This window comes from Arvicanthis niloticus, unplaced genomic scaffold (assembly GCF_011762505.2).
Source record: "Arvicanthis niloticus isolate mArvNil1 unplaced genomic scaffold, mArvNil1.pat.X pat_scaffold_912_arrow_ctg1, whole genome shotgun sequence".
Classification (NCBI taxonomy): domain Eukaryota; kingdom Metazoa; phylum Chordata; class Mammalia; order Rodentia; family Muridae; genus Arvicanthis; species Arvicanthis niloticus.
The window spans coordinates 1-52762 of record NW_023046484.1 but is presented as its reverse complement, the minus strand read 5'-3'; the positions used below and the strand labels follow the sequence as shown (position 1 = coordinate 52762).

General features: G+C 44.1%; 2 protein-coding genes and 1 long non-coding RNA gene across 3 annotated transcripts; 2 read left to right on the top strand and 1 right to left on the bottom strand.

Moving 5' to 3' along the window:
* Nucleotides 1–11678: 11678 nt before the first annotated feature.
* On the top strand, nt 11679–48588 carry LOC117702528 (desmoplakin-like). Its single transcript, XM_034493624.2, has 13 exons — nt 11679–12311; nt 31355–31457; nt 33374–33522; nt 34716–34890; nt 38974–39102; nt 39940–39990; nt 41133–41294; nt 42416–42520; nt 43258–43353; nt 44541–44666; nt 45157–45309; nt 47564–47717; nt 48469–48588. Exons 1-12 carry the CDS (start codon nt 12109–12111, stop codon nt 47627–47629), a joined length of 1518 nt encoding a protein of 505 aa, XP_034349515.2. The 5' UTR covers nt 11679–12108; the 3' UTR covers nt 47630–47717; nt 48469–48588.
* On the bottom strand, nt 24439–27313 carry LOC143433936 (uncharacterized). Its single transcript, XR_013070435.1, has 2 exons — nt 25759–27313; nt 24439–24997 (listed from the first exon to the last, which is right to left on the bottom strand). It is a non-coding gene; the product is annotated as an uncharacterized LOC143433936 (long non-coding RNA).
* A 788-nt stretch (nt 48589–49376) lies between the features above and the next one.
* Nucleotides 49377–52029, top strand: LOC143433811 (desmoplakin-like; the record flags this gene model as incomplete). Its single annotated transcript, XM_076706491.1, has 4 exons — nt 49377–49574; nt 50202–50428; nt 51277–51443; nt 51891–52029. Coding segments are annotated over exons 1-4 (726 nt in total), but the record flags the coding sequence as incomplete, so codon positions are not given.
* Nucleotides 52030–52762: the final 733 nt, after the last annotated feature.

Below are 52762 nucleotides of genomic sequence, written 5' to 3'. Positions count from 1 at the left end.
GATCTAACTCTCATAACAGTCACCTCTCAATGACTGGATTCACTAGCTAGAGATCAAGCCTTCAGACATGAATTCTTGGAGTGTGTGGGTGGGTGGGGGGACAAGAACTTATCTTATGGTTTTATAATATATACACAAGCTAAATGGTAACAATTCTGTTTTATTAGGCTGTGAACCCTCCAGGGTGGGAAGTATGACTTGCTTAGTTTTGCTTTCCAGGAATTTAACACAGATCATAAGAGGGACTCCAAAGAAGTTGTTGAGTGAATAGATGGTGTGGTGTGTGTTTTATTTAGAAAGAATCATGGGTTTTGGAACCTGGGAGAGTCTTAGGATGAAAAGACTCAAGGTCTTATGAGGAGCAGGTCAGAGGCATTGCAAGAGGAAAGAACATAAGGACCAAAGAGAAGAGGCAGAGGAGGACCATGAACATGCAGGGTAGGCTAGGATTTAGTTGTGGGATTTCCTGCCTTGAGTTTCACAGGCCAAGATGGCGGGGTGTATCTTATCTGCTGACAGAGAGGGTTGACAAAGAACATTTAAGATGATGACATGAGAAAGAGAACTTTATGAAGGTCAGCCTGGTGCTGATGTACATACAAGATGGAGAATGTCTAGGGAGGGCCAGCCTGTTCTACTCAGGGAACCATCAAGTCTCTGATCAGGGTGACAGCTATCAAAGTAAATAAGGACAAAAGGCAGATTAAAGAGATGGCAGCCAATGCTCTTCTATAGTCTATGAAATCTTGCAGTGGCCATGGATCCCTGCACACTGACTCCTGAAACATCATGATGTCTATGTAAATCTCTTAGAGAGTTCTGAGCTGAAGATGAGACATGTTTAAACTGGAGGATAGATTGAGGAGTGTGGAACATGTGAGATGAACTGATAAAAGAAATCACTTTCGTACCCAAGGTTCCTTTTCCTAGATGACTCTAGCTCGTGTCAAGTTGACAAAAACACTGACCAGCATAAAGTAGACTTTCATGGTAGTTGTGACTTACTACTAAAAGATGGTGGGCGTGTAATCTGCTGTAGAAAAGCACACTTAGATAATTGAAGCAATTCAAAGGCTGGAGGACTAATTTCACCTCAGGGATGAGGGAATAGAGTTTGTCCTGGTGGAAAGGAATGGCAACAGGACCTATTCCTGTCCCTGGTGGTGGGAGTATGAGGTGGCTAGGCACATCATGTATGAAGTCAGGAAGCAGAGAGCACAGTCAGGAAGCAGAGAGCACAGTCAGGAAGCAGAGTTGGTTATCCTATGCCAAAGACCAACCTTGGTTTGGAGAGGGGTTCTAAGGAAAGAGTGTTTGGAAATGACGAAAAGAAAGACTCAAACAGTCATTGGTGGGTGCAAGCTGATAGTCTTGTATTCTGTTCCTGCTGGCTCTCCAAACACTTCATCAAGATAGCTCAGCTTTTGCAGACCAAAGCCCAGTCTTTTATTTATATATCAATTCAGTCATTTACTCCTGGTTCCTTTTTAATTATCCTACAAGTCAGCATTCCATGACCCTAGCCCTTGATTCTTAGAAAGAGACAGCAAGCACATTTTTTTAACATTGCAAATGAGTTCAGAGATCTGCCTGCCTTTGTAAGCACAAACAATAAATTTAGCTGGGTGGGGTCTTGCTCTGTGATCACCACACCCCTAAATCTCTTTATCTCGGTCATTAATATCTTTCTGACAACCTGGCTCACAGTGCAGCTGCCTTTGTTCTTTTAGGTCCATGATACCCTTCATATAATTCATATTGCATCCTTATATTTTGTATAGTTGAAAAATGATATATTTTTGAACTCATGTGTTCAGAGTTCTTTCCCACAGCCTTAAGGGCTGTCCTGAAGGTCACAGCTTTCTATCATTTTGCTGAGACATTAGACATACCTTCACCTCCCGGATTCCTGCTATCTCTGATTATCATGGAGTCATTAACCTTGGCAGAAAGGACATTCTCTGTAATCTTGTCGGGGAGAATATTTCCAGAAGAAGAAACATGAAGTGAAAAAAATTACTTTTTATACAAAGAAGCCTTACTTGTCAACATCAGTGGAGGCTCATGCCCTGCTGGCTCTGTTACTGGGCGTGGGAACCATGTCACACAGTCCTTTCCATGACCCTGCAGGACTGGCAATCCCCTTCAAGAACCAACCCCCAGGGACCCATTCTTCTAGCTAGGCTAGCCCACATTCCACTCTCCCAAAAGAACATTGCCAGCTGGGGACTAAGTGTTCAAAGTGTTCAAAGTAAGTCTGTGGGGAGCATTTCACATTCTTTGTATAACAAGGAGGATACATGGATCAACAGTGAGTGTATGTCAGGAACAAAGAGGTCTGCTTCTGTATATATGAGTGGGAGTCTTTACCCTATCTAAGTTATTATTGCTCAAGTGTTTTTATTAAATTTCTTTCAGCAATGAAGAAAACAATTTGAGAAACAAAAAAAAAAAAAAAAAAAGTGGGGGGGGGTACAGATGGCTATCCTAAGCTCAGAGCTAATGGCCTTTTGAGTTTGAAGCCCGTGCGATTAGGGTTTGGTAGGAATCTTGGGGGTACCCACCAATTGTATCCTCTCTGACTGAAACAATCTAACAATGTTGTCTAGGACACAGCACTTTTGGATTAAGAGAACTGAATTTGAATTTCACCCTTGGTGCTATCCTGTTGGCAATCCAACCACTTCCCTGGAGCCTCTACAGCTCATAATACCTGGGTTGGTCGTCAGGATTAAGTCAGACAAAAGATGAAACAGTTAGTAATTATATCTGGAGCAGAGTCCTCCTAGTTTGCTCTCTATTGCTGTGATAAAACTCTGGTCCAAAGCAACTTGAGCAAGAAAAGGTCTCTTTGGTTTCTCATAATCTACCACTGAGAGAAATCAGGGTAGAAACTGAGGTGGGTCTGAATCAGAGACCAAAGGAGAACACTGCTTACTGGCTTGCTCAGTTTACTTTCTTATACCCAGGGCCACCTCCCCAGGAGTGGCACCGCCCACAGTGAGCTGAACCCTCCCACATCAATCATTAATCAAGAAAACGCCCCTCAGACACGCCTACAGACCAGTCTTACAGAAGCATTTTCTCGATGGAGGTTTCCACTTCTGAGATGATCGTAGCTTGTGTCAGATTGACCGAAATCTAAGCAGTGAAAAAAGTTAACCTTCCCGATAGCTGTGCTCCCTGAACGGTGGTGTATGCTCTAGGGCAGAAAGGTGTGGTTAAGTGACAGACCTGGAAGTTGGAAGGACACTGAAAGAACAGCCATGGGGACTCCATGAGTCTGAACACTGCAGAAGGTTCTGTGGAAATCTTTTATGACAACCCAGAGGCTGACTTCTAGTATGTGAGTGTGGAAGCCTTGAGGACTCAAAGAAATATGTACATGCCTGCCTTGTAGCACACTAGAAGGCTTATACTTCTTCAGCAAGGAAAAATAAAAATGTCTCTAACACAGTGATGGTGGACTTAGGGGGCATTGTGATCTTCTTGAGGCTGTATTTGAACCAGTATCTCTCTGAGAAATAGTAGCAGTATTTCTCCTGCACTGGGTGTCCAGCTAGAAAAGCTTGTAGGTTGAATCCCTCTCTCAAGTTTAAGATCTAAAAATGATGGGATCTGGGAGTGTGTCTCAGTGTGGAACACTCACTTAGTATCTCCAGGCCCTGGGTTCCATCCTCAGGACCACAAGGAAAGCAAAAACCAAAGAAGGAACATTGCAATGTCTGAAAGTTTTATAAAATGCACAGAGAAACAGGTCTGAGCCCCACCCCACCCTTCTTGGTTTTGTTTGTTTGCTTGTTTCTTTTGAGACAGGGTTTCTCTGTGTAGCCTGGCTGTCCTGGAACTCACTCTGTAGACCAGGCTGGCCTCAAACTCACAGAAATCTGCCTGCCTCTCAAGTGCTGGAACTAAAGGCGTGCACCACCATTGTTTCAGCTAGTTTGTGCCTCTCAACAGCATTCTACAATCAATAAAAATAAGATTAATTCTCCCTGAAATATGAGGGGCAGCTGTTTCTAGATTGGAATTCCATATCTGGCCAAACAATCAATTGAAATGAATCCTGGAATAAGGAAACTTTCCCACAAATGAGTCCCAGCAATGGATCATTTTTGTGTGCTCATATTCAGTTGAGATTCTGGAAGAGGTGTGGCTTCAAGACAAGGGCAAAAGTGAAGACAAGGAAATCCCTAGGCCCCAGGAGAGAAGCCATGGCTCACACCTGGCAGAGATCAGCTAGATAAAGTGGGAATCTCACCGAAGCTAAGGGGCTTGTTTATAGAGCAGCTGGCTCACTCAAGGACAAGCCTAACATTTTCAGCTGCTTTCTTCAATCGATGGAATGGAATAACTGATGGGAGAGCCTGCATTGAGAAGATAATTACCCGACTAGAGAGGAGCTTGGGGATGAGCTGATGATAACAGACAGCTAAGCAAAGGGGTGGAGAAGTTGTAATAGGAAAGGATTATGATAAACTCATTACAGAAAATCTTCTACCAGTGTTGTTTACAATAGCCAATAGATGGAAGCAATCCAGGTGCCTGTCAACAGATGAGTGGACAAAGAAGATGTGGTGTGTCCACACAATGGAATATTATTTAGCCTTAAGAAGGAAGTAAGTTTCAATCCATGCTGTAGCATGGATAAACCTTGAAGGGCTATGCTCTGTGAAATATTTCAGACATGAAGAAAGGCTGTGATCCTACTCCTATACAGACCATCTCTAGGGCCATTGGATTCATGGGGTCAGGGTTGGTGAGGAGGGAGAGGGGGCTGAGGAGTTAGTATTTAATGGAGTTTCAGTTAGAAATGGTGACTAAGCTCAGGGGCGGATGGCGGTGATGGTTGTACTTAGTATCACCGAGGGCATTTGTAGAGCAGATGTGAGGGCCCAAGTTAGAATCCCCAGACCCACGCAGACCGTCATTCCCTCAGAAGCTCTCGGGCCAGCATCTGTGAACAAGAGACCCAGCTGAAACCAAGCTAGGAGTGAGGTGTTGTCCTCGGACTTCTGCACATGTGCCTGCACTGTGAGCAACTGCATTCACACACGTGAACATGAGCACACAACCAAGTGAACACACAAACACACATCATACAAGTTGTGTGTATGTACACGTTGATTAAAGACACTTTCCATTTTGTTTTCTTTCACTCAAATACGTACTCATTTCCTTAACATTTATTTGTAATAATAGCTGAAATAACATGTTTTATATTAATGTAAACCCCTCTTTAAAGTCAAGTTCCTTCAAAGTTAAGAAGAAAACTTTCAAACATCTCCATTTGCATATTACATTTTCCAGGGAAGTAAACAGGAACATTGACTTTTTTTTTTTTTTTTTTGAAGACAGGAGTCCCCACCTCCTTAAAAGCAGTGAACATCTCTTTTTTTCTTTTCCCTATTTAGTAAAGCACAGTCAAAGGTTTGGGGGTGATGACAAATGATGTTTTCTCTGGCTTCCATAGTGGGAAAGGACGCTTAGTTCCAGTCCACTTAAAGCCAAACTGCTAAGTAGTTAAAACACACACACACACACACACACACACACACACAGGAGCGGTCAGGCTGGTTTAGCGAGAATGACGTGTCCCTCTAGACACCCACCATTGTAAGACAAAACTGATTCACAGGTTTGTGAAGCCTTCACACTGTGCTTAGCTCTTCCTGTATTTGAAGTGTGTCTGTCTCCTGACAGTTTGGCTTAGATGTTTCCAGGGTGAAATCTTGCAAGTGTGTAGACAGCGCACAAAGTGAATGAAGCTATATGTGGCTCACAGAAACCATCCTTTGAGCTCTACCCAAGGCATAAGCTCAGGCGTTAGTTCAGGAAGTCAGACCTAGCTCAGCTGTCTGTGGGTAGGGATCTTTCCTACTGTGAAGGTAATTCGCCTGGTGATGTCTGCAGCTCAGGACTGTTAGGAACCTTACAAGGAAATGCCTGCATTCCTCAGGCTAGGATTGTTTTCTTAAACACCGACCGACAGATAATGGTTGTAATTGCTTTACACTAAGCCATTGCTCACCAGCCATCCCACTCCTTGGTTTCCATCAAGAGTGACACCTACTTAAAATGGAGATGAAAAATTCTAGAACGAAGGTGAATTTATCACTTCCACGGGAGGTACAGAGATGTGTGCTTGGCCATTTACAAAGAGCCTTAAACAACAACTAAACAAGCCAAAAAACAAAACAAAACAAAGTCACTAAAACACACATGGTGGGGACATGAGGGGGTGGGGAGGTGGAGAGCGGGGTGGGGGTGGGGTTCACATGATTATAGATGAGTTTCTCAGCCTTCCCTCCACTGACTTTGTACAACACACTTTTATAATCAGGAATTAAAAAAAAAGGTTCTCCAAGCTCAGGTTTATCTAAGATAACTTATTTGATTTGCTAATTGGGTTCTTGACTCTAAGTGGGGTTTGCTGCTAGTTCACAAGTTGGGAATTTAGGCTGTGACTTTTGCATAGGGTTTCCTTCCTGGGGAAGTTCTCAGGACCCTAGGTTAGGAACCTCAGTTGCAATGCTCTCCCATCCCCAGCTGAACTATTTAGATGCTCACTTCTTATGTTTTATAACCATTGCCAGTTGGTTGTTCTTATTTTATCTCCTGCTTTCAGTGATTTGGTCCTTGTCCTCATTCTTTAGTCTCCCAGATGCCAGTATTTCTTTCTGTGATGGGGTTGGGTGTGGGGTTGGAGTGAGGGGGCAGAATTATCACTGTATACTTTAGGATAATAGTGCAGGAACTGGGAACTTGTATGTTGGGTGTTTGTGAATATCTTGGACATTGAGAGTCACTTCAGAAACTAGGTCATGGCTTCAAATCTGAACCTATGTTGTTTAGTATGCAGACCTCCCATTTTGCTTTTTCTGAACAATGAAGACTATATTTAAAACCAAACCAAGAGCAAAGGAGCCAGGAAGACGGCTCAGTTAGAAAAAGTGCTTGTCAAACTCTTGACACGCATGTCAGAGCTGGGAGCAGTAGTGTGTGTCTGTAATTCCAGCATTTCTATAGTGAGATGGGAAAGCAGAGACAGGAGGATGACCCTGGAGGATCACTGGCCAGATCAGTACACAGTATGGTGGCAAATGGCAAGAGTTCCTTCCACAGACAAAGTAGTCAATAAAGACTGGTGCCTGATGTTATCTTCTGATACTAACAAGCACCACACACACACACACACACACACACACACACACACACACACACACAAATAAATAAATACAGTGTCAGTTATAGCCAGGAACTAATGTTAGGGTTCTCCTCAGATAGCAAAATGCACAGATGCTCAAGCCCCTTGCGTGGTTTAAGTAATCTCAAGTTATGTATAATACCCAACATAATGAAACAATGATTATACTGTATAAAGAAATAATGACAAAAATTCTGTACATAGTCAGTATTGAGGCTTTTTTTTTTTCCCAACCTGTGTTTACTGAAAGTGGGAGAGGGAAGGGGTGTCACAGAGCTCTGGTGTTCATGCTTTGTGACTTGAGATTGTCAAGAAAAACAGCCTTAAAGACCAAATATAAAATACCTCTGCTCTGTGTGACCGCAGGAAGCAGGCACTCACTTTATTGTTATTGTGTATCCAGACACCCTCACCTACTCAGTTTAGGAAAATAACAATTAATAGAACACTTTCTTGGGTTCAGGTGATTTGATATCTTACTCAGAAATGTGTTCCTTCACGCCTGACTAGATAGGAATTTTGGCATAGTGACACAAGATTAGAAACAGACAGAATTCTGATATTTGAAATATCAAGTAACTCAGAGAAATGCCTAATATTTCTGGGTCTCACTGCTTCCTTCTATTAAAATGTGGGCTTGGTTTATGTGATACTTATGCTGGGGAAAAACTCTTGGGTCAGAGCCTCAACAGAGGCCCAGGAATGATGGGTAAGACCAAGACTACCCAGGCTACAGGACTAACCCCACAGTGATGTTTCTTCTGATGGTTGTCTTCACAAGACTTCATGTGAGGAGGCTTTACCACCCAAACAAACTCCACGAAGATCAGCACAATTCATTAGTTATTACCAGGTTGAAAACCAAGATAAGGGACAGAAAGAGTGTGTGAGACTTTCATCACTGTGGTAGAAAAGTGTTTGAAATGGTCTTCTCAGACATTAAATTTTTACAAGGTATGCCACCTTCTCTGGCAACAAAACAAAAAATAGACGAAAGTCACAGAAAACCAGAAAAATTCTCCTGTTAATAATCTGGAAACCTATGTCAATAAAAATAAAGATAGTTTTGGTTTAAATAGATTTTTTATTTGCTTTATCAAAATGCTTTCCTCAATGAAATCTCTGAAAAGTAGGAAAGGTTGTATAAACTTATGTTTTACACACACACACACACACACACACACACACACACACACTTGTAGTGTGCTGAATCAAGCTCAGAGTCAAATGTGTCAGACAAGTGCTTTTCCCTAGACCTACAGTGTAGCCACTACATACTCTGTAACTAAAACATTCTCTGCCAATTTAATAGATTTTTTTTTTATTATTGCACATACTTTTAGTCCAGGCATTTATCTGTTCTGATTTATTAAAATCCTCTTCCTCTAGCCGGCAAACTGGCCATTTTGAACTCAGGGTTGGAAATGGTTTTGGAACAAAAGTGTGTCACTTACTACAAAGAGATAATGAGGGGTCCCATGGGATTCTGAGCCAGCAAATGGTTCCTGTTAACCTTATTGAAATCAAGGTGTTCTGTTTGGTGTTTTACATCTGCTCAGGATAAGGCTCAGGGCTCTCTCCTAGCTGCAAGGTCATTTCTAAGGTTAGCCAGAGACAAGGTTGCCTGTCAGGAAACTGTCTCTGTCACTATATGGGAAGCTATCTACAAGTGGCAGGGAAAAAATAGCTGACCTTAGTCAGCTCAGCAAGTGAAGACTTCCAGACGCTAAATCTGTTGCTTTTAAAACCCAGTTGTAAACCAGGCAGTGTGGTGCACACCTTTCATTCGAGTACTGGGGGAGGGGGTGTGGTGTGGTGTGCTGTGGTGGGGTCTGTGCCTGGGGTGGGGAAGGCAAGGGGGCAGGATGTCAACAGAGTCTCTGAGATCAGCTTGGTCTACAGAGTGAGTTCCAGACAGCTACACAGAGGAAACCCTGTCTAGAAAACTCAAAACCAACAAACAAAAACAGCAGGGCTGGAGAGAGATGGCTCAGTGGTTAAGAGCATTGACTGCTCTTCCAGAGGTCCTGACTTTCCTTTCCTGGGCCCTCATGGTTCTGTGGAAATCACAGCATACACTGTTGTGATCACTTTCCTAAAGCAGATTTCGATTTCCTACAAGTCAAGGGCTGCATCTTATCCACCTTTGTGTGTCTAGCATTGAGTCTGTGGGCTGGTCCATGCTAGAGTATCCAATATGGCTCCTCATAGGGAATTCATGTTAACAAGGAAGAGATTTCTGACCCAGAGATAAGATGGACACTCCGAATCTAGCTAATAACTTTGGTTCAGTGGGTGGTACCCCAAGCTTCATATACAATTTCCATTTTAAGAATGCTTCCATGTGGTACTTCATCTCTGGCCCTTACTATAGAAGGTTGGTAAGGCAGATATTCCATTTTCTGAGCTCTCGCCTGAGTCAATTATAACATCATTATAACGACAGTCTTTTATGTTTGTCCTTTAGCACGACCTGAAACAGTCCAGACAGCTAATGTTGTGTGTGTGTGTCTGGAGTCCACCTCCCTAGCATATCAAGCTACTTATTTTATCCTTTTATCTTCCTGGCTCGTCTTAGAGAAAGATAAATGAAATCACCGTCTTCCCAGACAGGCATGTTTGGTTAGCTTTAGAGCCACCAGTATTCTTGGGAAGGAGAGCAAGATGCAGTGAGGTAAGTCAGGAAGCAATGGTGGCCACAGATCTACATCTGGTGGGCTGTATTTTTCATACCTTTCATTCCTTGCTTTGTAAATAGATTGACCAGCTGTTAGTCTGGGGAGGGGGAAGTGCCAGCAGCCCAGCTCCTGCCTGACTAGCCAATGTGAGCACTCAGATGTGCTAGCTATCTTTGGTGGAGGGTTGCCTTTCTTGCTGTCCAGTGTTTCATAGACAAATGGGTTGTATTTAAGGTGAATTAGCAGGTCGACTGTGCGTCCTTTTCAGTAATGGAGAAATGATCTCCGAATGGTTGAGATTGAGGTTCTACGATAGCGTTTATGAGGACAGTGGCTATGTGTTAGTCATTGTCTTCTGCACAGTCTGATACAGGCCTTTCCATATGATGTGTTATAGTTTCTTGCTGGACAAGCAAGATGCATAAGAGGGAAAATATTCCGAATCAAATTCCGTGCATTATTTATTGATGCTCCAAATATCTTCCGGATACTGTGGGTTGTTTGTGTGGAGGCTGACTTGTGGATACGGATTCTATTTCTAACCAAAGCACTTCTGTCTACATGCTTCTGGCCAGGTGAATTCGTTATTAGAAACGAGAGGAAATTGATGGTAGTCGAACTGTGGTAGACATTAGCGGGCGAGCTTACAGTGGTAAGCTGTTATCTCACTGTGCGTTTGACTCCTTGGGTTTAATTTGGTCTGCTCTGGGCAATCAGGAAGCAAAAGTGCAAGCAAGATCTGTTGTCAAAAATTGTGTCCTAAAGTTAGAAGTGTCATTGCAGAATTAGATAGGACACATATTTAGAAAAACCCCCACTTCTTCTTTACACCATGCCAATGTAGTTAACATTTACTTTTGGGGTTGCTTTAACCAGCGCATAAACATTTGAAAAATACATTGTACAAACAGGAAAGCTAACAGACATTATTTAGGAGGATGAGAAATATTCATTACCAAGATCTTTACATGGTGTTTACTAGAGAGCATTTAACACTGTCCCAAGTTATCTAAACAGTTTTTAATGGCTGGTGTACAGGGGTCTGGTTCTAAAGCCGGTTTATGGAGACTAGGTGTAAATAGCACTCAAACGCTAACTGGGAGTGGCTTTGGAACAAATCGGTGGAATGTTCTGGCTGGATCTTACTCATCTGGAACGGTATCTGTCCAGGGTTCTTGGGCACAGAAAGGGGCTCAAGAGTCTACATGGGACAAACGTGCTCATGATTCTTTTTAGAGAAATGCGAAGCCGCCTCTTGTTTCTGTTTCAGGCAAAGTCCTGCTACGAAGCCCAGACTAGCCTTGAGCTAAGTCCTGCTTTCGGAATGCCAGGATTACAGGACTACACCAGGTTGAAAAGTTGGGTCCTATGTTTTAAATCTTCACAGCTTCTTGTTGAAACGGGAGGCAAAAGGAAAATAAATAGTAATTTATATTGTTGTGTCATCCGGTGGAAAACAGCGGAAATGTCTTTATCCTCATGACAAATTATTTCTGGAAAAGCCTTTTTCGGGATTCCCTGTAAATTAGTTTTTTACACAACAGAAATCGAACTCCTGGGGCGATTCAAATAGAAGCTGGCGTGGTTTCCTGGGATAAGCAAAAAGTCAATATTTCACTAGAGTCGTCCTATGGAGTGGCCCTCCCAGTCCACTTTATTTCCGTTCCCTTGGGGCGTTAGGAAATCCTCCAAAGGTGTGCCACTGTGGCCGAATTTGGCTCCTAGAGCCTGAAGCAAGTCTCCCCCCGACCCCCAGGGTCGCGGGCCCCAGAGGGGATCGAGTCACCAAGTCACCGCCCCTCACCTCTGCTCAGGCTTCGGTGGCGCAGGGCGGAGCCGCAGGTCGCGGAGGGCGGCCCCAGGCGTCGGTGACAGGGGGGGAGGGGCGGGGGAGGCGAGGCGGCCGCACCTCGCCCTGGGAAGAAGCTGGCCAGGTGTGGCCTGGGCGCCTGGTGCCAGCGGGGAGGAGACTCGAGCCGCCTCGACCAACACCAACACCCAGGCGCGACCCAGCTCCTCTGAGCCCTCGCTGCCCTCCGAGCCACAGCTCCGCTCCGGCTCCCGCGCCCAGTCAGTCGCCGTCCCCGTCTCCGCCCTGCTGGAGCGCTGCGCCCTCGCCAGTCCTCCGCGTCCCGCGCTCCTCTCCGGGAGCCCCTCGCGTGCTCCGAGGCGACGCCTCGCGTATGCCGCGGCGCTGAGCGGCTCTCTTGAGTGACCGCCGACATGAGCTGCAACGGCGGCTCCCACCCGCGGATCAACACGCTGGGCCGCATGACCCGCGCGGAGTCCGGTCCCGACCTGCGCTACGAGATGACCTACAGCGGTGGCGGCGGCGGGGGTGGCGGGGGCGGCGGCGGCGGTGGCACCAGCAGGATGTACTACTCCCGGCGCTGCACGGTCAACGACCAGAACTCCGACGGCTACTGGTGGGTACCTGCCCGCCGCCACCTAGCTCAGTCCTGGACCTTGGGCCAGGGAGTGGCCCGCCTCCTGGGCCGACCAGGAAACCCGGGTCTAGGCCGAGGAAAGTGCTTTGCCCCGGGTCACGGAAGTGCAGGAACGGGTGTCCCTACGCCCAGTGCTTGCCACTGAGAACAGGGAGCGTGGGTGTGTGCGGGGACCCGGGCAACAGTCCTACCGTGAGCCTGCGCAGGGTCTCACGGTCCTCACCTCGCTTCTATCCTAGAAGCGGCTTCTTTCTGCCTCCACTGCGGAAGGGAGCAATGGACGGCAGGGACGTAGGTCTCTCCTTTGTCGCCCCCCTTTCCTACCCCAGGTTGTCCCCTGAAAGGTGGACCTGGCTGTGATTGCCTTTGTTCTGTTCCAGCCGGCAGGTGGGAGGTCACGCAAGGGGGAGCTGCGGCCACAAAGCCCGGCTTTCAAAACTAATGAAAAGTAAAACTTGTGAAGGGGTGGAGTCCCCTTTGCTGCCCGGTGGCTTTGGAGGGACTCAGGACTTGCAACTCATGGTCACCCCAGGGCGACGGCGGCGGAGGCCCTTAAGTTACTTGGCCACCGGAGGGTATTTGCATGGAAGTTGCGCTCTCCACCTGGCCTGAAAACTCCCCTGTCACTCAAATGTAGGGATGGCTTGGCCAGGACAGGTCTGTTCCGTTCGCCCCCTTTTCCTCAACTCTGGCCACTTGGTCACCGGGATCGCACCTCTTTAAAAAAATCTAGTCTCCTGGATGACTTTTGTACTAAGGGTGGTTCAGGGCACCTTATTAGTCATCTCTTTGATCTGTATAGAGTGGGCTCAAGCTCTGCCTGAGAGGGTGACCCTGGAGAAAGCACTGAAGAGGAACCCACGGCACAAAGGGCTAGGTCCTCTTCCCGGGATCGTCGGGTAAATACAGCTAGGGAGTCACTGGTGGGTGGGAGAAGGTAATGAGCTTCCTTTCACACAGTCCCCACAGCTGCTTTCTGCAAGCCCACGTGAGCCGTGAGACTTTTGCGACCCGCCCCTTCCCAGCCCTACCCTGGTCGCGCCTCTGGAGGCGGCCGCCCCACTACCTTAATACTTCGCAGCGCAGTGGCCGCAGGCGGAGGAGGAGAAACCTAAAGGCTCCTTGGAGTTTTGTTTTGCAAGCAGTTTTAGAGAACGACAGACCTTCCGGTTGCAACCTGATTTCTGTTTAAATTTATTTATTTCTCGGGCGTCAGGATACCTTTTCTCATTATTAGAGATCTTTGTTTTCTTAACAAATCGTGCCCGGGGATTTGAAGAACGATTGTGTCCGGTAACACCAGGTTTAAAAACTTGGTTTTAAAGTAGATTTTAAAATTTGGCGAGCCACCTACATCTCAAATTTAGTTTTCTGACTTAGCCTTCCCGGAATCAGTAGCCCATTCTTTTCAATGTGTGGATTACACAATTAAAGTCTGGGGATCAGAATATGGAAGAATATGAAAGAATATTAGAATTTAGTAGTTCAACACGTTATGAACCAAGTTATTGTTATTATTAATCTTATTATTTAGCCTGCTTCTACTAGCCCAGGTTTCTTATCTTTTGTTATTTTTGCTTTATTGGGACTCAAACCCAAGGCCTCACACACAGTAGACAAGTGTTCTACTCCTGACCTACACCTCCTAGCCCTCTTAAATTGACAACCACCGGTGCCTAGTAATTGGCTAATTCACTTCCTTGGTTTCTTATAATCTTATAGAGAAGTAATATTTTTAATTTAGTCATTGATATTAGAGCTGGGTAAAGATACATGTCTTAGTAGGATTCTTCCCTTAAACATTTGATTTAGATTTAAAAACGATTTTTTCCATCCTTCAATATTTCTTCATGCCCCCATTTCCAAAAATGTCTATTTATAAACCTGTCAAGCTTATATCTTCTGGAAGGCAAAACAGACAGAAGTAGAAAATGACCTCACTTTGAGAAAAGATTCCCCCACCCCACCCCACCCCCAAGGATTGATGTTCATCAGTGGCCTTACAGGGTGTCAGAGGTGGCCAGTGACTCAGAGGTTGTCATTCTCTTGAGACCCAGGTGATAGAGTCCCCTCCCCCCAGCCTGTTGGACCTGTCCTAGCTCTGCTCAGTAGAAAATAGCCCATGAATGCTGAGTTCTGCATTTTCAGTTCATGGAGAGTCAGACCATGTACCTGGACCTGTTTTTCTGGTAACATTTTAGTTTTGTGTGGAGAGAGCTGTTTGCTCATCTCTCATCGCTTAGATTTTGCAGAAGTAGGAGAGAGCCGGGGACCTCTGCTAAGTGAATGGTTAAATAATATTTATGGCTTTTTTTCACTCTCTCTACAAAAATCAGCACAGAAACTACTAGTTGAATTTTAACTTATTTGAATCTGTAGGTTGAATTGATACAAATGAAATAATTTTTGAAATAAGAGTAAGTCTTCTTTATGTAAACCAGTCTTTGTAGAGAACTCAGATCTTACTTTTTGCTGTTGAAATCACTGTGAAGTGTGTCTCCTCTGTGTCTTTTCCACAACTAACTCTTGGCCACTTTCAGAACATTGGAGATCACATGTACACTGCAACGCCCTCTTCCCCAGCACCTCCTGCTCTGTCTGTCTTTATTTTAGACTAGATGAGATCTGTAGACACTTTAACTTTGTGCTCCACTTAAGAAATAGGATTATATGCCTGGTAATATAAAAGGCATGAACCTTGAAAAGAAACTTTAGAGTTTCTTTTTCTTTGCATAAGACATCACATTAATACCCTTTTCAGTTAAGGCAGAATTTCTGCAGTCTTATTCTTGTAGCTAACATAAAATACTAATCACCAAACTATTTTTTGTCACCAAAGTAGCCAGAGCTCACACTCAGCTCTTCCGCCAACCAAAGTGTAGATTTTTGTAGAAGGATTCAAAGTGGTAGGCATTGAGCTTCAGAAATATGTGGCTGTAATGTTAAGGCTTCTTCTTATCCAGATCCCATTATTCCAAATCCGAAACAGGGACTGAGAATATGCTCAAGAGAAGAGCCTGTGCTTAGCAGGCTATATCCTCAGCAGAGCAAAACAAAATAAATTAATAATAATAATAATAATAATAATAATAATAATATCAATAAAAGAAATCAGAATGAGCACTAAAATCACTCTAAACTTCAGAGTGAATAGAGCCCTGAGGACCACTCAGCCTCACCCAGCACTCCCTGCATTCACTTCTAGACTCGACAGACCCGTTGCTACCTGTTAATTTATGTAAAATTCCATGTCCTTTCATTGGCTTAGCAAGCATCTCCTGAGCATCTGCTGTGTACACACATGGAGTTTATGGAAAGTTAACGTGGATGAACAAAAAAAAAAAAATCTGAGAGGAGTGTATACTCTGAGACCACACAAATACAAGGTACAAAAGAGTAGAATTGAAGGTATAGCCTAGTGCTGTAGTGCTTGCCTGGCTATCGGCCTTGGCTTACACACACACACACACACACACACACACACACACACACACACACACGTTGGCGGTGGGTAAATAGCTTCAAAGCTTTCACAAGTAGAGATAGCATCTGTCATGGAGGCATTAGTGAGACTTTTTTTTTTTTTTAAAGTGGTGTTTACTTTGTGTAGTAATTCAGCTGATATACAAGGATGTATAAGAACACGGGAAAATTCAAGAGGTCTGTAGAATGGGCTTCTTGGTGACCATCCATTGAAAAGTGGAAAGCAGTAAGAAAGGGAGGAAGGATCTTGGGAAAGCCTGGTGGAGGGGCTTGGCTAGCGAAGGAATCCATGGCAGGCATTCATGGCCACCAGAGTCTCCTCCATCCAGGGTCACTGAGCCTCAGCAGGGTGGCTCTCTGACAGCTCTGTGGAGGATCGTGCCTTGTGCACTACCTGCTAGAAATCTGGGTGAGATGGCCATTGCTTCACCCCAGGAGGATGAAGGGAAAGTCTGGGCGTGGCAGGTGCAGTGGGATGGGAAAGTAGACACTGCCCAGCTGCACTGACAGCTTCAGCCAACACCTGGTATGCTGCCCAGGTGTGCTGACAGCTTCAGCCTGCACCTGCCTGTGAGATGTTAAGAGAGTTCGAGGACACTCAAAGCTCAGAGCATAGGTAACTCAGGATATGTATTGAAACATCGGCAAAATAAGATTTAGGCAAATTCAATACACAGAAGATAACACTGGTATGGTTATTAAACCTAGGTAAATTGTATACTTAATAAAACATCAGATCCATGGTTAATGATAGTTCCCATCCCCTGCCAGACACTCGTGATAAGTCAGATATTACAAAAAGTCATGTAACCTCAACCTCATTCCTCACAACCAACATCCCAATTTAAAAATGAGAAACTGAGGTTAAAATAGTCAAAAATAAAACACTTTGCTAAGGTCTCACAGCTAACAAGTGGTGGAATTTATTATCCAGGTTATCTCACCGTCTGAGAAAAGCTGTCATTGAGCTCATCTTCTCTATTTGAAAACCTTTTCTCAGCCAGTATAACTCTTCCTTGTAATTCTGTTGCAGCCTCATTCTGCATTCGGTGAGATATGTATTTCCTGATGCATTGCTTTATTTTGTTAATACTCTTAGGAAGAGTTTCATGTGCTTAGAAAACCCCACCCAACATGATTCTGTATTACGTAAACTAATTGTTGATTCTATATTATGCCGTCTGATTGCTATTTAATAGGACAAAATAGCTTTCGACTGTAGTTTATTTTTCTAACCATGCATGGGCTTGGTTTCATTGTAGTTCAGAATTGAAATGCCCTGGGAAGAGATGTGCTGATGTTCTGATGTCTCAGTGCTGACTTCTTAAGGTGGAGCAAAGAGAACTTGGGTGTGACTTTGAGAGTCCAGCTTGACTTGGGTAACCAGTCTTTCTAGATGAGAAACTTCTAGAAGATTTTAGAAGTGTTTCAGTCTGTAGGAGTAGCTGGGAGCTCTGCTCCCTGTTCAGCCTTTCTCCTTCTCCATTCTACTGGGTCCCCAGTGGCCCTGACTCTTAAAAACTGAAATTTTGGTGCTGGGGTTGAAGCCACAGCCCCAAAGATTCCCAAGACCAGGACACTAAGACAATGAGCCATCCTTGGAAGCCACATCCTAAAAAATGCTAGCTCAGACCCACAATTTATATCTCACCAAAGACAGGTCGGGTTGGAGGGGTTCACATACTTTGTAACCATGCACCAGAACTACATGTCATCCAGATGAGGGCCCTTTAGAGAAGAGCAGCAGCAAACAGTTGAAGGTTTTGCTTGGAAACAAGCTTTTTGACAAACAGATAGCACATCCGACTTCATTTGCCATCTGGGGAGAAGAAAAGCGTGTTTTCAGGGATGGCAGGACAATGTGTAGATGATTTTTTTTTTTTTTTTTTTTTTGAGGAACAGTAAAACAAATGTAAATTTTTGCATAGGAAAATATTTCAAAACCGAGTTTCTTTGTTTTGGCATTGAATTTGTTATTTTGGTGACATTTCCACTAAACAATAAAAACAAATAAGGAAGACATCTTTCTCTGAGTTTTCTTATTCCTTCTTTTATACTGCTAAAATAGACCATTCTCACTTAATTGCCTGAAAGAGTGCTTTTGAGTCTTATAGAACTCCTGAAAATACCCCATACTTTAAACCCTGTCTGTTCCTTTCCCCCCTTTTCCTTTAAAATATAAATTTATTTTAATGGCTACACTGCAGCATAAACTAGTATGTATTCCTTGATTCCCTTTATATCTGTGTCTACTTTTTTTGCACACTGTCCATAAAATGGTAGCTTGAGGCAAAGACAGAATACACAAAAAGGAAATTTCAGAACAATTAACTGCAGGAGCAGCCACCACTGACAGAACCCCGGGGTTCACTTCTTCAGCAGTATGTAGACCTAACTGCACCCTGAAGCTTCACCCCACCCCTGCAGGTGGGTGTTCCTACCTGTTGGAGATGCAAGCAGTTAGGCAAACAGCTTGAGTGTCACTCCAGTATGGTTAAAGTCACAGACTGTACAGCTGGGAGTGAGCTCCACTGTGCCAGCCTTGGGGTGTCTGTGAAGGTTGTGGCAGTGTGGCCGGTTTGTCCCTTCATTGGCAGCATCCACCCAACATATGGAATACTGCCTCCATGTTTTTGTTTGCTTGCTTTTCAAGACAGGGTTTCTTTGTGTAGCTCTGGTTGTCCTGGAACTAGCTCTGTAGACCAGACCAGGCCGGTCTCAAACTCACAGAGATCCGCCTGCCTTTGCCTCCCCAGTTCTGGGATTAAGGGTGTGCACCAACACCCAGCCACAGTTCTTCTACTAGAACAAAATTTAAGGTCAGAGGAGACCTGTTCATCTAAATCTATAGGGGAAGAGACCTTTATTCAACCCATTTGGGTGGGATCAGGGACTGGGATGGGTGTACTTGTAGGTTGAGCTCCGAAATCAGGGCGACCAGTTTAATGTCATCAAATGGTCATGTGTTTGCCTTTGTTTCTCTTCCAATTTACTGAGCCAAACAGACAGGCCCTGGGCACCTGCAGTGCACAGAGCTGTATGTTGTTAGGTGCGTGTAGGAGGGGGAAGATGAAGAAGTTGTAGGAGTAGCTATACCTGTGTGTAAATAAGTCCAAGAGAAAGTTGGGGGCAGAGTGAGCAGATAAGCCCTGGGGAAGAGGCATCTTTGGGCCATTAGCAACTCACCTGATGGCTAGGGTGTTTAGTGAGTCAACTTTACATGAGGTAAACTTAGACTTCCTTTTTTTTTTTTTTTTTTTTTTTTGGTTTTACTTATGATTCTTAAAAAAAAAAGAACCTAATAATGTATGATATACAAAAAATACTTTAAAAATTATAAAGAGAGAATTGATAAGGCTTTAAGATTAAAGCAATATGTATTTATAATTTCCAACAGACATTTACTGAGGTTTGTTTTGGGGGAAGGGCTCATTCAATGAGTCTGGATTCAGAGAGAGACATATACCTTCGTTTCTGGCACACATACATGACTCCAAAGAGCACAAAGGAAGAAGAGAGAGCAATGAAAAGAGAGAGAAAGGGAAGATGTAACCCATGTCAAGACACACAGAAAGACATACAGAAAGGCGGCACGAGAGGCTAATGAACAATAAATGTTATTATGCAGGTATTTTGTAAAACAAAGCATTTTTACCTCATAATGTTGCATATCTGTCATCAAAGTCTGTTCTGGCAGCAGATGTTAAAAAATTGTTTAAGATAGCTAATTTTAGGGTATTTTTTTTCTTTCTTAGAAAAGAATGTTATTTGAACACGCCCAGGTAACATGTAGCCAGATGCTGTTCACAAAGACGGTTGTGTGATCTGCTTTTGGATTTAACTCCAGAACATGTTTTCCATTTAGTCACTGATGAAGGGATCCTTTTACAAACGCTTAGAGCCATTCTTGTTTAAACAAGTTTTAGGATGATTTTTTTTTTTTTTTTTAAATGTTTGCGCAGGCAGGTTCTGTGCGGAATGAGTCATTTGTCTGAGTTTGAGGATGAAACAATGTCAGAAGAGTTGATCTTCCAAAGATAACTCTTTAATTTCCCAGGAAAATCTATTCATTTTAGCTTAGAAATCAATAGTCTTTATTTTTTAACCCGAATGAGCTTTTCTCCCCCACCCCAAAGCATCTTTTATGTTCTCTTGTCTGTAGAATCACACACATTTTTAAATGGAACCTTAGATGCTAGATGCTCACTGGTTCACATCTGAGTGTGGTTTATAAACCTCCCACTCTGAGTTAGGAATGAAGCTGAGCAGTCAGAGTGCTTGCCCAGACCAGAGCCCTGGATAAATCCCCATCACCACAGAAACTGGGTGTGGTGCATAGCCTTGTCATCCTACCACTCAGAGGGAGGAGAACTGCAAGATCTAGCCTGGGTTACAGAGTAAGCTTGAGCCCAAGTTGGTGAGTGGAGGGTTTGATTCCTAGGAGAGAGAGAGAGAGAGAGAGAGAGAGAGAGAGAGAGAGAGAGAGGTGTTCCCTGAAGCCACTCCCCAGTGCTCATGAGGGATCTGCACACATGTCATGAAGATGGCTGTCTGACCCAGTGGATCAGAATCCTCTCTGCCTGCACTTCTCCTTGATCCAGTGCAGCTAGTTCTATGTATAAAACCCCCTGTGCAGCTGCGATGCCAGGGTGGCTGCTTCCTTCCCCTGTTGCTAACCTCAGCAGGCCAGAATTTGTTCTTTGAGATGGATAGAGCCGGTGTGCACCCAGTTCTCCCTCTGACCTCGCTCTGTTTCTTTCCAAAGGGCTTCTTGATTGCACCTCAGCTGGAATTGGGATTTTTACAGGTGAAGACAGGATAAGTAGGCGCTGAGGATGAGAGAACAGAGCTCTCTCTGGTACCCATGGTTTCTCCTGCTCTTTCAGTTGCCTTTGGTCAACCATTGTTCAAAAATACCAAGTGGACATTAGGCAGGAGTGGGGGCTCAGGCCTGTGACCCGAGCACTGGGGCCCTAGAGTCAGGATCAGGAATTCAAGGTTACCCTTAGCTACTGAGCCAGTTTGAAGCCAACTTGAGAACATGAGATCTTGTCTCAAAGATAAATAAATAAATAAATAAATAGGCTAAGGGGAGTGGGTCACTCTTGTAATCTTAATACTGAAAAGACTGAGTCAGGAGGATTGCTCTGATAGTTGGAGGCCAGCCTGGTCTACACATTAAGATCCTATCTAAAAAACAAACAAACAAACAAACAAACAAACCCCAAAAAACTCCCAACCAACCAACCAAACAAACAAACAAAAAAAACACCCCCAAACCCAAAAAACAAAACCAAAAAACAAAGCTGGATAAATCTAGAAATAAACATTCTGAAATTTTAAAATGCCCTTTACTGTACTATATTGTTATATTTGTTCCATTTTATTAGTTCTGGTCTGTTATTGTGCCTAATTTATAAATTAAAGCATTACCACACACACACACACACACACACACACACACACACACACAAATAGGGAAAGGCAATAGCTTTTCAGTACTGAGAAAATAGATTTTTAATACTATAGTAAAACAGGATCCACCCCTGGCCTGGTGGCTGTGGTCCAGCACTCAGGAGGCCAAGGCAGGAATACGTGTTTCAAGTCAGCCTGGTGACAGAGTGAGTTCTAGGCTAGCCTCTGCTATAGAGTGTGACGCAGCCCGTAGACTTCAATACACCTCGAGGTTTCTTCATCCCGTGGAGAGTCTTAGCACGCAGCCACTCAGATGGAGGTGAAATAGGAAATCAGACAAGTAGGCATGGCAGAGGCTCTTCCATTATTCAGTTTAGTCATTTTCCCCCCAGTCTTAAAGAAACTTGATTTCTGTGTATCTCTCTTCTTCATCTACTAAAAAGCAAGCAAAACACGGGGTTACGGTATTAAGCATGGGTGGTGAGCACATGCCAGGCCCTTAGTAAAGGCTAAAGAGTCTTTTTAGAATTAATAACACAAAGAGTCTACTTTTTAAAGAATAGTCAGATACGTGTGGGCGGGGAAGAGGAAAAGATGTCTTGTCTTCTGTATAATTCATGAGATCTCTAGTGATAGAACTGTTTTCCAAAACTAGGGGGGCATAACAAAGGGGGAGGGGCAGCCCTCAATGCCTTGACCAAGTGTATGACTGCTCCAGCTTCCCCTCCCCAGAGGCAGCTCTTTTATGAGTGTCCAGTAGCATCCTGTAGTAGTGGGGTTTCAGGGGCTCCAGAGTTAGGTTTTGTTGTTCAAGGAATTTCAACTTGCAAATTGACTTAAAATGTGTATGACACTTTGGATATATTTATTCACAAATGAATTTGAACTTCCCACCTCTGTGGTATAGGTGGTCTCTGTGTGGGGTGTGAGTGTGCGTGAGTGTGTGGTGTGAGTGTGTATATGTGGTGAGTGAGTGTGTGTGGTGTATGTGTGAGAGAGTGTGCATATGTGTGTGAGTGTGTGTATATGTGGTATGTGAGTGTGTGGTGTGAGTGTGGTATGTGAGTGTGTCTGTGTGAGTGTGTAGTATGCATCCATCTGTGTGTGTGAGTAAGTGTGGGATGCCGGGGATTGAACCCATGGCCTTGCCCATGTTAAGCGCATTCTTTACCAGCCAAACTTGCTGTTTTATCCATCTTCATTCTGAAATAGATTTTGATTTACAGGAAAGTTGCCAAGCTGGTGCAACGTTCTTATGTATGCCATACGCTGTAGCCCTTAATTGTCTTTCTTACGGCTCAGTTTTTAGCATGGCACACCTTGTTAGGTCAGTTAAGAAAGTCTGGCTTTTATTGTGTGGAGAGAGAACTCCTTCATTCATGTACTTAGAACTGGCTGGCATTCTGTGTGGACAGCACCCCGAGTCACCTTGCTGAACAGAACTTTCCCAGTGTTTCAGAAGAAAAATCCTCACCTTTCAATGAAGAAAACAAGTTGGCTGTGAAGCCTACTACTTAAGGAAGCCGAGGCAGGAGGATTGCTATGACAGTGAGGCCAGCCTAGGCTAGTGTAAGACCCCAAAAGGGGACTCTCACCCAAGTCCGGACCTGCACGAACCCAAGGACACACGAGAAACCTTCTTGATGCAACTGCAGAGGAGGTTTAATGACGAGGGCCCTCGGGCCGGAATATATCTCACGCAAGAGATAGAGATTCCGACCCAAGCCCAGGAAACTTGGGATATTTATAGGTAGGGGTTGGGGAGAGCGGGAAAGTTTGGCGCGGTTACATATGATTGGATATATCAAACATCCGTTCCCAAGCCTGGTTTCCATCTAGCCCCCATCCCAATTATCCTAATTTACATCTGTATCTTGCTCCTGGGAGAATTCCTTTCAAGTGACTTCCGTTTACTCAGGTATTTTATTGCCTCTATCTTGGGTCTTTTGTGCCTTTGAAATGTTTATTTAAGCCCTTGGAATGCACCCCAGGGGCAGCTAACACTTGAGTGTAAATTGAAACTCTGAACCTAAGAAACCTATGTAAATTGAAACTCTGAACCTAAGAAACCTAATTTTGAGACCTAAAATTTCATTTTTACAATTTATTCTTTCATTTCCTCCTTTTCTCTCATGGTCAAATTCCAATCTTGGAATTATGAATCATCATCTGGGTGTAAAGAGCGATATTGTTGTCTAAGCATCTAATTATATCTTTGTCATTGAATCTTTAACTATCTTTTTCTCACGCCCTGGATGGTCTCTAGTATGTACTTAGGTAAAGTAGCTGTCTCTCTCTCTCTCTCTACATATACATATACACATACATATACATATACACATACACACACTAATGGGCCTGTTGGCTTTTTTTCATCTCGAGGATGTACATATGTAGCTTAAGTCCCACTCTTTAAGGCTGTGTCTGGGACACAGTTTAGATTCAAATGTCTCTTATCTCTGACAATTGGGCAATCTCTATCCCTGTGTCTCCAGGATGGGCATATCTCAGGAGTCAAGGCCTGCTGGTCCTTGGCCTTGTAGAACGGCAGGTGATCTTGAGCCTGAGGAGGTTGTTCAGGTGTCCAGCTGTTCTCTCCAGTTGGCATCAAACGCAGGTGTCGGCACGAGTTATGTTCGACAGCATCAGGAATAGTTTCTTAGTAGCCTGAAAAATCATCTCTCACAGAAGAGGGACATTCTGGGTTTGGAATAGGGACAAGGAAAGGGACACTCTAGCCAGCGCCAGTTCTCAGGGGTAATTTAGTTTTTTAGGGTTCTGTTTATTCTCTCTACCTGTCCTAAGCTCTGGAGACAGTATAAACAGTGGAGCTTCTAATTAGTCTCTAATATTTCTGACAATTTCTGACTTATCTTACAAACAAAGGCAAGGCTATTATCTGATCTAATTATCTCAGATGTTTGAAAACCTCGGGACAACTTTTATTCTAGGCTGTTCCCTTTTAACTCTTTTTCTTATTTACTCTAAGTCTCATAAGCCTTTACTTGTTGGCATATCCTACACTGTCTTATCATTTCCCTGGCCCAAAACCTGAGGTCTATTATATGTTTTTAAATCTCTTGGCTGCTTGGTTGTACTCTTATCTTAAGAGTCTATCTGTGTATTTAACCTGGTAAATCTTTTGTTTTCTGGGGAGTATAGTTCTCCCTTCTTGTGTGCACCATTTTATATTTTTCTCTAGATAGTATCTGGCAGGATGGCTAGCAATCTGAGTTCTTTCTCTTATTCTGTGTTTTAAGTGAGGCTATCTCTTAGGCCCACAACTGGAACAGGCTCTCATATCAAGACACTTGATTTGTCCAGTTATTGCCTCAGGCCACTGAATCTCTTCCCTTTTGGTGTCCTGGGCAATGAGTACTCACAGTTGCTGGCTTCATCAGGGTTTTCTCTCTTGGTATATAGTCCTGCAGACATGGGCTGTGGCAAAAGCACAACTGTTGTCCATGTAGATGTTGGTTTTCTCGTCAGCCCCACAAGTTCCAAGGTTGCTCTCTGTACCGACGAGGCCAGGGGTGGAGAGTCAGCCCAGATGACATTTGTCCACCACAGTAACACAGTAAGTTGGCTTGTCTCTGACCAGCATGGAGAAAACTGCTCCCGTCTGTAAAGCAGGTTATCTCGGCTCCTGGCTGAAGTCAGTCTTCTATCCGTTGAATTCTTGTCAGCTAGTTGCAGCCCAGGAAGTGTTGTATCTGGATGTCCATCCTAGGGGGTATCCCCTCAACCAGACAGGGGATAGGAGCAGCCTAGGATGACCATAAATGAATGGGATACCCAGCCCATCTCTTAGTCCACCATGTTCGGGTAGTCCATGAATACGTTTTGACCCATTGGCCTGGAGGAAGCCCCCGTGTCTATCAAAAGTTGGGTGGCCCCATCTATCTCAATAGCCGTCTTCACACAGAGCTATTATCTTCACCACTTGGGGTGGGTGTTTTTCGAGGCCTGGGATTTTCTGGCCCTGGCTTCTATTTGTTAGGGCCCTCTTGGACCCTGAAGCTGGCTCCTTTACTTGCAATGCACACACTGGTCTTTTTCAAAGAGTTTTATCTCTCTTTGATTGGAGTCCCTTTTTTTTTTCTGCTTTCTGTAAATTCTTTCCTGTCACCTTTCTCTTTCTTCACCTCTCTCTATTCCTCTCTATACCTCTGAACTCACAGCAACTTATCTCTATTCTTCTTCTCTACTCTTTTCTTCTAGACTTACACTAAACCTTCTCTATTCCTCTTCTTTATTCCTTTCTTTTAAATCTTCTCCCACTTGCTATTACCATCAATAATTTTAATATGTAGTATATTTCTTAAATCTTTCAATGACTTATCCTGTAGTCTCTCTAGCCTCTGAAGCCTTGTCTACACTGACAGAATGTCTCTATGAGCTAGTCTAGAAAGACTGTGGGTAACTTATCTGATCTCTGCTTCCTGATCAAACTTAGTGGGGTCTCATGTAACCCTCTCTCTCAAGATCTATCAGCGGGATCTGGCGTGGGCCTTTGGGTGTCCCTTACCTTCTGTCACATGAAGGTCTCAGTCACATCTGCTCCAAATTGACCTGCTGCTGACCACAGCCTGATCAATTGACGGGGTCCCCAATGTCTCTATGTCTGAAGGAACATTTTTTCTCCGGTGTCCCCGCCTGCTCTTTACTTCTGAAGACCAGAACCTGCAAAGGTCTTGTGAAAGCAAGGCTTTTAAAATGAAACTTTTTCTTTTCAAAATATAATTAGAGCATAATTATGTCAATTTTTATCAGTGAAGTATAAGATAGTCTTACTACCCAGTATATTTTTTTTTTTTTTTTTTTTTTTTTTTTTTTTGACTAACTAGCACCTCTGTCATCTATCTTGACTAAAACATTTAGTTCTGAACCTGGCTTTAGGATGAATGTCAGCTGCCGACCATCTATTTAAATCTTTTTTCTTTTTTTCTCAAGGTAAATAGCTATAAGTTTCCAATCCCGTCAGAAATCCAGAATGACTGAGTTAACTATAATTGTGGGAAGCACAAAGGATAGCTTTTAAACTTAGTCAATTTATAGAGACCTCTGAACACCTGGAAGAGAGGCTTTTATCTTATTTATTGTTTTTGATCACCTGTAAAGCAGTAAATAGTCTCTTAGAACTCTGTACAGACTAGTGTATCTGTGAGGCTGCATGACTGTTGTTTATATCACACTAGAGACCATAACCTAATTCATTCTGCAAACAGTACCTTGTCCACAAGTGTAATGTGAGCTCACCTCTGAAGCTCTAAGAAAGAAACCAAATCAGAATGAATAGCCTTATCTGTAGCATTTCACAGCAAGGATTATTAAGGTGTTGAAGGTTCACACCTTAATTAACAATTAAGTTATTAACAATTATAATAATTAATAGTTATTAACAATTTTTAAAAGGCAACTTGAGTTACATTTGACACTTATTTGAATTTAACTTTTAACAAAATAGAAACTTTGGTAGAAGTGATATACAACAAGAACAACAAAGTAAACATTTTATATCTAACATAAGAGCACAAGTCCTCACCACTTCTTCTTGTCTGAATTTTCACCTTTGAACCAAATCTTAATGGAAGTCTCATATAAATAATGAAATTATCTCAGACAGCAATGGCTAGAAAGTCTATCAAAATAGAAGCTTACATATATATATATTCTGACTCAGGACAGCCTGTAACTTTTTAGCTGTAACTAAAGGAAAAAAAAAGTGCTCTTTTATTTATTAAACTAGGAAAACCCACTATCAACTCTCTTATTATAGAAGTCAAAAAAACTGCTGGCCCCCTTCTAAGAGCCGCTTATGAAAACAGTCTGTTCTCTTCAAGGTTCTTTCTGTTAGTGTCCTTCTCCTGGCCACACAGCAGGGCGAATTATCAGTTTTTCTTGTGTAAATTGAGACTGTCTCACAAGTAAGTTTTAAATTAAATTAAGTAAGCAGTTTTAGTAGTTCATCACACTAAATCAGGCACCTGACACACTCTGTCTCTTCCTCCAGAGGAACAGAGCTTTCTCTTGGCCACAAGCTATGGAACAGGACTTGCCTGTCTCATTGCTTCTGCTTTTAAAAACTCAGGATGTTAACACAGTATCAGTCCAGAAGAAAGAAAAGGAACGTCAATTGTCAGTCAGAGTCCAAGAACATGTAAAACAAATAACACAGAACGAAGTTTATCAAGAAAAGACAAGGAAAGACAACACAATAGACTGCCCCTATCACTATATCAGAGGCACAGAATTGTCAACAATCGCAGCGGTGTCTGGAAACCGCATGGCCTGTTGGGAAACGTAGTTCTCAGGCCGGCTGCCATCTTGGATATAATTGTCAAAGCTGCAAGGCCTGTTGGGAAACGTAGTTCTCAGGATGTCGCGCGCACTCACTAAAGCCCTTATCTCTCGCTAGCCGCCCGCCAGGATGTGTTCGCCACCCGCCTCTCGCTTCCCGCTCGTACTTAATTCATCACGGGCGGGAGGCTGGGAACTCATCTCCCGCCTTTTAAACTGCGGTGGGCGGGAGACCTGCATGTACTCTGGCTTCCAGTACCAGGGCGGCTCGAGCGCTGGCGAAGAGGGGACCACCTAGGGGGCCAGGGCAGCCAGTGGTTGTGGAGCCTGGCTCAGGTACTCTGCCACATAGTAGCGGCAGGGAGGGGTTCCAGAAAGACTGTACACAAAATATAAACACACAGAACTAACACAGTCAGACACACTTGCCCGAGTTTGGTCTCATAGAACCAGCCAAACGCGACCTCTGACGGGAAGGATTCCACATCTTCCCCCTAGCAGGAGCACTCATCTCCTGTTCCAAAACAGGGTAGTCAGACCTCCCTGACTCCCTAACCCAGATGGGAAAGGATACCGCCTTTCCCCAAGGGCAGCCAGACCACTCTGACTCCCTAACCACCCGTGAAGCGTCCTTCCCGGGCTGCAGCCTGTGGGTTTCAACACGTCTGTCCATCCACAGTCATTGGGCCCTCACGGTCCACAATGACAGCTGCACTCAGTCTCCGATGGGGAAGGTTCCCCTCACCAAAGAAACCGATATCAAAACACAGAAACAAAGACAGCAGAAGAAACCAAAACAAAGAGACAAGGACAGCGGCGCCGCACTCTCACACACACCACTCACACAAACCTACCTCCAAGGGGTCGTCGTGTGTCTAGGGTGGTCGCGCGTTTCCCGGTCAGGGAACCAAAATGTAAGACCCCAAAAGGGGACTCTCACCCAAGTCCGGACCTGCACGAACCCAAGGACACACGAGAAACCTTCTTGATGCAACTGCAGAGGAGGTTTAATGACGAGGGCCCTCGGGCCAGAATATATCTCACGCAAGAGATAGAGATTCCGACCCAAGCCCAGGAAACTTGGGATATTTATAGGTAGGGGTTGGGGAGAGCGGGAAAGTTTGGCGCGGTTACATATGATTGGATATATCAAACATCCGTTCCCAAGCCTGGTTTCCATCTAGCCCCCATCCCAATTATCCTAATTTACATCTGTATCTTGCTCCTGGGAGAATTCCTTTCAAGTGACTTCCGTTTACTCAGGTATTTTATTGCCTCTATCTTGGGTCTTTTGTGCCTTTGAAATGTTTATTTAAGCCCTTGGAATGCACCCCAGGGGCAGCTAACACTTGAGTGTAAATTGAAACTCTGAACCTAAGAAACCTATGTAAATTGAAACTCTGAACCTAAGAAACCTAATTTTGAGACCTAAAATTTCATTTTTACAATTTATTCTTTCACTAGATAGTGAGTGAGACTATGAAGGCTATGTAGTGAAATTTTGTTTCAAATAACCAAAAGAGTAAAAGATGGAAAAAATAAACCAAAGGAAGAATTGTAATTATACAAGACTTTCTCTCCTTTCTGTCTTCCTCCCTTCTTTAATTTATGTAGGATCTCACTGTTGCCCAGCTTGGTTTTGAACTCCTGAACTCAAGCCACCTTCCCACCTCAGCCTCCCAAAAGACCTTCACGATTTCTTATTTACCCTAGAACTCTTGCTAAGTTTCCTGTGTCTCTCCATCTTTCTCTTTGTTTCTTACGGTGGCTTCCTGCCACTTTCTGGCGAGTACACTGGGAAAGTGTTCTAAGGCCGCTGGAATCCTGTACAAGTTAGGACAACAGACGTAGGTAGTCTTGTCTGTGTCCCAGCGGGGTGGGCATCACGCCAGATTCCCTGTGTAATGCTGAGCGGAAGCGAGACTGCGTGTACTCAGGCTGCAGGAGTCTGAGAAGCTGCCCAGGTTTTGACAGGTGGACGCTCAGGCAAGTGTGCTGCCTGGGCCTGCCTCACGGAGCCAGTGCCGTCATTTGGGAGTGGTTTCCCAGGGAAGGCTGGGATCCTCACCCACATCCAGCTAGTGCTGGCTTGTTGGGGAGCCTTCCTTGCAGGGAGGAACCCCAAATAAGTGGCAGGAAAAAAAAAAAAAAAGAAAGAAGATGCTTTCGTGTGGTGTGGTAATAATGTAGTCAGGCACTGTGGGAGACGTTCCCACATTCATGTGGGCCTCCCCATGCAGGTATGTTATAGCTATTGTTTTCTTAGCTCCCCCCCCTCACCCCCCCCAGTGTTTAGCTTGTAACCCAGGGCACATGCCAGGCTAGTGCTACACCATTGAACTGTATCTCTAGTTCAACATCCCCTTTCCTTTAACAGAAGAGTCTTTCTTTAAAACATACAGGGTGGGGTGCAGAGATGGCTCAACTGTTAAGAACACTAACTGGTCTCTCAGAGGACAGAAGGTCAGTCCCCAGCACCAGTGTTGGGCAGCACAGAACCACCTATAAGACCAGCTCCAGGGGATCAGATGTCCTCTTGCCTCCTCAGCCAGCTACACTCAAGGGTACAGCCACACACTCATACACATAGGTTAAAACTAAGTAAACCTTTAAAATAAGACATAAAAGGACACACACAGTTCATTTTGCTAGAGTGACATCAAACTGATAGTCGACGATGCATATTGGAGCTGGTTAAAGGACCGGGTGCCTCTAAAGCCCTCTAAGGATGTTTAAAGTATGTGCACGCATATTTAGGTGTCCTTGGTTGCCAGAAGAGGCAGTCTCATTCCCTGGAATTGGAGTTACAGACACTTCACATGTGAGCTGCCCAGAGTGGGTGTTGGGAACCAAATCTGGGTCCTCTGTGAGACTGGTGTGTGCTCTTATCCACTAAGCTAGCTCTCTACCCACAAGTTCAACACTGTGCAGTATATTCCCGTACATATTAAATGTAAATTGATGTGTTTTATATCTCTATTAAACCAAGCTGCAATAGGCAGGGCTGCAGCTTGATTTATAACCATCAAATTAAGAACACAGAACAAGCTTCGTTGTGGGAAGAAACTTCTGCTCAAGCGCTGCTCCATCTTTTCCCTCATACTGAGATTCTTGCTCTTACCGCCTCTTGATGCAACTGTGGAAAATGCTTTTTGTAGAACTAGCTTTGCTCTTGTCTCCTGTGGCTGGCTTTGCTAGTGACGTCTCTGCACTCCGTGCTTGCCATAGAAGGACATGTGCTGGGGACTTGGCTGTTGGGAGGGAGGGAGGAGAAGTGACAGACAGGCCAGATGAGATCACCAGCTGCCGTCACTGGCCATGTGGACCTGAGGGAACATTGCTTTGAAGGACATTTTGGGGTTAATTCTATGAGATTTTGGTAGTGTGCCAAATTTTGAGCATGGGAGGCAGAGACAAGGAAGTCTGTGAGTTTGAGGCCAGCCTGGTTTACAGAGCCAGGGATACACAGAGAAACCCTGTTTCATACAAACAAACAAAATGTTTTATAGATTAGAAAATAGTATGGTATTCATTTTAACTTCTCTGATGTGGACAATTGTCCTATGGTTATATTGTTGTCTTCATTCTCAGGAAATATTTACTGAAGTATTTTGTTGTGAAAGGTCACTGTCCTTGTCAAATGGGTCAGGAAAAGGTGATATATCCACACACATACTTACTGGGGTGACATCACCATGTGAACGACTGTGGTGTCTGAGTTCACAGGACCACCTTTCTGCCATTTTTGCAGCCTCTGTGAAAGTTTGAAATTACTTTTAAATTGATAAAAGTCATCCCATGTCTGGGTTTCTTTCTCTCTACAGTCAAACCGGCACCATGTCCAGGCATCAGAACCAGAACACCATCCAAGAACTTCTGCAAAACTGCTCAGACTGTCTGATGCGGGCGGAGCTGATTGCGCAGCCGGTAAGCTCCCTTCACGTCTCCAGTCTGGTCCTTGCCCACGCTGGTTTCTGGGGAGTTCACGCCCTCATCACAGCCTGAGTGTGGTTGGGCCTCTCACATCGTTAGTATCTAGCGATGGTCCTTTTAAAGCAGTCGAGACAGGGATATCATGTTGATCTATTTTCTGTTGCTAGTAACAATGCCACAGACTAGGGAAACTACAAAGAAGAGAGGTTTGTTTTGGCTCATGGTTCTGGCCCAATCTGTAAGGCAGCATCTGGCAATGACCTTCTTCTTGGCAGAGTCCCAGGTAGCAGAAGGCATCACATGGCAACAGACAAAGAGCAGGCAACACTCTAGCCAAGTTGGCTTTTAGAACAGACCCACTCTGAAGATAACCTATTCATCCACTAATCACATGGATTGATTAGTCACCTATTAAAGTTCTCCCTGCCTTACTCTCTTGGTTTTTTGAGACAGTTTCTCTGTGTAATAGCCTTGGCTGTCCTAGGACTCACTCTGTAGACCAGGCTGGCCCTGAACTCACAGAGATTCACCTGCCTCTGCTTCTTGAGAGCTGGCATTAAAGGTGTGCCTCACCACACCCAGCAAGTTCTCGATTCCCCCCACCCCCCACCCCCACCCCCGAAACAGAGTTTCTCTGTGTAGCCCTGGCTGTCCTGGAACTCACTCTGTAGACCAGGCTGGTCTCCAACTCAGAAATCTGCCTGCCTCTGACTCCCATGTGCTGGGATTAAAGGCGTGCGCCACCACTGCTCAGTGTAGTTCTCACTTTTTAAGAGATTCTTTTAATTTTTATTTTCTGTGTCTGGGTGTTTTACCTGCATGTATGTTTGTGCTCCACATGCCTGGTACCTCCTGAGGGCAGAAGCGGGTGTCAGATCCTTTGGAATTCCAGGTGCTGGTGGGCAGCTCTGTGGGTGCTGGGAACCAACCCTGAGTCTTTCAGAAAAGCAGTGTGTTCAGTTAACCATCAGCAATCTCTCTGGCCCTGAGTCCTTTTAAAGTGCTTGTAGGGCTTACAGTGGCTCTGGGATTCCTAAAGCCGACCAGAGAATGATGGGGTGTAGTTTACAGTGACTGTGAGTCCAATGCTCCCAGTTTATTTCTATCGATGTGCGTGCGTTAAAGTACTGAGGTGTGTGCCGGGGAAGTGGTGTCATGTCTGTTAACATGTCTGTGTGACTTGGCTGTGGCCAAGGGAGAGAGAGCAGCAAGTGGACAAGGGAGGGTAAATGCTGAAGGGCACTGGAGCAGCAGAGCAGCTTTCTGTTGAGGAACAATGTCAGTGTGAAGGAGAGACATAAAACTGTATAGCTCCGTCTCATAGACCTGTCCCTGAGCCCCCTCCAATGGTGACATCTGACATAACTGCAATGTGTCATTTTGCTTTCTTAAGAACTGAAAAAGTTATGTTCCTACACACACACACACACACACACACACCACTGTGTAATAAAAAGCAGTTAAAATATTTTAAATTATGTATCTATTTATATGCACACATGCATGCTTGTGTATTATGAGTGAGTGACTGTCACAGAATGCATCTGGAGATCAAAGAACAATTTTCAGGAGTTGTTGTCTCCTTCCAACATGTGGGCCCTGGACATTGAACTCTGATCACCAGGCTTGGTGGCCATTTCACTGACCCTGTTTTGGTTTGTTTGTTTGTTTTTTGTTGTTGTTTTGTTTGTTTATATTTGTTTCCTTTTAAGACAGAGTCTCTGCAAAGGTGTGGGGTTACAGGTGTTTACCACCATGTGCTCAGTACAGTTCGAAGTGAGCTGTTTGATTTGGGGGGGGGGGGCTTCCGCTACCCACCACGTTACAGCAGAAGCTTTGCTTTCACCGATGCCCATGGGATTTTTTTTTCTTACGGTCTTGTGTATTTTCATGCAAACTCTTCCTGCTAGGAACTGAAATTCGGAGAAGGAATACAGCTGGCCTGGAACAGAGAGCTGGATGACTGTTTCACACAAGCCAACGATCAGATGGAGATCATAGATGGCTTGATCCGGGAGATGAGACAGATGGGCCAGCCCTGTGATGCATATCAGAAAAGGTATGGCCTGCAGAGCACCGATGGGGGACCCACAGTGGGCAACTTCAGGCTTTTTCCAGAGGAAGCACACATATTACCCAAGAACAATTCCCTCACTTGGGATTTTGCAGCTGTATCCAATTTAAATATAAAACTGCAAACTTCATCTTTCGGGGACCTCCCAGCCCCCACCCAGAGATGCTCTAAGAATGAAAGAGACCTGCAAAAAAAAAAAAAAAAAAAAAAAAAACCATTCAAAAAAATTCTAGCTCTTCCTGGAAATGGCAGCAGAGCCCTGTGATCCTGGGTGTTTGGGAAGTTGAGGAAGGAGAATCAAAAAATTCAAGGCCTGCCTGGATAATTTAGTGAGATCTTACCTCAAAATTAATTAATTGCATAGTTTTTGATGATTAAAGAAGGACAAAGGATGTGGTAGAGTTCTTGCCTGGCTCGAAGGAAGCCTTGGGCTCAGTCCCCAAGTCCCCAATACTGTAAAAATCCTGTAAAACCTCTAGGATGATTTAAAGAATTGAATGGTCATGAGCCAGCCCTCCATTGAGGCAGCAGCACAGGCCTCTGGTACAGCATCTGCCTTTTCTTTTGCTTTTTTTTAAAGGTTTATTTATTTATTTTATGTATATGAGTACACTGTAGCTGTCTTCAGACACACCAGAAGAGGGCATAAGATCTTGTTATAGATGGTTGTGAGCTACATATGGTTGCTGGGAATTGAACTCAGGACCTCTGGGAGAGCAGTCAGTGCTCTTAACCATTGAGCTATCTCTCCAGCCCATGTATCTGTCTTTTCAAGAGGCTAGTGTCAAGCTTTATTTAATCAAGTGAGACCCTTGGAGTTAAAAGTGACCACTTCACAGCAGAAATGTGTGGTCTAAATTTGCTCTCATGCCACTAAGGCCCAGGGTGCTAGAAAGATAAATTCCCAGGATGGACCTCAAGAGAAACTGAGTGGCTGCCATGTTAGGCAAAGGCAATGACACTTTTTATGGTGTTTAGGGTTGTGAGTGGCTTTTCAGCATTTATACTCCCATGTGGTCAAGCTGGAAGTCATGGGAAGAGGAAAAGAAATCTTCCAATGCAACATCATTAGGCTGTAGACTGACCCAAAAGAAACCCAGAGAAGCGGGCATTTGCTCGGGATGGGTTTCCATAGGCTGTTTTCTCCTGACAACGGCACTGGTTTCCTTTCCTTTCAGACTGCTTCAGCTCCAGGAACAAATGCGAGCCCTTTACAAGGCCATCAGTGTTCCTCGAGTCCGAAGGGCCAGCTCCAAGGGAGGTGGAGGATACACTTGCCAGAGCGGCTCTGGGTGGGATGAGTTCACCAAACGTCTCACGAGCGAGTGTCTGGGCTGGATGAGGCAGCAGAGGGTAAGTTCTTAGACTCCTAACCTAGGTAGTCTGGGTGGTGGCACAGTCAGCCCCAGCCCTCCAGGGGCAGCAACCTGCTAAATCATGGGGTTATTGCAACTGACCTCATCTGTCTCCCAGATAGGCTGAAAAGAGAGAACTCTTCTATGGCTCATTTGAAATCATAACACAAGAGAGAAAGTTGAAATTAAAAAAAATTATAAAATCATATCACATGGGAGGTGTTGGGCACTGACGCTGGGTCTTCTGGTTTGGGCTCCGTGGAGGCTTTTTTGAAGTTCGGTTATCCAGCTGTGCCAGTCTCACGTCACTTGTGTGGGTGTGGAGTCAAATAATGGCCCAAGAAGTATGTGCTGATCCTTTCCCTGCAACTGGAGTCCCTACAAAGTATTTTTCAATGCTAATTACTGTTTTGTTGTTTTATGCTGTAATTAAGCCCGATAATGAACAGGTGGCCTGAGAAACATGCCATAATCATGTAGATGGGAATATTATAATGAAAACCTTCTGATGAGCCGTCCTCATCTGTATGAAGTGGCTGTATGAAAATGGTACATTGTGGGGAGATTGTCATGTGATGCCGAAAGAACTTGATTAATTGCTGGACTGATTTTTTAGTGGTTCTAGAATTTCTCAGCCATTTTAGTACTGTACACGTCCCCACTCTTTTCTTTGAGTCTGGGTTGAACCGTGTTGCCATGGCTAGTCTCGAACATGCAGACTCAAGGCATTCTCCAGCTCAGCCTCTGGAATATCTAAAACCACAGGGAAAGGCCCCTTACACGCAGTCTTTAAAAGGTTTGGGTGCATTCTCATGTAGCAATTCCTTCAGCGACTAATCATTCATTCACAAACACATTCAGTTAATCTTTGCTTACTTTTTGTTTATTTGTTTTGTTTTCATTTGTGTGTGTATGTACGTGTGTGTGTGTGTGTGTGGTGTTTTGTCTCTATATATATCTGTGCACCACATGCATGCAGTGCACAGCAGAGGGCATTGAATCCCCCAGAGCTAGATGGTTGAGAGCTACCATGTGCGTGCTGGGAATCAAACCCAGGTCCTCTAAAAGAATAGTTAGGGTTCTTAACCAGTGAGAAATCTCTCCAGATCTATTTGGTTTTGTTTGTTTGTTGTTTGTTTTGGCTTTTTTTTGAGACAGGGTCTTGCTTTGTAGCTCAGGCCAGCCTTGAACTTGTGATCCTCCTGTCTGATACTTCAAGATACTGAGATTGTAGTGTATTTTACTATGCCCTACCCCCCCAACACACACACACACACACACACTTACTATAAAGACCATAAACTATTACGGAAGGTGGAGTAGATCGCGGCACAAAGTCAACGGTGATCTCAGAAACTTAACTATAAACTTGTTTGCATGTCTCCAAATACCCTAAAATCTTTGAAAATTTCTTTAATTTTTGAGACAGGGTCTCATAGAGCCCAGGTTGCCATGAATGAGCTATATAGCTTGGAATGACTTTGAGGTGCTGAGGCCCTGGCCTCTACCTCTGAACACACAGTACTTGAGGGTTCATCAATATTGACACCATGCTAGAAATTGAGGGCTCAAAAATTATGGTCCATAGTTATGAAGATGAATACTACTGAAGACGAGAAACACCCCGCATGCCAAATGATCGCCCATGAGAGCATTAATAAAGTCTTGTTCAGAGAGTGACACTCTAGGCCAGAGGATGATTTGAGTTAATTGGGGCTTGGACTATAATCTTCAAGGATCCTTGTTGGGAGACAAGATAAACTTTGAACCAAAGTAATTATGGGGAGTCATATCCCCTGATGTCGTCTAAGTCAGTGTGACAGTTAAGTGACAGCTCAGAATTAGTCATTTTCTGTATTGCATGGGTGTAACACTGTAAGGATGCTTTGTAGAGCTGGGTGTGGTGGTACATGCCTATAATCTCAGCCTGGGCTACATAGGGGAGCTTTGTCTCCAACACCAACAAATGGACAAACAACGATCACACACACACACACACACACACACACACACACACACACACTAAAGCAAAGAAGATTTGGCAGGAAAATCTCTACGTGTTTAAATTTCAGGAAATGGTATTTTCACACGGCTGTACTGGTCCGTCATTTTCTGACACCCATCGATAAGCTCTAGATACTGTCAGGTGCTTCGTAGAGTTCTCAGCAAACTAAAAGCTGTGTGAGTCCTGCTGGAGCTTTGCCTTGGGATTCTGTGTGGCCGTTTCCTTCTTCCCCCACCTTCCCCCACACATAGCGGGCATTCTTCACTCACTCCCAGGAGACCCAGCCGAGGCCTGTGCTGATAAGAGAGCCTTTTCTCCAGCAGCGTGTTCAGGAGGCAGGCCCACATCTCCCTGCCAGGCTTCTGCTTTGTTTCCCTGGTCTGCTCTTCTGCTGATGGGCGAGCCAGACACTGTACACCTGGCAGGTAATGAGCTCTGAGCACCCTGGGTCATCTCTACTTTCCCAGGGTAGCACCTGCTGTTTTTGTTTTCAAACACTGGCAGTTGCTGGACAAGGCCAAAGTCCTGCTAACCTTCAGTTCTCTGACTTCGAAATGGCTCCTGTCGGAAGCCTTGCCAAGGGCACTAGAACATGGGTGTGGCTTAGGACAATTGTGTTCTGTTCTTGCTGCCAGTCCGGTATGGATGTTTGCCCTTGGCATGTCAGAGAGATGACACCTGTGATTTAGAAATTTACATGTGCTCATGCAAAAGAAGGAAGAGAAGGTGGACTTGACCAGAGTGAAATGTTCCAGAGAAGGAAACAATATATTTGATTCTCACTGTGAAACATTCTTAAATTTCAGACTCACGTGATAAATCTAGTCGGATTTCACATTTCAAAAGCGAATGGCAAACCCATAATCCTAGCATTGTTACCAACATTAACCAGAATGAAGGATCTTGAGTTTGCATAGTATCTTCCCTTTGAAATGGACCATAGAGAGTTTTTACGGTTTGAAAGGGAAGTTTCAAATGCTGAATTTCTGAACCAACAGTTAACTATATAACATTCATCAACATAACTTAGGCCTGGATATGTAACTGAATGGTAGGGCACTTGCTTAGCTTTCATGAGGTTGTAGGTTTAATCCCCCATATAGCAATAACAAACAAAAGATAATTTAAAGAAATAAATAATGACAACTTCCATAGGTTAGGGATTTCATTTGAGAGGCAGTGCATGGCTGTGTCTTTAATGACTTCTAACATGCATTTAAAAATTAATAAAGAAGCCAGGTGATGGTGGTACATGCCTTTAATCCCAGCTCTTGGGAGGCAGAGGCAGGCAGATTTCTGAGTTCGAGACCAGCCTGGTCTACAGAGCGAGTTCCAGGATAGCCAGGACTACACAGAGAAACCCTGTCTCAAAAGAAACAAAACAAAAAAAGAAACGTCTATTAGTATATTCATATGACTAGTATCTAATCATGAAAATTCACTTTCTATTTTTTTATTTTATCCTTTTTTTAAAAAAAAATGTGAACATTATTATTGTGTGTGAATGCAGGGCATGGGTTCAGGGGTCAGAGGACAAGCTTTGGGTGTCAGTTCTTTGTCTGTCTCCTGTGGGTTCTGGGAAGCAGAATCCAGTCATTACTCTTGGGTAATGGTCCCTTTTACTGGCTGAGCCATTTCGCCAGCTCCGCCCCCACACCTGCATCCTCATATGTAGATTCTCTTTTGTCAGAAGAATGATCTAGATGGCAAAGTAAAGTACCCATGACTGAATTTTTTCCTCAGTCCATCTTGGGCTGGAACCAAACTAACTGAGGATGTATTTGGTGAATCTCATTAGCTATTTGGTAATCTCAACCCTTTAAAATTTATTTTGGCTTCAGATATAGTTTATATAGTTTGTTTTTTTTAAATCGAGACAGGGCCTTGCTGTGTACTTAGGCTAGTTTTGAGCACAAGTGATCTTCCCGCCTTAGCTTCCTGTGTGGCTGTGCATTTGAGTTTTATCTGGAGCAGAGCTGTGTACGAGCTCTCTCTCAAACCCTGATGCTCTAGAGAAAGGAGTCTGTTCAGAGGAGGGACAATGAAGGGTGTGCTCCCCCCTCTCTCCCTCTGCAGGCAGAAATGGACCTGATGGCCTGGGGTGTGGACTCTGGCGCAGTGGAACAGCATATCAACAGTCACCGGAGCATCCACAACGCCATCGGGGACTACCGCTGGCAGCTGGACAAGATCAAAGCAGATCTGGTACTTCTCACGTTCATCATGGAGTATAGAAGGGTGTATCATTTAGGCAAATTTGTCTGAAACAGAAGACAATTATTATCTTTTCAAGAGACTAGAAACTAAAACAAAACCAACCCCCAAACTCCATTGTCTAAAAGGGAAGTGGAAAGAAATGTATGGGACCTGGAGAAGGAGTTGAGCCAAATGTTAAGCTCACGTAGGATATCACGAGCTTATGGTTTATAAGTAAGTATTTACAGAGGTGGTAGGAAGAAAGCAGAGCATCACCTACCAGAAGAAAATGAGATTAGCATGTAGCTTACATTGCTGGTAAGTTGGTGAGTCCACTCCTAGGTGGAAGTTGTGTCTCATATACCCCTCCTGTGCTGGAAAAAAAAGTCAGACTTTGGGAGAGTGGAGAATGAAGGCACAAGTTGGTAGTCTGATCTCAGTGCATGTTCTCCACCCCAGCTCCGTATGTGAAATCACTAAATGTGATCCTAAGACCAAAGTTTTCATTTTTACTTGGCCCTGCCTCTTCATAATTTAAACCTTATGCTTGTCCACTTGAGTCTGCTCAGCTTTCTCCTTCATGTCTCTAAGATCTAGAGAATCTGAAATTGTATTTCCTTCAGCAAGTTTTTAAGTGACAGAGTATTTACCTTGTGGAGAAGGGACGAGTGGCTAGAGAGACTATCCTGGGAAAGGTCATGGTGGACAAAAGACTTAATAGAGCAATTGCTTCTTTTTACTGAGAGAGCAGAGGCCAGCACCTTAGAAGGAGATGTAGAAGGGGCTACACTTTCTATAGACCAATGAAGGAAACTAAAAAATTCCCTGTGTTTTCTGATCTTCCAGCGTGAGAAGTCAGCAATCTACCAGTTGGAGGAGGAATATGAAAACCTGCTGGTAAGCTCCTTTAGCCTCTGTTAATTCAGTTCAGTTCCTCAAGTGGTAAACGTCTCTGAGGGGACCATACACTGGCTAAGAGTTCAGCAAAGAGCCTGCATATACACTGGTCTCTGTGTACATAGATTATGATTTTGTTGTTGCTGCTGATTTTGTTTTAGAAATGAAGTTTCAAAGGTTGCTTTGTTTCGTTCTCTGAAGGCAGCGCCTAGCACTGTTCTGGTTTCGAGTTAAAATTTCACATCAATGACTCTTGTTAGATGCTCCTAAAGTGAAATTGCAGCCCTTTCGAACAAGCATAAACACAAACAAAATGTTTTCCTCGAATATTTTTACGAATCTGTCATCATCTCCTGACAAATGCTGTGTCAGTTGGTTGATCCCAGAGCAGAGATTTCCACTCTTCTGTCTGTTCGGCTCATCTTATTTTCATCTTTCCCATATTTCCTTGCTAGCTGCAGTGTTTTTTTAAGATAGTGTGGCTCCTGGTAACACGATGCTCTTCCTGTTGGGATGGGCATAAGACTGGAACTTTACATTTGTGGGGGCAAAGGCTGACTTACCTAAGAGAGAAAACTTGATTTATCTAGGAGTCTAGTTCCCCCTAATTATCTAAAACTATTAAACCCAAAAATCATTATCTTTTAATTTTTTAAATTTATTACAGTTGGTGTGTACATGTGTGTATAGATGTAAGGATGCATAGGTTATAGTGGATGTGGTGGTCAGAAGACAACTTTGTAGAGTCGGTTCTCTGCATGGGTACTGGAAATTGAACTCAGGTCGTCAGGCTTGTCCAGAAAATGTTTTACATGGGCCATCTGGCTGGCTTCAAATCATTGTCTGAGTCAAGACTCTCCAGAGGCTGGAGATATAGCTCAAAAGCAGAGTGGTTCTCCAGCATGAGGGAGGCCCTGAGTTTCCCCAGCACTGGAGAAAAGCTGAGAATGGCTGTTTGGAATGATCGAATCTGAGATAGCCATGGTCCCACAGGCATCCCCAATTTGAACAGGGCCTCTCTCCTATACCAGGTGAATGCAGCAGGTGAAGAGGTTTTTTTTTTTCCTAGCCTCAAATGATCTGCAGAGAATGCTGTGTCATTATACTGTCGTTATCCTAATGCTGCTCAACCTTGTCTGCAGAAAGCCTCCTTCGAGAGGATGGACCACCTGCGCCAGCTGCAGAATATCATCCAGGCCACTTCTCGCGAGATCATGTGGATCAATGACTGCGAGGAGGAGGAGCTGCTGTATGACTGGAGCGACAAGAACACAAACATCGCTCAGAAGCAGGAGGCCTTCTCTGTAAGATGCCCTACCTTGTGTGTGGGGGGGTGGGAGTGGGGGTGTGTGGAGGGCGGGTTTAAATAATTTGATCAGCCACTTGTAAGTGGGTACACTGTTCAGGGATGTAAGATTTATTTAGTTTTATTTTATGTGTTTGGGTGTTTTGCCTGCATGTGTATCTATGTACCATGTGCATGCAGTACCCACAGTTGCCAAAAGAGGGCATCAGATTCCCAGGAACTGGACCTTGTTAGCTGCCGAGTGGGCACAGGGAATCAAACCCAGGTCTCCTGGAAGAGCAGTCAGTGTTCTTGATCACTAGGCATCTCTCCAGTCTCTCCCCCTTTATTTTTAAAGAAGTAGGGATTCCCTCTGTTGGTCAGAAAGGCTACTACATTTTGGAACTCAATCACCAAGTAGATGGGACTATGGGGATGTGCCATGGCTGGCTAACCATCCCTCACACCCAAGTTCATCATTTAATACCCACTGAGACAGTGTGATTCAGGGGTAGTGTGGAGATTAGTCTATCCAGCAACCCTAGAGTGGATGGGGCTGTACAACAGTGGACCAAAACCTGAAATGTGGAATCAAAACGTGTTATGTATTGAGTACCTGTAATTTGTAAATCCGAAATCCAGAATGCTCTCTCTGAAACTTTTTGAGTGCCACCATGATGCTGTAAGTAGAATATTCCACACCCAACTTCAGGTGACAGGTGGCAGTCAAAATCCAGGAGCCCCCAAAATGCTATATAAAATTACCTTCAGGCTATTGGTAGAAAACAAAAATGAGTTTTATCTTTAGGCTCAGGTCCTGTCTCCAAAATCTCTCTATATATATTCAAATATCTTGAAACACTTATTGTCCCAAGCATTTGGAGTTATGGATGTTCAACATGTATTCGTGGCAATGCTATTAATTACCTGCATGGTCTGGGTCGGGTCATACTCCCAGTCTTGTCTCAGCCCCTTACTAACCTTGGTTTCCCGAGTGGCTATGGTTCTTGAGGACTATGTGGCATGAGTCCTCAGCATCCGTTGTTCCCAAAATGCAGTTTTGTATGTGGCCACCTTTCAGTGGTGTAACAGAAATCTAACTGTGACTTGCTGTAAGGATTTGGTCCTTTCCTTTCACAGATACGTATGAGTCAACTGGAGGTCAAAGAAAAGGAACTCAACAAGCTTAAACAAGAAAGTGACCAGCTTGTCCTCAACCAGCATCCAGCCTCTGACAAAATTGAGGTAGGTGTCCTGGGACTTACGTTCTCATTAGGGAGAAAATATTTCATAAAAGACATCTTTGTGGCTGAATAATTCTTCTCTAATATGAAGCCGTGCCAACTTTATTTTCTGTTTTAGAATCAGCACCCTAGACTAGGATTTGGTTTTTGTTTTTTCCTGGAAAATCCAGAAATATTTTAGAGCCTACTAGATGATCTCTGTCACAGTTACTTAATTTTGTTGTTGTGTCACAAAAGCAGCTATGGACACTGTGTAAATGAACAACCATAGTGATGTTTCAATAAAGCTTTATTTATAAATAAAAGCAGTGGGCCAGATGTAGCCCTTGGTCAGTATTTGTTGTCTTTTGCTGGAGACTGCTATCTGTGAGCCAGACTCTGGGCTGAAGGAGATGATGGTTCACACTTCCCCATGATCTAGCTCCTGTCTCAGAATAGGCTTGGAGTTCCAAAGGGAATCGCATACTGTACCATGTCTGTTCTGATTGGTCAGAAAATACTCAGTTAAGGCGAGGCCTATTTTGACTGGTGTCCCTTTGATAGTAGCCGTTTATAAGAACTGTTTACACCAAGAAATCTCAGGTGTGATATTCTGTCTCCAATCATTAGACATTGGGTGAAAAAAAAAAAAAAAAGAGGCATCTTTTTCATCTGGCTCACGGATCTGTGCAGGAGGCACCCTTCTGTGCCTCTGAGTGGGCATGAGGCAGCCGACATCTTGACGTTTTCTTGTTTCAGGCCTATATGGACACTCTTCAGACACAGTGGAGTTGGATTCTGCAGATCACCAAGTGCATTGATGTCCATCTCAAAGAAAATGCTGCCTACTTTCAGGTTTTTAGACATATCTTTTTTTTTTTTTTAAATCTATATTCGATTGTGTGTGTGTGTGTGTGTGTGTGTGTGTGTATGTGTGCACATGCGCACACATGCGCGCGTGTGTCATACCTGCTTGCCACAATGTGGAGGTTAGAGGACAGCCTGCTTGAGTTGGCTCTCTTCTTCTACCATGTGGGTCCTAGTGATTGTCAGGTATGGCAGTAGGCGTCATTACCCACTGAACCATCTTGTCAGCTGTGTCAGATATTTTAGAGTGGCCATGGAGCCAGGAGACAAATGTTGATAACCGTGATGATGTCTGGTTCCAGCCCTTCTGGAATTACCACATAATTGTATGATTTTAGAACAAGCCACAACTCCAGGCTTCAGTTTCTCATGTACAAAATAAGGAGCTCAGACCCCAGGGTGACCTCCAGGGAACTTTTCCTAGTCTGAACTAATACACCACGTGCATGCATTGTGTGGCTGAGGTGTTTATGAGCACATGTGCTGCGCAGGTATGGGACTAATGGGGTCACGTGCTTTGCAATGTCTATGCTGTGCTACCTTGAGTGTGCTTTTGAAGTAAGGAAGCAATCTTGAAGATAATGTGTAAATCCTACTAGCTGTCCTTCGTAGAGAAGAAGAGAGATTTGTAATGCAGTCACTCGCCCTGCTACCAAGTCGGTGACTGTTCTCTGCTTGAATATTTTCCTTTAGCCACTTAGCCGAGGCTTTCGTGGGGGTGACGACGGTTCTTGAAACGAAACTACTAAATGATCATGTGGGTTAGATTTCCCCCAGTGTTAGCGAAATCACCCAGGATAATTAAACTTATACAGAGAAAACTTGTTCATTTGAATGACAGTTTTAGCTTGTCCAGTCTGTGGCCCATGGTCCCCATCATTTTAGTTGGTGAAGAGGTAGTGCCACATGGTGGGGAGTGTGGGATGGAGCAGAACTGCCAGAGAGCAAGGGGAGGAAGATGAGGTGGCTAGGGTCCCATGCTTCTCTCTGAGGGTACACCCCAATGATCAGACCACCCTTGATGCCCCTTCTGTAGATTTCATTGTCCCCATTAGCGCCACCCCAGGAACCTAGACTTTCGCACACAAGCCTTTGGGTGACATTCAAGATTCAAACCCTGGCATTTTCCCTGGCATTCCTTTTCATTGATGAGGATTTATTGTCATCTTGAACAGTTTTTTGAAGAGGCCCAGTCAACTGAAGCCTACCTGAAGGGCCTGCAGGACTCCATCAGAAAGAAATACCCCTGCGACAAGAACATGCCCCTCCAGCACCTACTGGAGCAGATCAAAGAGCTGGAGGTACTGTGCCAACTCAGACCCTCAGCAACTGTACCTGGGGTGGGGTGGGGGTAGGGGTGTTGATGTACTCTAGACACAAGACAGGCTGTGAGGGAGTACAGCCCACACAGAGCCCACACCTAAATTTCGTCACCTTTCAGTGGCATCTCTGTGTGCCCAGCTACTGTTGGGAAGGGCTTTTGCTTCAGTATCTCAGTCATTTACTGGAAACAAGAGCAGAGAGAACACTGTGACTTAACTTGACAAGACCCTTGGGAAAACACACCTCACATTTTATCCATAAGGCCCTTTCATGGAGATAGTCTTTCCTGCTCAATTAATTCAAAGGGCTCACTATGGAAGGCTACGTTACCTCGTGATGTATTTCTGGCTTATTATCACTGATGGAACTGTAGCAATATTTAACTTTGATGTTGTGGCAGCTTCTTTAAGAGGTCTCTAAAGCTCAGAGGGCACTTGTGTTAAAGGCAGACTGTGTTTGCAATTGCAGAAAGAACGGGAGAAGATCCTGGAGTACAAGCGTCAGGTGCAGAACTTGGTAAACAAGTCCAAGAAGATCGTGCAGCTGAAACCTCGGAACCCAGACTACAGGAGCAACAAGCCCATTATTCTCAGGGCTCTCTGCGACTACAAACAAGACCAGGTATGTGTTCCGAGTTCCGAGGCAGAGCAAACCCTTCCCTTTCTTTACATCAGTGTCTATCAGTCAAGAGGGCAAAACTAATCTTGGTTTCAATAAATACCATAGTCGTGTCTTTTCTAAATGAAGCAATAACCTGTTGAACCAAAGCAGTAACCATGAGTTGAGTCACTGGGAAGAGTCAGGAATTAATTAGGACAATAGCTGCTACCTTTGGGTGCTGGGGAAGGAAGGCAAAGCTTTGTGCTATCCAGAACACAGACTAACTCTGGATCCACCCCTCACCTAGACAATGGTTACCTTGAAGGTTTAAAACCTTTCAAGGTTGACTTTTTCCTTCTTGTGGTACCTAAATCTTACTTATTTTCAATCACCCTGTTGTTAAGTTTCAGACAAGAGAAGTTAAGAAGTTAAGTTTCATAAATGAGAAATGGCACTGTCATAGCTCCTGGAAAGTGAGTCTCCTGCAGAAGTTTTGGCAGATCTGGATCATGTTAATCCTGTAGGCTCTGTGGGAAGTTTTATACAGGTTTATAGAGAGACGGGTTAGTTTCTGTTCTTATCTGTGACTCCTCCAGTCTGCTTTCTTACAATAAACTTCTGAAGGATCTAAGAGACAAAATGTGTTTACCTAGTTAGAAGAGCTTTATGAAACGGGGTGCAATCCCACCTCAATAAAGGGGTCCAGGGGATGTTCTACCCTGTGGAATGTTCTAAGAACTTGTGTGGGAAGAAAGAAGTAAGTTAGATTGAATGTGTGGCCCATACCTGTAATCCTAGAACCTGGAAGGCACAGACAAATTCCCTTACATAGAAACGCAGCCCAGGGCGGGGAGTGAGATCTTGTTTCAAGGAACAACCCCAACCAAACAACAACACAAACAAACAAACAAACAAACAAACAACAACAAAAAACAGTAACTGAACTGGAGAGATGGCTCAGTGGTTAAGAGCACTGACTGCTCTCCCAGAAGTCCTGAGTTCAATTCCAGCAACCACACGGTGGCTCACAACCATCTGTAATGGGATCTGATGCCCTCTTCTGGTGTGTCTGAAGAGAGCAATGGTGTACTCATATACATAAAATAAATGAATAAATCTTAAAAAAAAAAAAAAAAAAGAATAACAACAAACAAAACAGAAAGGAAGAAAGTAAGGAAAGGAAAGAAAAAAAGAAAGACGATTGGATTGAAATATGAGGTGAAATTTTATGTTCAGATAGGACAGTTGCCTTAGTACGCAGGTTGGGTTTTTGGGTTTTTTTTGTTTGTTTGTTTGTTTTGTTTTTTTGTTATTAGTTTACGTTCTCTTCTTCTGTGGTGCGAGAGATGGGGCTAAGAAAGCACTTTGTCACTAAGCTGCACCTCTAGCCCTTCAGTAGCCATATTAAGAAGCCGTATATATATGGCCAGGTGTCGTGGCACATACCTTATTCTTCACATTCAGAAGGATCTCTGAGTTCCAGATCATCGTGGTCTACAGAGTGAGCTTTAGGCCATCCCATCCAGGCTACACAGTGCAATCCCACCTCAATAAAGGGGTCCAGGGGCTGGAATTAATTATTTGAATTTTTTTTTTAATGTATTGACCACTGAACCTAGGGTCTCACACATGGCTGGCAGTCACAGTACCACTGAGCTGTATGTCCAGGCCTTTTTTTTTTTTTTTTTTTTTTTTTTGTATTTATTATGTTGAGATACGATATTACTAAATTTAACAGGTTACCCTTAATCTTGCTCATTATCCCAGGCAGTCTTTGAATGTGTAACCCTCCTGCCAGTGCCTCATGAGTAGCTGGGACTGCAGGCCTGAGCCACGAAGCTAGGTGGAAGTTCACATAGAAGGTTACTTTTTCTTCTTCTTCTTCTTCTTCTTCTTCTTCTTCTTCTTCTTCTTCTTCTTCTTCTTCTTCTTCTTCTTCTTCTTTTAACAGACTGATGTCTATTTAAGAGCAAATATGACCGAGACAAATGATTCCCCTATATTAAAGTCTAATATACAAAGCATAAGTTCAAAACAGGAAGAAAATATGATGAAGGTTTGCCTGTGGCTGAGACTTTCTCACACTCCTGGGCGATCTTCAGAGTCTCTCACTCACTTAGATGCAGCTGACTTTGCCGATCCCCTTTTGGTTCACATGTATTATTTACCACAGGTCTTGCTTGGGAGTGTCGTGATTGTCTCCATTTGATGGGGGAAGCATAGGAGGACAGACAGTTCACATGTTTTTCAACTTTCATCCCCGTTTCTTTGGCAGAAAATTGTACACAAAGGGGATGAGTGTATCCTGAAGGACAACAATGACGCAGCAAGTGGTACGTGACTGGCCCTGGAGGCGTCGACATGCTCGTCCCTTCCGTGGGCCTGATCATCCCGCCCCCAAAACCCCTGGCTGTGGACCTTTCGTGCAAGTAAGTTCTGAAGTTCCTAGCAGCCCTGACTCTGAGTGGTGGGGCAGGAGGGATGGGGCCCTGAGCAAACGGCTCACAGCAGTGTTTTCTCACTGTAACCACCCCCAGAAAAGCCACTTCATGTAGTCACAAGTTATGTTGAAGATTTATTCATGGATAAAAGAGAACATCTACCATATCAGAGAGCCAGGGGGCAAGCATGAGTGACACTTGCCATACCTTTGAAGCTTCTGGTTTTGTTTTTGTTTGTTGTTTTTGTGTTGTTTTTAAAGCAAATCAGTTATTTCAAAAGTAGTCATCAATATGACATGCCCCAGGTAGGACAGCAGGTAGAACACGCATTTTATGGGCCTTGTCCACAACAGATTCTTTCACATGCTTTAGACTGGAATTCTTAGCCTCACACTGAGTGAGAAGTGTTGGGAAATGCCCTGCCTTCCTTTCCTGCCCAGAGTTCAGGAATTGTCAGCGTTTAAACTCTATGCGAATCAAAATGCTGCTAACCATCAATACAACGAAGAATCAGATAGCCTATCTCAACCAGGATGATTTGAATGATCTATGTAACTATAGATAAAGTCGAGAGTATACTTCTGGGAAGTGGGTTAGTCTGAATCTATTGACATGTTGACAGTTTTGAAAATTACACAATCACTCTGTAAAGTTTGGTTTAGACTTATGGGCAGTTAGTTGTGCAAACCCGTCTAGATTTTCTGTTTGGACTGGAATGTTTTCCCTTTCTGCCTTCCAGGATTGAGCAGTACTATGAAGCCATCTTGGCTCTGTGGAACCAGCTCTACATCAACATGAAGAGCCTGGTGTCTTGGCACTACTGCATGATTGACATTGAGAAGATCAGAGCCATGACTATCTATATGTCTCCGATGCTCTCGGCTGCCTAAAGGGCCACGTGGCCAGTGCAACTGTTCACTGAACAGATGAAGATCTTGTGTCCCACCATGTGAGGCCTCTTTAGCCTTTCACAGGACTGGTCTGTCCACTACTGCACAGAAAGGGTTGGGGCTCGGGATAGAAAGCATGCATGAAGCCTTGGGTTCTTCTGCTAGCACTACAAAACAAGGTGGAATCAGCACATGGCTGGTTTGGAGACAAATAGATATACCCCCTGAAGGGACCTGACAAGCCAAAAATACTTATGGAAAAGACAGTGTGGGCCCCCATCCCCTTAGAGATAATGGGAATGAGGTCATACATATCCACTGGAACAAGGCAGAGAGGGGAAGTCAAGAGGATTCTTGGAAGAAGTCTGAAAACATCCCTCTAAGTCAGAGGTCCTTAAGGTGTGGTTGGCAGAGCCTTGGGTTGAATAGTCCTTTAGCGAAGTGATAAACGAAGTGAAGGAGGCAGGATGGGAAGTTTTTGGGCCCTTGAGTCCTTTATCTTTTTAGAATGGCTAGGCTGCATTTGCTCTATTTTACAGTTGAGTTTCTTCATACTATTGTGTTTGAAGAAAAATATCCTGTGAAGGAAAAAGCCACTGGCCGGCTACTGCTGTGCTTCTTGGCAACACCTATGAAGCCCCCAAGACCTTTTATATCTTAGCCTATGATGAGGGTTGCCCTGCCCACTCTGCCTTGCATGGGGGTACGGGGGCATTCATGTCTCTCAACTCACCGTGCCTGATTTGCTTCTAGCTGAAAACGATGAGACAGGAAGATTACATGAAGACCATTGAAGACCTTGAGCTCCATTACCAAGATTTCATCAAAAACAGCCAAGGCTCGGAGATGTTTGGAGACGATGACAAACGGAGGATGCAGTCTCAGTTCACTGATGCCCAGAAACATTACCAGACCCTGGTCATTCAGCTTCCTGGCCACCCCCAGCACCAGACAGGTCAGCCCGGGGAGCATCTGTTTTCTTAGCATCAGCCAGATAGGTAGTTTGAAAAGGAAAGCCACCTGTGTAAAACTGTTCCTTTGAAAGACACGTAGTATGCTATGTGTTGACATAACAAAATACCTGAAACTGGATAATTTGTAAAGAAAAGATGCTTATTTAATGGGTGGGAAACAGTATGGGGCCTGGTGAGTGACCCATGGCTTTGTCATAATTCAACAGAGAAGCAGAAGTGGGTACGGTGGCATGTAGAAAGGATGGGATGCCTTTAGAAGGAATCACTCTATTGAGGTCTGAATAGTGCCAGGGATTTAACCATCTCCCAGGAGATGGACAGTCATCCTTGCTGAGGGTGGTTCCTTCATAATCTAATCATCCACTAGGCCTACCTCTTAAAGGACCTGCTGCGTCAGGACTTTTATATTAGGGACCAGTCTTCTGGCACAGGAATCCTTGAGGGACAATATGCCTTATCTACTACATAGCGGATATATAAAACAATTTGTATACTGGAGTTCTAGAATCAAGTCGCAGGGAGGAGGCATACTTTCATGCAGTTTAAGTTTCAAGCACCTTGTCAGCTTGGCAGCCTTTCATACTTATGGTCCTAACTTATTTTTACAGTCACCAAAACTGAAATCACTCACCTGGGTACCTGCCAAGATGTCAACCACAATAAAGTGATTGAAACCAACAGAGAAAATGACAAACAGGAGACATGGCTGCTGATGGAACTGCAGAAGATCCGCAGGCAGATGGAGCATTGTGAGGCCAGGATGACGCTTAAAAATCTCCTGCTCACAGACCAAGGCTCCACACACCACATCACCGTGAAAATCAATGAGCTCAAGGTAGGAGCTGCTAACACTAATCTCCTGATCCCACAGGTCTTATGTCTATCTGTAAATGAGGAAAACCACCCCATGGTGTACATGGTGTACAAGCAAGTTTATAGGCAAGTGTATTTTCTATTGCTACACTAAAGATGTTTTTAAGGTTAAAAGCTAATCTTAAGAAGCACGTATAATATATATGCATATATTATATATGCTTAGCATAGTATATTTACACTATGGAAGATATATTTATTTAAATTTATGGCAAAGTCAGGGAGGTATACGCACACGAGTATAGGTTCTCACAGAAGTCAGAAGAAGGTGTCAGATCCCCTATAGCTGACATTATAGGCAGGTGCTGGGAACCCAACTTAGGTCTTCTGCAAGAGCAGTGCAGGCTACTAACCACTGAGCTTCTCCAACCCAACATGGACTATTATCCAGTTTTTAAAAAAGAAAGAAAAATTGAGAATTATGTGAATCTGGAGGATTTTAGGCTGAATGAAATGGACCAAGGGCAGAAAGACAGACAGTATGCCATCTCACTCACATGTACAATGTAATAAGGAGTCAAATGCCTAGTGATGACTAGGGGTGGGCCAGGGAGGAAGTGTGGAGATGTAGGTCAAAGGGTACACGTTTGCAGTAAGATGAATCTGAGATCTGGTATGCGGCAGGGGACTGCAGGTAATAATGTATTTATTGAAATTTTCTGAGAGAGTAGATTTTAGGTGCTCTTACCATATGCATGTATACAAGCAATGCGGTAGGTACCTGGCAGGAAACAGTAACCTTTGCTATCCAGAGCAGAACAGCATGCTGCATACCTTAAATCATGTGTGTCCCCCCTCCTTTCTTGACAGAGCGTACAGAACGACTCACAAGCCCTGGCCGAGGTTCTCAATCAGCTTAAAGACATGCTTGCCAACTTCCGAGGGTCTGAAAAATACTGCTATCTGCAGAATGAGATATTTGGACTATTTCAGAAGCTGGAGAATATCAACGGGGTCACAGATGGCTACTTAAACAGGTGTGCACCGCTAATACCGCTCAGGAATAGTTGGCACTTTCAAATTTCCGTTTGTTTTTCCTTTGGTGTGTGGGTTAGAGCCGAGGGTGACTGCTCTCTCAACGGACCACATCGTCAACCCTGTCAAGCTTCATTCTTGCCTGATTTCATTCATTATTGTGGGGCAGAAGTCTGTGAAAGGATAGCTTGGTTTCTGGCTGAAAACCTATTGTCGTCCCATTAGGGTCCGGGGTTCGAGGCCTGTGCTCGACCAGGAACCAAGCTATCCTGAACCACGTCTGCCCCACACATTATGTGTGATTGGCCTATTGGAGCTTGTTCCTTAAAGACACCCACCCTCTTCTCAACTGCTTTTACATCACCCCGTTTCCCAAAAGTGACTGAAAGCCAATAGTAGCTATCTATCACGTCACTGGAAACTTTAGCGACATCTTTTGCTCTTTGCAGCCTGTGCTCTGTGAGAGCCCTTCTCCAGGCTATTCTGCAAACGGAAGACATGCTGAAGGTCTATGAAGCGAGGCTGACAGAGGAGGAAACTGTCTGTCTGGACCTGGATAAAGTGGAGGCTTACCGCTGCGGGCTGAAGGTAACGTAAAGGGTTGGAACTATAGCCTGGTCCCTTGGAAGTGATGGAGAGCTTGGCCCTCTGCTACAAAGTCTTACTAAGTTTTCATGAGTGTTTAGTTTTTAGGATTATATGTTTAGGAAAAGCTAAACCTATAATACACTGGATAGAGCCCATATACACTGTAACTAGTTTCTTCTAGTACATCAGTGTCATACATTTATGTGATCTACTTGATATGATTGGTGAGTTGGTAATGACATATTAGTATAGGCTAATGTCCATGCCTTTGTTTTAAAGGAGGCTCTCATGTAGGTCACATAGGTCTCAAAAGCACTATATAGCCGAGGCTAGCCTAGAACTGCAGCTCCTCTTGCCTCAACCTCCTGGCCCTGGGATTACTGGGGTGCACTACCCATGCTTTACCCAGACATGCAACTGGTTTTCATGGGTTTGGGTCCTTTTTGCCTTTACTGTCCACACATGGCTAATGTCTATCATTGACAGGAAACTATGTTTTCCTGTGCCTGTTAGCAGGAACAGGATGGAAGTGATTTGTAGTGGGAATTGTTGGTGGAGTCCTGAGTTGGAATGATTTCTTCACCTCAGGGCCTCTCAGCCATGTGTGGTAGATTATGCCTGTAATCCCAATACTTGAGAGGCAGAGGGCCAGGTGGATTGCTATCTTTGAGATACTGAGGATCAAGATCCAGAGCCTTGTGACCATTAAGTTTCCCAACACTGAGCTATATCT

Coding starts and splice junctions, on each gene's coding strand:
- LOC117702528 (XM_034493624.2), top strand. CDS start 12,109: ATGAGCTGCAACGGCGGCTCCCACCCGCGGATCAACACGCTGGGCCGC. Junction 34,891..38,973: donor GCTGGATGAGGCAGCAGAGG/GTAAGTTCTTAG, acceptor CTCCCTCTGCAG/GCAGAAATGGACCTGATGGC. Junction 42,521..43,257: donor CAGCCTCTGACAAAATTGAG/GTAGGTGTCCTG, acceptor TTCTTGTTTCAG/GCCTATATGGACACTCTTCA.